This window comes from Emys orbicularis, chromosome 13 (genome assembly GCF_028017835.1).
Source record: "Emys orbicularis isolate rEmyOrb1 chromosome 13, rEmyOrb1.hap1, whole genome shotgun sequence".
Lineage (NCBI taxonomy): Eukaryota > Metazoa > Chordata > Testudines > Emydidae > Emys > Emys orbicularis.
In genome coordinates, this window is record NC_088695.1 from 22,352,463 (window position 1) to 22,424,054 (window position 71,592).

General features: G+C 50.6%; 1 protein-coding gene and 2 pseudogenes across 1 annotated transcript in view; all 3 read right to left on the bottom strand.

Annotated features, from left to right (window-relative positions):
• Positions 1-6,372, bottom strand: part of LOC135887583 (zinc finger protein 316-like) — a 19,258-nt gene extending 12,886 nt beyond the window's left edge. The window contains exon 1 of the mRNA XM_065415307.1: positions 6,246-6,372. Coding sequence (XP_065271379.1) covers positions 6,246-6,372 — 127 coding nt within the window. The remainder of the gene's footprint in view (positions 1-6,245) is intronic.
• An 8,906-nt stretch (positions 6,373-15,278) lies between these two features.
• LOC135887584 (zinc finger protein 684-like) lies at positions 15,279-43,924 on the bottom strand (annotated as a pseudogene).
• Positions 43,925-61,032: 17,108 nt separating this feature from the next.
• Positions 61,033-64,610, bottom strand: LOC135887585 (zinc finger protein 250-like; annotated as a pseudogene).
• Between the last annotated feature and the right edge of the window lie 6,982 nt (positions 64,611-71,592).

Here is a 71,592-nt window from a genome sequence, read left to right on the forward strand (position 1 = left end):
TTGGAGTTAACCCCCTGTCTATTTCTAAACCTGCAATGCCCAGACCCCTCCTCATGGCTGGAGCTAGTCCCAAGAAGGGAGGTGAACAGGATGTGACACTGCACCGCATATTCTTCATAGTGATATTATTATGAGATAATTATAGCGTAATTATTATTCCTTTTTTGCAAGACAGGTCATGTAAGATCTTATTGGAAAAGTTATGATTTGCTGAATATGAATATTCAATTTGTATGCAAGTATAATTTTTGTATCTAAAGTTATGATTATTGACTCGGGATCTGTAATTCAAATGGGCTTACTCTGGAAAACACCCACAGCCAGCCTTTCAGGTACAACAATGAAGAAGCCAGACGGGGCTGATGGTCCATCAGCAAAGACAATGGACTGTGGAATAGCTTAACCTTTCTGTGGGCATTTTGGCCAGCCAGTTAGCAGTGGCTGCTATAACTCTACAAGGACATGTGACCAGACCACATGTCTCTGGACTCCATTTTGGGATGTCAGTATTTTTCCACAAACCAGTCTGGGAACCAAGTTTTGAAACAAAGGGTTCCCACCACATGCTAAAGCTATCCAAGGCAGGGAGTGAATTCATCTGTTGTTCTTCACTCCCCATACAAGAAGACTCCTGGAAACACCTGAGGAACAAAGACTGAACTGGGGTAAGTGCTGGATCCAGGCTGAAGGGATTTCTAGCCTGTGTATGAAGACCTGAGAAACCCAAGCTGTAAAGCTAACACAGCTTGTGCCTTAAGAATCTACAAGTCTGCCTGTACCATCAGTTAGGGTGAGAATCTGCTAACATATCCAATGTATTTAGTATATTAAGCTTAGTTTGTGTTTTGTTTATTTGCTAGGTAATCTGCTTTGATCTGTTTGCTATCACTTATAATCACTTAAAGTCTATCTTTTGTAGCTAATAAACTTGTTTTATGTTTTAATCTAAACCCAGTGTGCCTTTAAGTGAAGTGTCTGGGGAAAAAAAAATCTTAGCTTGATTTAACACAAGTTTCTTGCATTTCCTCCCCACACTGAGGGGGCAGGCGAACTCTGTGACCTTACCCTGTGCAGTGTAATATGGTATAATTTTGGGTTCATACTCCAGAGGGGGTGCATGCCTGGGAAGCTGGGAGTTATCCTGGTTGTAGCATTCCTGTTGTTGGTTCATGCAGGGGCTGGACAGAGAGCCTGCATGTAACTGCACGGGGTGTGTCCCTGCCTGTGTGGATGCTGGTGGAAGTGTGGGACTGGGAGTGGGTCTGCAGCTTGTCACAGAAGCACAGTTTGAGAGGGAGCCCAGGCCTTGTGGGTCAGAGGGCTCAGTGGTACCCCAGTTCCAGGTGGCACCCCAGGGGGAACCAGTCACACAGGGATTCTATGTGTGCCTGAGAAATAATACAGACAGGACAATACATGGCTTCTGCCCCCTTGAAAGCTGGAGGGGTGGGGATGAGATAGAATGTCCATTAGGTTTTGACACCCCTATCTCATTGGAGGGTTTAAGGAGATGAAAGTCTCTCTCACACAACAGCTGTGGATTATAGGGTTCGTTCACCTCCAGTCAGGGCCGGCTCTGGCTTTTTTGCCACCCCAAGCAAAAAAAAAAAAACTGCGGGGGGGGAGTGCGGAGCTGCGAAGCAAAAAAAAAAAAAAAAAACCACACCTGTGGGGTGGCCGGAGCGGCAAAGCACACACACACACACACACACACAAAACACCTGCGGGGTGGCCGGAGCGGCAAAACAGGAAAAAAAAAAAAACCCGCGGGGCGGCCGGAGTGGCAAAGCACACACACACACACTACGGCCTTGGCTACACTTGCAGATGTACAGCGCAGTGAGTTAAACCTGACTTCGTGCAGCTGAGTAGGGAAAGCGCTGCAGTCTGTCCACACTGACAGCTGCCCAGCGCACTGTCGTGGCCACATTTGCGGCAATTACAGCGCTATTGGGAGCGGTGCATTATGGGCAGCTATCCCACAGAGCACCTTTTCCCATTCTGGCGCCGTGGGTTATGGGAAGGGGGCATGGGTGCGGGGGATTCTGGGTCCTGTCCCAACGCTCCGTGATGCGTCACTTCGCATCCCAGAAATCCCTTTGTTTCTGTCCACCTTTGGCGCCATCTTTCAACGGTTTCTGTGCAGCGCGATCTGTCTGCGGGAAACGGAGTCCAAACTGCTGAGGCATATGCTGACGAGTCTCGCCAGCACGTCACGTTTGGCTGTCGAACTATTCCTTAAGATCCAAAGTGACAGCGAGAGTGAAGGTGAGGAGTCCGACGATGCTATCGAGCCGCGTAACGCGTACGACACGAAATTGCTTGTGGCATTCACGGACATGCTCAGCACCGTGGAATGCTGCTTTTGGGCTCGGGAAACAAGCACTGAGTGGTGGGATCACATCGTCATGGAAGTCTGGGATGACGAGCAGTGGCTGCAGAACTTTCGGATGAGAAAAGCCACTTTCATGGGACTGTGTGAGGAGCTTGCCCCCACCCTGCGGCGCAAGGACACGAGATTGAGAGCTGCCCTGCCAGTGGAGAAGCGGGTGGCTATTGCAATCTGGAAGCTGGCAACTCCAGACAGCTACTGGTCGGTCGCAAACCAGTTTGGAGTGGGAAAGTTGACCGTTGGAATCATGTTGATGCAAGTTTGCAAGGCCATTAATCACATCCTACTCAGAAGAACCGTGACTCTGGGTAACGTGCAGGAAATAGTGGATGGCTTTGCACAAATGGGGTTCCCTAACTGTGGAGGGGCGATAGATGGGACGCACATTCCTATTCTGGCACCACCCCACCTAGGATCCGAGTACGTTAATCGGAAGGGGTATTTCTCTATGGTTCTCCAGGCGCTTGTGGATCACCGTGGGCGTTTCATTGACATTAACACAGGCTGGCCCGGAAAGGTGCATGACACACGCATCTTTCGGAACACTTGGCTGTTCAGGAAGATGCAGGCCGTGACTTTTTTCCCAGAGCGGAAGATCACGGTAGGGGAAGTTGAAATGCCCATTGTGATCCTTGGAGATCCCGCTTACCCGTTAATGCCGTGGCTCATGAAACCCTACACAGGGAGCCTTGACAGCAGCAAGGAACGGTTCAACTACAGGCTGAGCCGGTGCCGAATGACTGTGGAGTGTGCCTTTGGCCGTTTAAAGGGCCGCTGGCGATCTCTGTATGGGAAGCTGGACTTGGCCGAAAACAGCATCCCCGCGGTTATATCCGCGTGCTGTGCCCTCCATAATATTTGTGAAGGGAAGGGTGAAAGCTTCACTCAGGCATGGACCTCTGAGGTTCAACACCTGGAGGCTGAATTTGCACAGCCAGAGAGCAGGGCTATTACAGGGGCCCAGCGCAGGGCTGCAAGGATTAGGGATGCCTTGAGGGAGCAATTTGAGGCTGAAAACCAGCAGTGATATCTGGTGCCCTGCACGGGAGTGAAGTGCAGTAGTTCCAATCTTTAGGAATCAGTGTTTGCTAAGCAGACAAGCAGACTTGCAGTGCCTGTTTATTTCCTGGGCTAAGGAGTCTTTTACTTTATGCAATAATAAAGAATGTTTTCAAAGCCAAAAAATCCATTTATTGAAAAGAAAAAAAAATTATTTATTGAAAAGAAACAAGGGGGTGGAGTGGGGAACAGTACACTCACAGATTCGCGTATGTCCTGTCTGGTGTGCTGTGCAGTGAGTGCTGCACTTCAGGACAGCTATACTGCATGGTGATGGGGGTTGAGTGCAGAGGGTAAGGGTTGTGGTTTTCAGGGCTGGGTGGTGAAGATACTGGTGTTGGAGGCAGCGGGTGGTGTGAAGAACACGGAAGTTGGGGAAAGTGGGTTGGAGGTGACAGTGGGGCACAACGGAAAGAGTTTTGGGACAAGGGCTGGGGGTGGGGTGGCGTTTGCGGTACTGCTCCTCTTTCTGCATGGCTACCAGCTCCTGGATAGTGTCTGCTTGGCGCTCCAGGATGCTTATGAGCCGATCCGTGCTTTGCCGCCGGTGCACTGCATTTTCCTGGCGGATCCTGCTTTCTCTCTCCCTCCAGTTCTGTGCTTTCTCATTCTCTTTAATAGATTGCCGCATCACTGCTTGCAGCATGTCTTCTTTGCTTTTTCGCGGTCTCTTCCTGAGTCTTTGCAGTCTCTGAGCAGGCGATAAGAGGGACGGCTGAGGTCTCAAGGTTGATGCAGCTGTACAGGCAAAATGCAACATTTAACAGAGGCAGCATTGTTTATACCAGACAGAGTAATGATTCCCCCCGCACTTAAGGAGTAGAAAACACACAGGGTCTACACAATAGCATAATTTTCCCATCAAAAACAGAGCACACATATCCCACGGGAGCCTCAAAATGGTGAGGAAGGGGGACTGATTGTTTCAGGGCTGCACTGTCCTCTGGGTTTCTGTGCCTTGGGGAGAGCCAACAGCTTCAGGGGGCACCTACACTGAACACTGTCCCAACATTTTCCACAGGAGTTCGTCCTGGACAATATCTCGCTGTTGAGGGTGACCTGGGAAGCAAGGGAGGGTCTTCTACTGCAATGCAGCTTCCGCCCTGGCCCATATGCAGCTTGCCTGTGTGCAGCAATGGTCCCCCCGCCCCTCGCAGCACAGTGGCGCGGACACGTTAGCCTGGCTGGGACAAGGACCACGGTGGCTCTCCCGATAAACCTGCGCAAGCGCATTGCACACGTTCTGGATGAGACATTCGAGGAGATTACCGAGGCCGATTACCGCGATGTGATAAACCACATCAATGCACTATTCCGCATCTAGGCATGCATGCCTAACCCTCCTCTCCCAAAGAGCCCGCACCGAAAAAATTCCTTCCCGAAAAAAAAACCCGCTTACCGGGAACCTGCTCTTCTGTTTGTCCACCACCAAGTACCGGCCGCTGTGACTGGCTACCTTCCTCCTGGCTCGAGAAGAGCTCCTGGCTGCATGGCTCCAGGGATTCCGGGGTGTCTCCATCCAGCCCACCACCATCACTCTCATTTTCCTCCTCCTCCTCTTCTTCCTCCCTCCCCACACTGGCTCTGAAGTGTCCATGGTGGTGCTCGGAGTGGAGGTGGGGTTAACCTCAAGTATCGCATCCAGCTCTTTGTAGAATCGGCAGGTCGCGGGGGGAGCACCCGAGCGGCCGTTTGCGTCGCGGGCTTTGTGGTAGGCACTCCGCAGCTCCTTCACTTTAATCCTGCACTGCTGGGCATCCCGGTCATGGCCCCTTTCCATCATGTCCTTTGATACCTTCCCGAAGGTATCGTAATTCCTACAGCTGGAGCGCAGCTGGGACTGTACAGCTTCCTCCCCCCAAACACTGATGAGGTCCAGCAACTCACCATTGCTCCATGCTGGGGCTCACTTGGCACGTGGAGGCATGGTCACCTGGAAAGATTCGCTGATAGCACTCCACGCCACGCCAGGCTGAGCAAACAGGAAGGGGATTTTTAAAATTCCCGGGGAATGTAAAGGGTGGGTCACATGGTTGGTTACCTGAGGCCAGGGCAGTAGAGTTTGAACTGATGACCAGAGTGGCTAGAACAGGCATTGTGGAATACTGCCGAATAATTCTGGAGGCCATTCACAGCGCATTGGGCGGCCACACTGGCGCCGGAGCGCTGCAGCGGCAGCACAATACTCGCTATTCCTCTCGGAGAGGTGGAATACATGCAGCGCTGCAACCACGGAGATACAGCGCTGCAAATGCCTTGCCAGTGTGGACGAGGAGTGAGTTACAGCGCTGGGGGCGGCTTTACAGCGCTGCAACTCGCAAGTGTAGCCAAGGCCAAAAACACCTGCGGGGTGGCCGGAGCGGCAAAGCAGGAAAAAAAAAAAAAAAAAAACCCTGCAGGGCGGCCAGAGCCAGGGTGCAGGCAGACTCCCTGTGCTGCAGACGTGCAGCGGAGTGCGCGCCCGGTCTAGCGGGGGGCAGGGGGCGGGAGGGAGCGGGGGAGAGAGAGAGAAGTGGGGCAGCCAGGGCTTCAGCGGGGCGCTCGCCACGCAGCCCCTCCCACCGCGCCGCCTGCCTCCTACAGGGCGGCCAGAGCAGCAAACCAAAAAGAAAAAGAAAAAAAAAAGGGCGGCCGGAATGCCGCCCCTTGGAATCTGCCGCTCCAAGCACGAGCTTGCTCGGCTGGTGCCTGGAGCCGGCCCTGCCTCCAGTCTATCTCTCCAAAGATGCACCTGACAGATTTGGAAATGCAGACCCTATGGCTTCTAATAACAGAGAGGCCAGGAAAGCCTTACCCAGTGAGGTCACATTCTCATAATTCTCCTCCATGACTTCCCTGTACAGGGCTCTCTGACCAGGGTCCAGCAGGGCCCCCTGCCCCTCGGTGAAATACACAGCCACGTCCTCGAAAGTCACCGGCATCTGAAACAACACATTTTCCCTACTCAGCACCTGCTGACACAGCCACAATCCCACTATTCATGGGAAGGAAGAAAGGAAGGAAGCAAGCAAGCTAGCTCACCGGGGGGAGGCTGGGAGGGAGGAACAGAGGACCAGAATCTCACCCCCACCCTCAGGGCTGGCTCCAGGCACCAGCTTGTCAAGCAGGTGCTTGGGGCGGGCACTCCGGAGAGGGGTGGCACGTCCAGCTATTCGGCGGCAATTCAGCAGACGGTCCCTCACTCCGGCTCAGAGCGAAGGACTTCCCGCCGAATTGCCGCCGCATATCGCGATCGCGGCTTTTTTTTTTTGGCTGCTTGGGGCGGCCAAAACCCTGGAGCCCTGAGCAGCCAGGAAGCTTCAGGGAGTGGGAAGAAAGTGAGAGCTCCATGTCCCTCCCAGCAGACAGAGGAGGGCAGTGTCTTCTCATTTACCACAAACCTACTAGGCACAGGCTGATGTGGGAAGCAGAGCTCTGGGCAGGGGACAGGGACAGGAATCCCAGCACCTTCCCTTTGTATTCCCTGCAGTCTCTACCTAGTGGGTTCAGGCTCCAGCACTGTGGTCTGTTTTCCCAGCCCTGTCCAGAGGGATGGGGAGACGGTTCCTGTTTCAGAAATGGGGGAATGTTCGCCTCCCAATGAGCCTGTTCATAAATCAGGCCTTAGCTTGAGCAAGTCTCAGTGGGTTTTTCAGACCCTATCCTCCTCCCTACCTGACCCTGTGCATTTTTTTTTGGCCTTCCTAATTATATGTTTATACTTCATTTGCCAGAGTTTATGCTCCTTTCTATTTTCCTCAATAGGATTTTAACTTCCACTTTTTAAAGGATGGCTTTTTGCCTCTCACCGCTTCTTTTACTTTGTTGTTTAGCCATGGTGGCACTTTTTATTGTGTCTTTTTAATTTGGGGTACACATTTAAGTTGAGCCTCTATTATGGTATCTTTAAAAAGTGTCAATGCAGCTTTCAGGGATTTGACTTGTGGCACATACCGTTTAATTTCTGTTTAACTAACTTCCTCATTTTTTGTATAGTTCCCCTTTCTGAAATTAAATGCTACCACGTGGGGTGCTGTGGTGTTTTCCCCCTCACAGAGATGTTAAATTTAATTATATTATGGTCACTATTACTAGGAGGTCCAACTATATTCACCTCTTGGACCAGATCCTCTGCTCCACTGAGGACTGTATCAAGAATTGCCTCTCCTCTTGTGGGTTCCAGGACTAGCTGCTCCAAGAAGTAGTTATTTAAGGTGTCAAGAAACTTTATCTCTGCATCCCATCCTGAGGTGACATGTACCCAATCAATATGGGGATAGTTGAAATCCCCCATTATTATTGAGTTTTTTATTTTTGTAGCCTCTCATCTCCCTGAGCATTTCACAGTCACTATCACCATCCTGGTCAGGCAGTCCCTACTACTGTATTCTTGTTATTCAAGCATGGAATTACTAGATTCTATGATACAGTTTGGTTCATTTAAGATTTTTATTTCACTTGATTCTACGCTTTCTTTCACATATAATGCCACTCCCCCACTAGCATGACCTGTTCTGATCTTCCGATATATTTTGTACCCTGTATTACTGTGTCCCATTGATTATCCTCATTCCATCAAGTTTCTGCGATACCTACTATATCAATATCCTCATTTAATACCAGGCACTCAAGTTCACCCATCCTATTATTTAGACTTCTAGCATTTGCACATAAGCACTTAAAACAATTGTCACTTTTTAGCTGTCTGCCATGACGTGGTGTAATTGAATGGGCCTTTTTTTTCCATTTGACTGTTTCTCATCAGATCCTTCCCATATTTTATCATCCTCCATCCTCTCCTCCTTCCTAGGACATAGGGAATCTCCATTAATAGATCCTCCCCTAAGGGATGTCTCTGTCTGAACTACGTGCTCCTCCACACCTGTCAGCTTTCCCCCAGCTCTTGGTTTAAAAACTGCTCTATGACCTTTTTAATTGTAAGTGCCAGCAATCTGGTTCTATTTTGGTTTAGGTGGCGCATATCCTTCCTGTATAGGTTCCCCTTTTCCCAAAAGGTTCCTCACTTCCTAATAAATCTAAACCCCTCTTCCCTACACCATCATCTCATCCACACATTGAGTCTCTGTAGTTTTGCCTGTCTACCTGGCCCTGTGCATGGAACTGGAAGAATTTCAGAGAACACTACCATGGAGGTCCTGTACTTCAATCTCTTACCTAGCAGCCTGAATTTGGCATCCAGGACCTCTCTCCTATCCTTCCCTATGTCATTGGTACCTACATGTACCACGACCACCGGCTCTGCCCCAGAACTACACATAAGTCTGTCTAGATGTCTTGAGAGAGACACGGTGGGCGAGGTAATATCTTTTACTGGACCAACTTCTGCTGGGGAAAGAGATACGCATTTGAGCTACATAGAGCTCTTCTTCAGGTCTGGGAAATGTACTCAGAGTGTCACAACAAATACAAAATGTTTAGCATTAGTAGGTAACACATATTTCAAGGGACCATTCAAGGTGAAATTGGTCCAATAAAAGATATTATCTCACCCACCTTGTATTTTTAATATACTGGGACTGACACGGCTTCAGCAACACTGTATTAAATATGAAATGGCAGAACTACTAACTGTGGTATGAATCTTTTGCTAAAATCAGCATCTTAGCAGAAGATTGGACCATAGCTAACATAATCTCCAGAGGCAATCCTGGCAATTACAGGCCAGTAAAACTAACTTCAGTACCAAACAAATTGGTTGAAAGTATAGTAAAGATCAGAAATATCAGAAACATATATAAACATTATATGCTGGAGAACAGTCAACATAGCTTCTTCAGGCCAGAGAGAGGCAGACACTAGCCTCTTCTCTGTCTGGTGGCAGCAGCTAATGACTGAGTATCCCTGGTCTCCTCCTGCAGTCCCAGGGACAGCCAGGCAGATGTGATCTCATTCGCCCATTCGGATCTATCCCCTGCTGTTCTGGCAGTGACTCTGAGCCCTGAATCCTGCTCAGAAATCCAAGAGAGGCCCTGGTCCGTCCTGCCACCCCAGACAGTACCAGTCAGGAACCAGAGCCCAGAAATCATGAGTTTGGCTTAAGAAAATAATGCAATCGTGTGTCTGTTGGGGGCAAGTTCCGTGGAGATTTTGCCTTGTAGCTTTGGAGCCCTTAGGGCTTAGTCCCCTGCCCCCCGCCAGCGTGACCATTTCCTCTAAAAACAAAATCCCACGCTGGCTGCTGGGCGCTGCCATTGTATCGCTCAGGATCGCTCTCCTTTATCACTAGCCGCTCTCCCCATTCCCCAGCCAGCTTCCGTTTGCACCGCCGTTCTCCCTCCAGCCCCCCAGTCTCACACCCCTCCCCACATATTCCTTCTATCCCAGCCCTGTTCCCTCCCGCCCCAGGATTCTCCTCCCGCCCCCCGAGTCTCCGGCATTGCCTCATCCTCCCTGCAGCGCAACCACTGCCCCCTACTCCCATCCCGCCGCCTGCATCCCTGTTCAGCCCCTTCTACCCCCTCACACACCCCATTTCATCCCTCAATCCCCTCCTGCCTGCCCACCCCCCACCCCGCCCCTCTTCAGCCCCTTCCGGCTCCCATCCCCCCTTTATCCTCCCACGTGTCGCTGTCCCAGCCCTCCCCACGGCGCGCGCTGGCTTCACCCGCCCTGCAAACAATGGGAGCTGGCGGCAGCTTTCCTGGGCAGGGGGCAGGAATCGCAGCCAGCTCCGCTGGGAGCAGCCTGGGGCCAAACCCTCCCCCTGCAGCCAGGGGGGCACCGCTCCCTGGGAGTGGGGGATGGGCAGGTTTCTCTTACCTTTCCTCCAAGCGGTGCCCTCCCTGGGAGCAGGGGCTGGGGCCCGGGAAGAGGGGTCCTGGCCAGGCTGGGGTCTCTGCACTGGGAGAGGCTCCTGGGGAGCACCGGGAATGTTACTGCTCGAGATTCACCTCTCCCGGCTGTAGCCAGGGCTCCGGGGTCCCAGCAGCAGCCGCCGGGGCTCAGGGATCTTGCAATGAGCGTGAGCTCCTCACAACGCCCCAGTCACTGCAGCGAGTGCGATTCACTTCCTGCTGCCCAGCCTGAGTGACCCCAGCGATCGCTCCCAGAGCCGCATCCCAGTTTCTCCTGGGTCCTAGCGAGCAAGGGATTGCACTGCAGTCCCCCTGCCCTAGACCGTGCCTCCCGGGGTCCCACGTCCCCTGGGCACAGGCAGCTTCTCTCAGCATTAAGGGGGCATCATACATAGAAGCCACTGTGTCAATGAGCAGAAAGGAGACGTCAAGATCCCAGGATGAGGGGAGAAGGGGCATTTCCATGGAGACTGGGCATTGTTCCATGGAGTCCCCAGTATTAACAGGGACACATGGGGGTCCTGGTACTAGACAGGCTGCCCAGGACCGGGAGCAGCAGGAGACAGGTTTCTCGGTGACACTGACTCTATGTGTGAGTCACTCTGATCACAGACTGGCACAGGGAGCAGTTTGTCAGAGACGGTCTCTTGTCTCCACACCAGGCTCACTTGCTATTAGCCCTGGGCCAGAATTACAAGCTCCACTCCCCTAACTCGGGCCTTGTAGCTGTCAGTGCTTTGCCATCAGGTTCCTCTGATTATTCATAGGGCTGGATTAACCCATCACTGGGTAATAGGCAACACCCCGCCATATCTGCCCCCTGCCAGTCCCCCTCTCCTGGCTGGCTCCCCCATGTGGGCACTGACAGCAGCTCCCCATATTGCGCCTGAATCTTGGCAATGAAGCACCAGCTGGTCTGGTTCTGGGGCTGGTGCTCTGAGCACTCTGGATAGGCCCGAATGTCCCACCATGGTTGCGAGAGGGGGAGGGAGGGAAGCATCTGGGGCCAAAATTGAGCCAGTGGCATTGTGCCATGTGAGTTGAAACACCAAATTTAGCCTCCCCCCACCCGTAATGGGGCACAGGCCTGAGACAAACCAGAGTGGGCAGTGGGGCAGCCACATGAGAGACAGGCCAGGGAAAACATAGTGTGAGGCACGTGCTGGTGCTTAGGTATGAAATAGGGATCTGTGCACCTAGCCTGAGGCAGCTGGGAGCATGCCCAGTACCAGATTTGTAGGCTCTTGGATGATTTAAATGACAGAAATTTAGGTGCATAGGATCTTTAGACACCATCAGAGTTAGGCAACAGCTGAGTGGCGGGGAGGGGTGGGGGGGGGGGGGCAGTGGAGGATTGGTGGCATCTAAATGTCAGATTCAGGTACCTAAAGTGAAAGTAGCAGCTGGGAACCTAAATCTTTTTGTGCATCTAGCCCCTGGTGCCTAACCTGCTTTGGAAACCCCACTAGGCCCCTATCTGCATCCTCAGGTACCTAATACCTTAAAAAATACAACCCTAAGTCATTTTGGGAAAGATGCTTTTGAAAAACTTACCCAAAAGCTAATGTGCTTTAAAAATCAGTTTAATATAATCTGGGCCCACAAGCACTAAAATACCCTAATTGGAATAGTATGGGGCTTTGAATGGTATCACTACAAGGCAGGGTCTGACAGTCAGTGCTAAATGTCTGAACAGACCCAATGTTAATGATTATTGCTAAAGCCAGAAACAGATTGACTTTGCTCAGAAAATGTGTTCTGCACTCTAGGGGTAAGTGCTGTAATTCTGGGGGGAGAACAATCTGTTTTTTAGACATAACAGAAGGTGAATGAAGTGCAGAGCCTCGTTCTCTCAGCAATTGAGAGATGCTGCCCCCTCCCCCCATCATTCCTATTGGGACGTCACTCGTAGCCCTTTAGATTTCAGGATTGCTCCTGATATTTACAAAATCATTACATTGGCTGATCTGCATATTGAAACTGTAAACTCTTTCCCTGAGGAGCTGTCTCCCATGATATGTATATACAGTACCTAGCACAATACGGCCATAGTCTTCTGTGGAGCGTCTAGCTGCTGCTGTATTACAAATAATCATGATAGTAACTGAGATACAATTATGTTGCAACGAGACAAGAATGAATTTGGATGAAAGTGTGATATGAGGAACAGGCCGAGTATCAACAGAGAGAGACTCCCAAACCTACCAATCTAAACTCCCAGTGTGGCAAGACCTTATTTACAGGTTTAATTTTACTACTACCTATAGCCCCATTGATTTAAATGGGTCTCAGCTAGAATTAAGCAGGTGGTAAGGTTGAGAGAGTGGGGATCTTGGGCTGAAACCCAGCTCAGAGACCAGAATCACTTTAGCCATATTATACATATATAAATTTGTGAGTATAGTGGCTGTAGTTGAGGGTATGATAGGGCAGAGGTGAGATTGTATGGGAAACCTCACTGTGTATTTCCGTACCAGACCATGTTAGCATTGCTTTTACTGTTAACCTCCACTCTGAATCTGCTGGGTAGTTAATGCAAAACAAACTACACTTGGGAGTGTGAGAAACTAAATTCTACTTTATTATTCCAAAGGATGGACAGACTCCTTTCCCCAGCCCAGCTCAGCATGGTACTTTACATCCCCAACCCAGCACATTGCTGCGCCCAAATCCCACATACAGCAGCAACAGAGCAACAGTTACAAACTGGTAGAAAAGTGCAGAGAATCCAGGAGAGATGCTGGGACCCAGTCACAGAGCAAACACTCCGAGAGCAGGGAATCCAAGGAACTGAGATTAGAGGGGTACAGTGTGGGGTGAGTGGGGCAGACTGTTTGTCATCCCCATGCAGGACACTGGTAGATGGGGAGGGGATGACCAGCTGGGCTATCAGGCTCCCCATCTCTCTCTGGCCTCTATGATGGGGGTCAGTCTCGATTCAAGGCTGGCTCAGACTAGTTGGCTTCCCCATCTTGTCTCTGCCCAGCCTCGTCCTCTCAGCAATCGAGAGAGGCTGTCCCCTCCCCTCATATTTCATCTAGAGACATAATTTGTAGCCCTTTAGATTTCAGGGATGGCTTCACCCAGCACTCACAGGGCAATTCCTGTCTCTCTCTGGCATTGGCACAGCAAGTTCACAGTTCTCAGCATCAGCTCTCTGGCTCTCAAGAGAAAAGTCTGCAGTTTCCCAGCTGTTTCCCCACCCTCTCCTGCTCCTGACTGCATCTCACATCTCTGCAGGGATCAGGCAGTAACTCCATGTCCCGTTCAGTCTCAGCCTCTCAGAGTGTGAATCTAGCACTCACCCTCGGTTCATGCTGAAAGATATTGATAATTTTCATTGTTCAAACACACAAAAATCTCATGACAAAGGGTTAAGAAAGGTTAAAATAAATAAAAAAGACTCTTCTGGCAAATGATCATTTGTCTCGTAAAGTCCTCAATAAAACTGGGCTACATCCTATCAAACTAAACTAATATCAAACTATGTGACCAAACAGCCTTCAGGAAGAGAGAAAAGCCAACACTACAAGATGGGGCTACAAAACACTTTCAGGTTCATAAAGTGAAAACCCACAGAATCATAACTCCCAAAAGAAGGGAAACAAATGTATCCATTTTCCTCTGAACTGGCTAAACCTGCTGTACTCAGCACCTCCTCATTATTTGGTTGTGTCATTTACAAAAGTTTTAGTATTGTCCTAATGCAAAAAAGAAACAAAAACAAACCAAAGCTAAAATCTGTCCATCTACAAATGTTCTGGACTTGGCTGGAAAAAGCCAGAAGACACTTTACCAATAGATGGAAACAGGGATTTAAGCTCAAACAGAGCTTTCGTGTTCATTTGAATTCCCCCTCCAAGTATGGGACACTTTCATCTCTAGCCCTCAGGCGTCTGTGTCAGGATCAAAAAAATCAAAGTGTGATTCCAAAGCATGGAGAGTAAAGAACATTGTGGCAAGTGCCACGCTGGGAGGTGGAGGGTAGAATGGGGAGACGATAAACTCTCCAAGGCTCGGACACAGGTTGCTGTGTTGGGGTGGAGCATGACAGTGAAGGGGGGAGGAGGGAATCCCTCCAACTCATCCAATCACCCTCAAAAAACACAGAATCCAAACACCACATTTTCCTATCCCTGCTCCAGCAATTTTAGAATCTATTTAATTCTGGTCTCTAAGGGAGTCAATGTACAAAAAATAAATGTTTTTGGCATAACCTGGAGCAATGTGAGACTATGTGGGAATGAGACAATCTCTCCCCAAAGGGGGAACTCAGTGACTCTAACAATCACTCTGCTAATGGGGGGAATCAGAATATATAAGATGGTTGGGGTCAGTCTAGACTAGGAAAAGTGGGGGAGGGTCAGGGGAGATTTGCTAACTAATCCCAACCACTTTTCCCACCACAGACAGACCCTCAGAAGCTGATGCTGTGCAGGCAGAGGTGGGATCCCGAAACCTTTACACCTCCCACAAAAGACGGTGTGGAAATAAGTCTCTCTTAGTGGTGCTTTCTGAATGCAGAGGGGGCAGGGAAAAGGGGCAGAGGGGATGAGTGATAAGAGGCAGCACCTCTCTTCCCTGTACTCTCCTTTCTTATCCCATGATCCCTAACACTTGATTTCCTCGGCACCCACTTTTTCCCACATCCACCAGACCCAACCATTCAATCCCCAGTTTCTTCCCCCAAACCCATCCCTCCTGGTCCCTTCACATTTGCTTCCCCAGAACCCAGCACCTCACAGGATTTAGGGAGGGGAAGAGCTGCTAGCCCCCAGGGACACTCACCCTACTGGGACCAGCTCCAAGTAAGTGAGGGAGCCCGTCCAGGGGTTCCTGAAAAATGGGGGGTGGGGCAGGTGTCCAGAGTGAATGACGAGCCTGGCCCAAGTATCCCTCTCCTAGTCTCCATGGAAGGGGCATCGCGTCTTGGAAGGGAAGGGAGAGGGGGAAAATTCATCCAGGCTGAAGAAGCTTCTGGAGGAGTTTCACTCTCCCTTCCCCCGCAGGTTAGCAGGAGGCAGGAAGGCCCATCAGTTCAGCAGCCAGGCCTGCAGCAGGGAGGACGTCGATTTACTTAGACCAGGCAAAATCAGAGGCTCATTGATCATCTCCAGGTCAGCATCTGCTGGAACCTGCCCCCAGAGATGGGCAGCTGGATACGTGGGAGCCAAATGCCACTACTGTGTGTAGGAATTAGGAAATGGAGTTTTCACTATGGCCAGCCCTAGTCAGGGCACTGAGAGAATTTCTCTCCTTTGTGGAGGAGTCTCTGATGTCCAGTGTGGTGTTAGCTCCAATGGAAGCATTTTCCATGCTAAGGATATCTGAGAGGGTCTTCCCTGGGTGGATCTGCTAATGCTTGATGCCGTGCGAGCAACAAATGAAGCTTCCCCCACATTCAAGCTCTTTCTTGTGTGAATTGTAAGATGGGGAGTCATGTGTGAGCTCAGACTGTATCTCTTTCTGCAGTTATTGAAGCTTTTGCCACAATCCAAATATTTATGTATTCTCCATTGTGTGGTTTGTCTGATGTGAAGCAGGGTTTGATCTTTGAATGAAACTTTTTCCACTGTCATGCTAAGTTCAGTGTAAGCTGCGCGACCGTGCAGCTGTGCAGCAGCCTATTTAACACCGTGATGGCACTGAGGGAACCCTCCTGGCCAGGATCTGCCGCGGCCAGGGAAGGGGCAGCCCGAATGCAGCCCAGGCCCGAACTGCCACGGTCGGGGAGAGACACTTTCCCCCTCAGCCCAGGTGCTGCTGTGGGGAGAGAGAGCTGGGGGAGTCCTCTCTCCCCACTGTAGCCCCAGAGCACCCTCCTGTACCCCAAATTCCTCATACCTGACCCCACCCCAGAGCCCACACCCCCAGCTGGAGCCCTCACCCCCTGCACTCTAACCCTCTTCCCCAGCCTAGAGCCCTTCATCCCAGGCCACACCCCAGAGTCCACAGCCCCAGCCGGAGCCCTCACATCCCCACATCTCAACCCTCTGTCCTAGCCCTGAGCCCCCTCCCACACTCCGAACCCCTCGACCCCACCCCGCCACATGACTTTTGTTTTGTGCACTAATATGAAGGTGATGTGTCACACAACACCTCCATATTGGTGCACATAACAAAATTAATTCCGCACATGTGTGGGAAAAATTAGAGGGAACACAGCTGTCAAGGCATTTATAGATTCTGTCCCATGTGGATTCTCCAATGTATTGCAAGGTATGAGCTGGAACTGAAGCTTTTCCCATCATCCAAGCATTTATTCGGTTTCTCTCTCGTGTGGGTTCTCTGATGTGTAATGAGTTGTGATCTGTCACTAAAGCTTTTCCCGCACTCAAGGCATTTATAGTGTCTCTCTCCCATGTGCAGTCTCCAATGAGTATTAAGACTTGAGCTCTGACTGAAGCTTTTCCCACAGTCCAAGCATTTATAGGGTCTCTACCCCATGTTTATAGGGTCTCTCCCCCATGGGTAATACTAATAAGATTCCGACTGTAGCTTTTCCCACACTCACTGCATTTATAGGGTTTATTTTCCTTGTGATTTGTCTGTTGGGCTGCGGTTTCTTTGGGATCCTTGCCTCCTTCACTACATTCAATTGATTCATCCACTTTCTTCCTTGTGCGGTTTCCCAGCTTCCTCTCTGCTCTGTGCCAATTATTCCAGCCTTTTCTCTGTTCCAAGCACTGGGGACAAAAATGTTCAGCTCTTCTCCAAAAGGTCACCTGGAGTTCCACTTGCTCAGGATCTTCCTGCTGTGGATTTGCCTCCTCGTTCTCACTCATTGTCTCATCACCTTCTGGGGGAGAGAGAGAATCCAGGCAGGAGTCATTGCCTGGACTGGTCAAAAGGACAGAAAGGGGAATAGCAAAGAGAGAAAACACAGCGCAATAACCGTTGGAAGAATGAAAAATTGGATTCTATGTCCACATCCCATCCAAACACTCACAGGGAAGTGAAGATGAGGAGAAAACTCCTGGCAGCTAACAGGGTGGGTGAGAAGCCATGAGCGATATCTCCCATGATGTCATGACACCTGCTGACCACAGCCTGACCTGGATGAGATGAGGCAGAACTGAGGGGGCTCACACCACATCTTGGAGATTATAAACTTTTCCTTCATTTGCCGATACTTTTTGTGTCAGTGTCACTGACTCCTCACCTGCATGGCTGCCTCTTGGGGTCTTCCTTTCCTCGGAGGCTTGGAGATGCGGGATCCACAGCTCTTCCCCTGCTTCCAGCTGGGCGATCAGATCAGGCTTGGGAATGGGAGTCCTGCTCAGGGATGAAATCAGGCATGATCAGAGTGCACTGAGGATTGGTGAAGTATTTGTCACAAAGGACACCATCTTGAGTTTAACCTGACCCCATGACTTCCTTGGGGGTTGTGGGATCTGAAATGATGAGAACATGGTCACTTAGCCCCCTTGGGAGAGGCCGATGTCTGGGGGAGGGGGAGTTGTCCCACCCTCACTAGGAGTTCTCAGGATCTGTGGGCTCTGGGGGACTTTCTGAGGCACACACAGGTCTGGTGTTAAACCCCTGCCTATGTCTGAACACCCCAGAGCCCTCCCCAGACATGGAGTTAGTCATATGAAGGGAGGTGCACAGTGTGTGAGTGAGAATTAATGCAGATAGGATAATACACTGCTTCTGCCTCCAGGAAAGCTGGAGGGATGCGGATAAATTAGCATGTCCATAAGATTCATTTCAGAGTAGCAGCCATGTTAGTCTGTATCCGCAAAAAGAACAGGAGTACTTGGGCACCTTAGAGACTAACAAATTTATTTGAGCATAAGCTTTCGTGGGCTAGAACCCACTTCATCAGATGCATAGAATGGAACGTATAGTAAGAAGATATATATGTATATATATTTTCTTACTATATGTTCCATTCTATCCATCTGATGAAGTGGGCTGTAGCCCATGAAAGCTTATGCTCAAATAAATTTGTTAGTCTCTAAGGTGCCCAAGTACTCCTGTTCCTTTTTCATTAGATTCATGACTCCCCTATCCCATTGGAGGAGGTATGGAAGTGAGCGGCTTTCTCACACTGGGTCTGTGCACTATGTCACCCATTCCCCTCTAATCTGACTGAACAGGGAAAAAACTGACCAGATTCAAAAATGCAGGCCCCATGGCTTCAGATAGCTGAGGGGAAAGAAATCCTTACCCAGCGAGGTCATAGTCTCATAATTCTCCTGCATGATGTCTCTGTAGAGGGCTCTCTGACCGGGGTCCAGCAGCGCCTCCTGTCCCTCAGTGAAATACACAGGCACCTCCTCGAAGGTCACTGGCATCTGAAACAACAGGTGCTCCCCACTCAGTGCCTGCTGCCCCAGCCACTATCCCACTATTCATGGGGAAGAACCATAAAATTAAGACAGCTCTAGGAGGGACAGAGGAACAGAATCTCATCCCCACCCTGCTCAGAGTGGCCAGGAGACTCCAGGGAACAGAGAGAAGGTGAGAGCTCCTTGTCCCTCCCAGCAGACAGAGGAGGGCAGGGTCTTCTCCTTTACCACATACCTACGAGGCACAGGCTGACATGGGAAGCAGAGCTCAGCGCAGGGGACAGGAATCCCAGCACCTTCCCTTTGTATTTCACTGCACTCGCTGGCCAGTGGGTTCAGGCTTCAGCACTCTGGTCTGTTTTCCCAGCCCTGTCCAGGAGAGTGTTTCCAGTTTCAGAAATGGGGGAATTTTCACACACACCCCCACCACCAATGGGCCTGCTCATAAATCATCCCCTAGCCTGAGCATGTCCCAGCATGTTTAACACAGCCTGTCCCCGTCCTCGGCTCACCCTGTGTATTTCTGGCCCTCCCTCTCTACAACAACCTTCCCCAGCAGCTCCCCAAAACATCCCCTACCTGAGATGGCTCCAGCACAGCCATTCCCCTTCCCTGTCCCCTAGGAAGTAGGGATGATCTGGAGCAAAACAGGGTCATTATTCTGCAGCCTGTCAGGGTGAGGAGGACAACTGGGGAAGTTTCTGAATTAGCGTTAGTCCATTTCACACCCCGATTCCCCCCAAGCTCTTTCCCTGCAGACAGACACTCTAGATTCCGCCAGGCTGGGAAAACGCTCAGTTACCTTATTACAACACAGACCTGACCCCTCCCACAGGGACTAAACCCACAAAACACTTTAAACCCCATACGAACACAGTCTCTGAGCCAAATGCTAGAAAAGAGCAGAATCGAAGGAGCCACTTCGGTGGATCCCCCCTGACACTGTCCCCAGGGCAGCACATTCGCCCAGCAGCATGGGGAATAAGCAGAGGCAGGAACTGGCTTTTACTTTCTCTGCTCCTCACCTTTTTCCCAAGTAAATCAATCTGCCCCGGGGTGCTGCAGGAAATGGAGCTGGGCAGGGCTGGGAGCCAGGAACTTCCCTCCCCACTTATTGCTCCTGCGGCCCCATTCAGTCTCTCCTGTCTCCTTTCTGCATGGAAGAGCTGGTTACTGTCCTGCCATTCCTGTGGGTGTTTCCTCTCCAATAACTACTGCCACTACTAAGAGGAGTGTGGGCCTGGGTGTGTCGGAGGCAGCAGCTCTGGGACTCACAGACAGCTGGGAGCAGAGATGGGGTGAGGAGGGGCCGTTTGAGCAGTTACTTTCCTGTCTGTCCCCAGCACTTTCTCCAAGTTCTCTATCATCACCTGGAGTCTTCAGCTCAGGAGCTTGTCGTGGCTGAGCCCGGGGCAGACCTAGAGCACTGATTCCAGTCACAGAAGAAAGTCCACCCTCGACTGGACATAGAGGGGGCATTAGTGATGGTCTATCCCAGCATAGACCCCGCTGGGCAGCAGCAGTTGCTAAGCCCATGTTCCCAGATCACAACAGAGGCAGCTGCATCTACCCCAGGAAGCCCAGCTAGCTCTAGGGTTGCAGTATCCTGAGCACAAAGAGAGACTGACACCGGCCTCCTCTGCCTTAGCAATTACCAGAGCCCTCTGGCTCCCCACCTGTCGCTGTCCCACTCCCAATCTCTCACACTCACTGCAAACAATGGGAGTTGGCAGCCAGCTTTCCTCTGCCAATGCAGGGAATCGCAGCCAGCCCATCTGGGAGCAACCTGGGGCATCCCTCTGCCCCTGCAGACAGGCTGCACCGGGAGCAGCACTTCCTGGGGAGGGGGGCAGGTGTCACCTTCTCTCCACATGGGGCACTGCCTGGGAGCAAGGCTCTGGGTCCCAGTAAGGGGGAGTGGGACAGGCTGGGGTCTCTGCACTGGGAGAGTCTCTCAGGGAGTAGCGGGAATGTTCCTCCCCCGCCTGCAGCCAGGGCTCTGGGGTCCTCAGCGGCAGCAGCCGAGGCCCTGGAGTCTCCCAAAAAAGGTGGGTTGCACCGCAACAGAGACACTGCAGGCGCGACTGCAATTCACTCCTGCTGTCAGGCTGAGTGACCCCGGGGATTGCTCCGCCCAGCACCTCCTGGGTCCTAGCAAGATGGATAGCACTGGGTCTGGCCTGTGTCTGTCTGTTATTGTTATTATTTATTTTATTGTCACTCCTAGGTAGGGTTACCATAAATCCGTATTTTCTGGACATGTCTGGCTTTTTGGTTCTTAAATCGCCGTCTGGGAGGAATTTGTAAATATCTAAAAACGTCCAGGATTTTGCAATTATTATTTTTCCCCAAAGAAGAGTTGATCATTCAAGAAAGAGAGTGAATGTCGATCATTCGAGAAAGAAAGTGAATGTTGCTCACTCGAGAGAGTGCCCGCTTTCCCCCCCTAGCTCCCAGCGCTTGCGCCGCGAAACAGCTCAGGGGAGGAGACGGGTCCAGGGCGGGGATTTGGGAAAGGGGTCTAATGGGGCAGGGAGGGGGCGGAGTTGGGGCGGGGACTTTGGGGAAGGGGTTGGAATGGGGGCAGGGAAGGGGCGGGGAAGGGGCGGAGTTGGGGCGGGGTGGGGGGCACGAGCACTCACCGGCGCCGGGGAAAGTTGGCACCTAGCCCTATTGTTCCAGACAGGTATGATCATTTTTCCATAGTGGCGATAGTGCAACATCGACAATTTCAGTGTCTTTTCTGAGTTTGTACCGTGCACGGTAGTGTTTCCTCAAGAGCTCTTTAGTTGATATTTTATTTCACTACCCCCAAACACAATGCCAAAATGAAAGTGTAAATTCACTGCAGAACTAAAGACGAAATTCCCGTGTTTTCGAAGTGGTAGAAAAGAATGGGAAGCTGAGTGCTTGGTATGTAGACCTAGTACTTACGTCTCTGTGAAAAATAAAGGCGCTAATGATTTACACACTCATATGGACTCAGACAAGTACAAAAAAGCAGTTTGGGGAGAGAGCTCATCAACAAAATTGACAGATTATTTTGTAAAACCAGGCAGCAAATCAGAGGACGCTGTTACTGCAGCAGAGGGTGCTTTTGCATTTCACACCGTTAAGCATCATAATAGCGGTAAGTCAATGGATTGCACATTTGTCTTGTTGAAGAAGACATTCCCTGATTCTGAAGTTGCATGGAAATTTTCAAGTGCTAGAACCAAGACAGAAGCAATTATCTCTGTGCTTGCACCGCATTCTGTTGATGTTGTTCTGAAAACGTTTGAAGAAAATGACATAGCTTACTGTAGAGTTGCTGCAGATGGAAGCAATCACAGTTCAGTGAAAATATTTCCAGTAATTATTCAGTATTTCAACTGGAAGAATGGCGGTTTGCAGTCAAAATTGATTGAGGTCCAGAACACACCTAATGAGACTGCCGACACAATTGCTCATTACATAAAAGAAACGCTTGAGAAAAATGGTTTGTTCGAGAAGTGTATTGCATTTACAGGTGACAACTGCAATACAATGTTTGGAGGACTCCGGCATGATGAAGATGGAAAGAATGTGTTTGCAAACTTAAAAAAGTTGTTGCAGAAGAGAACATTAATTGGTGTGGGTTGCCCAGCACACATTTTGAACAGCTGTGTTCACCATGCAGCAGAAAGAATGAACGTTGACATTGAGAACATTATTTTTAAAATTTACCAGTACTTTCATATCTACACTGTCCGAACTGAGTGGCTGAAGGAGTACTGTGAGTTTGTTGATGTTGAATACAGAAAGCTGTTTTCTCATAGCAAGACACTATGGCTGTCATTATTTCCAGGCATTACAAGGCTGATACAGATGTTTTCGGCATTGAAGTCATTCTTTCTGTCACAGGACAAACCACCCACAGTGCTTGAGACATTTTTTGAGTATGAATTAAGTGAGATTTACCTCTGGCACTCATGAGTGTATTCCAAACTTACATCCAAGAAATCAAAAGGGAAAGCAATTCTGTTGTGGAAGTGCTGAAAAGTCTGAACTCGGTTCACACTATCCTTCTTGAACACAAGACTCACCACTTTATGTCCCTGAAAGTTAAGGGACTACTGGCACAAAAGTGCATGGAAGGAATTGATGAAGAGTGTGACAAATTCTGTGCTGAAGTAGATAATATGTACAGCAGATGCTTAGAATATTTGGAGAAGTGGCTTAGACCCCTGGAAGACTTCTCTTGTTTCAGGTGGATTACCCTGAGTGAGACACCGAATTGGAGTGATGTGGAACCTTGTATCAAGTACCTGATCGATAAGGGGGTGAAAATTGATGACGTGAAGTGTTTTGATCAGGTCAGCAACTTGAAGAAGTTTACAGAAAGTTGCAACAGTGATGAAGAGTTCAGTAATTATTTGCTAGCACACCAGAAGTGGACCAAATATTTTGAGAAATCCAAAAACATTGAGTGTCATTCAGAACTGTTAAAGATTGCCCAATTCTTCTTTGCTATTCCTTCTCACAATGCAAATGTAGAGCGAATTTTTTCACTGATGCAAAGCCAGTGGACAAAGGAAAGGAACAACTTGAATGTTGAGTCGCTGAAAGGAATTCTACTTGTACAGTACAACTTCAGACAAACTTCTTGCAAAGACTTTCATGCCTTCTTAAAGAGCAATCAACCACTGCTGAGAAAAATGCGATCTACAGAAAAGTATGTGTGGCCACATGAGGAGAAAGAAAACTGAAGAACTGGTGAAAGGAAAGGATTCACTACATATAAAGAAGTACAGTAAACTTTAAATAATTAAACTTCACTTTTGAGGCCATATCACTTTTTCTTATATATACTCAATATAGATGACATGTAGCACACAGCATATATAACAGTATAACACATTAATACAACGCGAGTTGGTAGATACTGGTGCAAATACACACACACCCCTCCCCATGGAGTGTCCTCTTTTTTGAATGTTCAAATATGATAACCCTACCCCCAGGCCCACCAACGGGTGTTTGTGTGTCTGTGTGTAAAGGGGTCAATTGCCCAGGGACCCGGTGATTTAAAAGGGCCCCGGCAGATGGGAGAGAGATGTATTTTTTAAATAAAAATGTAGATAAAAAAAGTTAACTAGATCAAGCAACACCACAACTTACACATAGTGGGTTCTAATGTGTTATCCATAGGATAAAAAGAAGCATCATCAACTTCAGCCATCCCTTTCTAGGTGGCCATTGACTGTTCTGCCCTGGGGCCCAGAATTGCTGTTGGCAGGCCTGGATTCCCCCAGCATGTTCTGTCTGTGTAATAGTGTCTGATTTTGCACAGTCTAGTTTGGCAGCTTTGAAAAGTTGTGAAGTTGTTTGAGTGAATAATGTTACTGGCTATCCTATGAGACATGCGGTGTTGGGTAACTCAGTCAAGCTGCCAGTCATTTCCCTTTTTATATTTTTATTGTGTTTTCAGTTTCTTTCTTTATGAAAATTAATCAAATAAATAAATAAAAAGGATTACACTGCAGCCACCTGCCCCAGACCCTCCCTCTCCAGGGAACCACATTCCCCTAGGAACAGGCAGCTCCTCTCAGCATTAAGGAGGCATTATGCATAGAATGCACTCTGTCAATGGGGGGACAGAGAGGAGACATCCCGCTTGGACATCTATAGAGACTTGGGAATGGAGGTGATGGGTTCCTGGTCCTACAGATGCTGCCCGGAACCCAGAGAGGCAGGGGACATTTTTCCCAGTGAGCGACACTGTCTGATTCACTCTGAAGAGATTGATCCAGGGAGCAGTTTGTAAGATGTGGTCCCTTTTTCCCACAGCATGTTCACTGTCTGCTAGCCCTGGGCTGAGCTGCAAGGTCTGCTTCCTTAGTTCGGGCCATGGAGTTATCAGTGCTATGTCACCAGGTTCCTCTGGTTATTTGTAGGGTCAAATTAACTCATCACTGGGCTGTAGGGAAAAAACCCTCCAGTTCTCCCCCCGTTTCCCCACAGGGCTACCTGCTGCGTCTCACCCTGCCAGTGTAACTTTGCCTGCACAATTTGCCTCTGGTACCAGTTATTAAAATCTGTGTATCCTCTCCTTTGCTGCCCTGTCACAATTTGCTGCTTTTGCCTTTCCCCATCCTACAGTCCAAGGGCAGTACGTTGTGATGGATGGAGGCATTCCCACCACAATTTGCTGCCTCTCACCTTTCCTCATCCTCTACCTTTCCCTATCTCCTAGTCCAGAGGTAGAAAGTTGTGATGGATATGGGGTATTGTAGCCTATAGGGCTAGCCTGCTTGCTTGCCTAAATATCTTTTCTTATGGGTTTCTTATTTTCTTATGGGTTTGACTATTTATTTTATTATAATAGATTTATAGATTTAATTAGAGTATTTTTGGCTGTAACACAAGGGAACTACAGGCCACATCCTGTGTGTTGAGCTAAGGCAAAGTTAATGTACATATGTTTGGGACCTTTCACCTAGATAGGTGGTGATGAGCTAAAGCATAAGGTCCATATATGGTTGTGACCTTTAACATAGATACATAAAGAATGCATTGAAGCAGGGTGGTATATGGGGGGCTACCTAAGTGCATACCCTCTTTAAACTTAACAGGTACACCACAACTTGGAACTTGCAAATAACTGAAATAACTGGGTAGGACAGAAATAACAAATGTGAGAATGAGCTAATGTCATTAATATGTATGTATATGTCATCAATACATATAAACATACCAGTCTATGGAGTAAGTGTACCCTAACATTTCTGTGGGTGAGAAAACTAAGTTTGTACATAGAAGGAGGGCTATCTTCTACCATGCCAAAGAAGCTTCTTTGTTCTTAGTTTATTACCCTTTGGTTTATTAGTTTATTAGTCTGTTAGTTCTGAATTGTAAGTTTTAAGTCAGTTAGTTCAGTAAAACTCTAAGTTAGCTTCTTCAGTCTTCTATAGCTCTCAGCTCTCTAGCTTCTCCTAAGCTCTGCACTTCCCACTCAAGAATTGAGGAACCTGGACCTGAACTCTCTTAGCATGCCAGAGGCAAGGCTGGTTCTTTGTCTCTTATCACCAGGTTATCAAGGAAGGCTCTGAGTATATTAATCAAAAGCTTTATAGTGCATAATATCACACGTATCTCTAGAACAATATTATTGCCTTTGTAACTCTGATTATTTTACCATTTAATTACTGTTTGATTACTATTCCATTTATCTCAATAAAAGTCTTTAAGGCTACATTTGTCTCAATGTGAGTTTCCTTGTCGTACATCCCAAGGGTCCTGGCAACTCTGTGTAGCCTGATTCTGGGACAAGAACCTTATTATCTTCTGATCAGATCAACTGGCGAGCCTATAACTCATATTATCTAACTAATAATATTAACCTCCTAAAATCAGGCAACAGTATGCCTGTCACAATTTGCTACCACTACCTTTACCCATCAATACAGTATTGCCAATTTTGGGAGATCAAAAATCATGAGTCCGACCCCCCAAAATCATGAGAATGGCCCAAAAAACTTAACATTTTAATAAAATATTATATTGTGTTTTTAGGTCAGTCTCTTGATGCTTGAACTCCCCCTGCCTGACCTCAGGGTGTGTGCATGTGACAATGTCTCCCACATACTGGGTAAGGTGATTTTGGCCCCTGCTTCAGGAGCTCTTGGCCCCACATCTGCCCATCTACTGCCAAGCAATTAATCCTGTCCCCCATCAGTTCTGTTCCCACCCAATTCCACTCAATTCATCCCCCCCAGTTCAATCCCCCATCCCCCATCATCACCACCCCATCGAACCCCACCACACTCAATGCATCCTCCCAGCACTCATCACATCTGCTCAGAACCCACCATCAATACCGTTCCCTCACCCGACTCACTTCAGACCCCCTGCAACCCCCAGCTTCATCTCTGCTCCTTAGGGTTCTTCAGCATCCCCAGGGTGGGAGGCTGCAGTAGGGTCCCCTCTTCCACTTCCCAGGCTGGCAGGGGAGCAACCGCCTGGGGCTCACAGCTGGAGCCCTGCCTTGCCCACGGCAGCTGACAGGATTTCTAAGCCTCACTTTTAGAACTCTCAAATGTCAGGATTTTTTTTTCAGTTGATTCAATTGCTTATTTGATGGTTGGCCCCTCTGCCCCCTTCTTTCTGTCTCAACTGAAGTTCTCTCTTCCCCCCACTTGTTAGCTTGGTACCTTTGTTTACCTGATATGTGTGTGAATTCTCAGTGTCTTTCCAAGTATTGTGGCAGTAACTGCCCGGTGAAGAAAGCACATTTCTTTGTTTACTGTGGGTCACTCCTGTTTGACTGGAAACCCATTTTAAGAATGTGCCACAGGTGAAAAAAAATCCTGCCATTTGAGAGTTCTATCATAAGATCCTCTGTGAGGCTTAATTTAACTTAGAAATCGTGAGTCTGGTGATCAGTTCAGGAGAGTTGGCATGTATGCTCTGCCCGGTCTGGATTGCATCCCAGGATGTGACAGAGCCTTAACTGAAGAGGGATTTTATCTTTCACAGGAAATCTAAGTATTATTATTTCTGAGTCTGCAGGTCACAACTCAGCCCAGACAAGGCTCCAGAGAAGCCCCAGAAAATTGATTTCAAACTTTTAAAGGTTCCAACATCACAAACAGAGAAGGAAAAGGAAGAATTTGTGGCACAGAGAAAATGTAACTAGTGCCACATACAATTTGTTTGAGGAAGTCAGGGTGTTTTGCCCAGACTAATTAAGACAGAGCAGAGAGGGTGACGCAGAGAGAGGGGAGAGTGTTTGTTTTCCTCCCACTGCCCTCTACCAATCAGGATGGGTTTCAGTGGCAGAGGACCTCCCTGAGAGCGGATTTGACCAATCGGGGGGGAAGGGAGTTCCAAGGCGGGGTGACCCGCCCAGAAGAGGGTCGTGTGACCCCTCTAAGAGCTCCCCCATTACCCTCTTCCAATCAGAGCGCAGCATCACCCCCAGAAGTCCCAGCGCCGCATGGAAGAGGCCATTTCATTCCAAGAACGCATGTTTTAGAAATCATGGAAGGCTGAGAGGAAACATGGACTCCTTCTCCACCCCCGTGAGAACTTCAGGCTTTGTTTTAGCTCTGAGGGCCTTCGACCACCCATGGAGGAAGCGCTACATCAGCGACAGTTCTGAGGAGGAGGGAGCGCCATGGGGAGCCCTTTGGCCCAGCCGTTGATGGATATGCCGGAACCCAACCCCAAAACCCAACCACTTGTGAGGAAGACCACCCCTATGGAGGAAGGTGACCATGGCTGATGGGAGTCACCAGTGGACAAGGTGAATGGAAGAGAAGTCACTGAGGTAAATGAACAATTAAGAAGTGAGGGTCAAGGATGGGGTGTAATGGGGTTAGGAACTGACCCGTGGTTGCGTAAATCTGAAAACAAGCAGTGGGGGCTTACAGTTGTTTCTTTTCTGAAAATCTTTCGACAGCTCAACGATGCCTTTCTAGAGGATCCGGAGACCCTGGACAGCATTGCATCAGACAATGAAGATGAACTGGGCCCATCTTGTTTTTGCTCAACGCCGGTACAAATTGTTGACAAGGACACCGAGGATGACGGTTATATGGATTTAAGGAAGAGGCTTGGCATGGAACTGAGACAGTGCCACGTTGTGAGTGTTAAAAAGTCGTGTATTCTATTGTACATATTGCTGTTTATGCTGTCCTTAATCACTGCCTTAGGGAAAAGCTTTTTGAAGATTGTGAGGGCTGTGTCATAGACATGCCAGCCCAACAGCACTATGACTGACTGAGTTGGACTTCAGAGGATATAAACTGCAAGCTTCGGGACCTGTGCACTGACCTGTGTTTGGAAAGCTTATTAAACACTGTTATTGACATAGATTATGCTTTGCAATGTCTGTGCCTAACCCAAGAAAATTTAGCACAAGGGGTGACCTTGGTAAATGCTGTGCAATTCGGTCGAGACCCTGGCAGTATTTTAAAGGAAATGACCAAACCGGAAGGTGCCTGCTTACAGCGTTATATTGACCGTCTGGTCCGCACAGAAAGTTACAGAACCCTGCTTAAGAAAAAGACTATTTGTAAGAAATCTAAAAGGATTAAGTTAGAGAATGGTGAGGGGACAAACATGCGATATAAAACTTGGTAGCTGTAAATAAAAATATCGATTGAAAAGGACTTTGTGACTATCTGTTTCTGTTAGAAGATCTGTGTGGCCCTTAAGTGAGATAAAAGTTTTGATGGAGCATCTTGGTTTGTTTTCAAGGGCTGTATGTCTTTTAAATTAAAAAAAAAAAGTTCATAAGAAACTAGCTCTTGTGTCTTTCTGTAAAAGAGACCCATTTACAGCATAACAGCTGAAATGCGTGTAATAGAATCTTGTGGGGAACCCCCCCCAAAAAATGTGTTTAAAATAAAAGTCCCCCCCCCCAAAAAGGCTTCTATATAAAACAGGGATGTTTGAGACATGTGTTTGACTACCCTGTTGAGCTGATGGTTTAACCACACCCCCACTGAATAGCCAGGGTGACTCTATTGAGTCTGTAGGTCTAGATGTGATTACCCACCCTTGTTTCCATCAGGGTTAAACGTATTAGTGATCAGTAATTAAGTTTGATGTGTGAACACCCACAGTAAGGGAGGTGGGTAGGTGAGGATGGTGAGCTCTGATTAATATTAAATGAAATATAACCCCAGGAGTTCATAGATGCTATTGGACAGTTTTAATATAACCTAGGAGTTGGTTAACGCTATGGGTCACTCTTTCTAGCAACTCAAAATCATTAAAATAATATATTTACGAAAATAAACAAGGATCTAACCCAAAACTGAAATGTTTCAAGGGTTCACAAACCTCCACCATACTTTTATAGAACAAGCCTTTGCTGTACAAACATTTAAAGCTATGGGTATTTGTAGGGTGTTTACTGTGGTTGTGATACATCCATTTTATTTCAAAACAACCCAAAACTTTAAAGCTTAAGCCGTTGATGGATATGCTAGAATCCAACCCAGAAACCCAACTGCTTGTGAGGAAGATCACCTCTTTGGAGGAAGGCGACCCCAGCTCATGGGAGTCACCGGTGGACAAGGTGAATGGAAAAGACCCAAATACACATGGTTCTGGGTTTGTGAATATGTGTTTTCCCTCACATTCACAACCCCTAAAGCGCATGCTCCGGGTTTGTGAATGTGTGTGTTTTCCCTCACAGTTTTCTCAGGGATTGGTGTGCTGCTGACCGCTGAGGAACTGGAGTTGTGTTTGCGTGGCTGCTTTTTACCAGAGTCTTTTGTTTTGTCCTTGGGCTTGACATATACGAGCTTTGGACTGCCCTGATGCTTCGTCTGCGCTCTTGTGCTGTTTTGCATTGGCGCTGCTGTTGTTAAAGATCTCAGAGCAGATTTCTGGTTCTTTGGTGGTCCCTTCCATGGAGACTAGGAGGACACCTGGGCCAGGCCCCAACTTCAACTCTAGACACCTGTCCCCACTGCCCGTCTTCCACCAGCCCCTGGGCTGGGCTCCCCCACTTACTTGGAGCTGTTCTCTGAAGAATGAATGTCCCTGAACCTGGTAACTCTCCCCTCCCGAAAGCGCTGGGTTCTGGGGGAATCAAACATTAAGGGACCAGGAGGTATGATATTGGACAGGGAACTGGGGGAATGAATGGCTGGGGCTGGTAAAAATGGGAATAAGAGGGAGGTGGGTACTAGGGCTATCAGCTGTTTGAGGATAGACTAATAGACTTTAAGGTCAGAAGGGACCATTATGATCATCTAGTCTGACCTCCTGCACAACGCAGGCCACAGAATCTCACGCACCCACTCCTGTAACAAACCCCTAACCTATGCCTGAGTTATTGAAGTCCTCAAATCGTGGTTTAAAGACCTCAAGGTGCAGAGAATCCTCCAGCAAGTGACCCGTGCCCCACGCTGCAGAGGAAGGCGAAAAACCTCCAGGGCCTCTGCCAATCTGCCTTGGAGGAAAATTCCTTCCCGACCCCAAATATGGCGATCAGTTAAACCCTGAGCATGTGGGCAAGACTCACCAGCCAGCACCCAGGAAAAAATTCTCTGTAGTAACTCAGATCCCACCCCATCTAACATCCCATTACAGACCATTGGGCATATTTACCTGCTAATAATCAAAGAGCCTAATTTTGGCAATTAATTGATATCCCATCATACGATCCCCTCCATAAACTTATCAAGCTTAGGCTTGAAGCCAGATATGTCTTTTGCCTCCACTACTCCCCTTGGAAGGCTGTTCCAGAACTTCACGCCTCTAATGGTTAGAAACCTTCGTCTAATTTCAAGTCTAAACTTCCTAATGTCCAGTTTATATCCATTTGTTCTTGTGTCCACATTGGTACTAAGCTTAAATAATTCCTCTCCCTCCCTGATATTTATCCCTCTGATATATTTATAAAGAGCAATCATATCTCCCCTCAGCCTTCTTTTGCTTAGGCTAAACAAGCCAAGCTCTTTGAGTCTCCTTTCATAAGACAGGTTTTCCATTCCTCGAATCATCCTAGTAGCCCTTCTTTGTACCTGTTCCAGTTTGAATTCATCCTTCTTAAACATGGGAGACCAGAACTGCACACAATATTCCAGATGAGGTCTCACCAGTGCCTTGTATAACAGTACTAACACCTCTTTATCTTTACTGGAAATACCTCGCCTGATGCATCCCAAGACCGCATTAGCTTTTTTAATGGCCATATCACATTGGCGGCTCATAGTCATCCTGTGATCAACCAATACTCCGAGGTCCTTCTCCTCCTCTGTTACTTCCAACTGATGTGTCCCCAATTTATAACCAAAATTCTTGTTATTAATCCCTAAATGCATGACCTTGCACTTTTCACTATTAAATTTCATCCTATTACTATTACTCCAGTTTACAAGGTCATCCAGATCTTCCTGTATGATATCCCGGTCCTTCTCTGTATTAGCAATACCTCCCAGCTTTGTGTCATACGCAAACTTTATTAGCACATTCCCACTTTTTGTGCCGAGATCAGTAATAAAAAGATTAAATAAGATTGGTCCCAAAACCGATCCCTGAGGAACTCCACTAGTAACCTCCTTCCAGCCTGACAGTTCACCTTTCAGTATGACCCGTTGTAGTCTCCCCTTTATCCACCTTTCAATTTTCATATTGATTCCCATCTTTTCCAATTTAGCTAATAATTCCCCATGTGGAACCGTATCAAATGCCTTACTGAAATCGAGGTAAATTAGATCCACTGCATTTCCTTTGTCTAAAAAATCTGTTACTTTCTCAAAGAAGGAGATCAGGTTGGTTTGGCATGATCTACCTTTTGTAAAACCATGTTGTATTTTGTCCCAATTACCATTGACCTCAATGTCCTTGACTACTTTCTCCTTCAACATTTTTTCCAAGACCTTGCATACTACAGATGTCAAACTAACAGGCCTATAGTTACTCGGATCACTTTTTTCCCTTTCTTAAAAATAGGAACTATGTTAGCAATTCTCCAGTCATACAGTACAATCCCTGAGTTTACAGTTTCATTAAAAATTCTTGCTAATGGACTTGCAATTTCATGTGCCAGTTCCTTTAATATACTTGGATGAAGATTATCTGGGCCCCCCGATTTAGTCCCATTAAGCTGTTCGAGTTTGGCTTCTACCTCGGATGTGGTAATATCCACCTCCATATCCTCATTTGTCATCCTACCATTATCCCTAAGCTCCTCATTAGCCTCATTAAAGACTGAGACAAAGTATTTGTTTAGATATTGGGCCATGCCTAGATTATCCTTAACCTCCACTCCATCCTCAGTGTTTAGCGGTCCCACTTCTTCTTTCTTTGTTTTCTTCTTATTTATATGGCTATAGAACCTTTTACTATTGGTTTTAATTCCCTTTGCAAGGTCCAACTCTACATGGCTTTTGGCCTTTCTCACTTTATCCCTATATGTTCTAACCTCAATAAGGTAGCTTTCCTTGCTAATCCCGCCCATCTTCCACTCCTTGTAGGCTTTCTGCTTTTTCTTAATCACCTCTCTGAGATGCTTGCTCATCCAGCTTGGTCTACAACTCCTGCCTATGAATTTTTTCCCCTTTCTTGGGATGCAGGCTTCTGATAGTTTCTGCAACTTTAACTTGAAGTAATTCCAGGCCTCCTCTGCCTTTAGATCCACAAGTTCTTCAGTCCAATCCACTTCCCTAACTAATTTCCTTAATTCTTTAAAGTTAGCCCTTTTAAAATCAAAAACCCTAGTCCCAGATCTATTTTTGTTTATCCTTCCATCTAGTTTGAACTGAATTAGCTCATGATCACTCGAACTAAGGTTGTCCCCTACAACCATTTCTTCTATGAGGTCCTCACTGCTCACCAAAACCAAATCTAAAATGGCATCCCCTCTTGTTGGTTCTTCAACTACTTGATGAAGGAATCCATCAGCTATCGCATCCAGGAAAATCTGAGCCCTATTATTATTACTAGCACTTGTCCTCCAGTCTATAACTGGGAAGTTAAAGTCTCCCATGATCACATAATTCCCATTAGTATTTACTTCATTAAAAACATTAAAAAGGTCTCCATCCATATCTAAATCAGATCCCGGCAGTCTATAGCACACCACAAGCACTATCTCAGGGGAGGATCTAGTAGCTTTCTTCCCCAATGTGATTTTTGCCCAGACAGACTCTGTCTTATCCATTCCATCCCTTCTTATTTCTTTACAGTCTACCTCATCATTGATCTACAATGCTACTCCACCTTTGCCTTTATTTCTGTCTTTCCTAAACAGCACATAGCCTTCAATACCCGTACTCCAGTCATGACTACTATTCCACCATGTTTCTGTTATCCCTATAATATCTGGTTTCACTTCCTGCACCAGTAGCTCTAGTTCCTCCATTTTGTTACCTAGGCTCCTCGCATTAGTGTAGAAACATCCTAATTTTTGACGTTTGGCTTCACTGACATTCTTTACCCGATTAGGAACAGACATTCTACCGCCAGTATCACCTATTAGACTGGTATCTACACAACCCTTCCTCCTTACGTCCATTCTCATACCCACGGCTGTATCCTTTCTTACTTTGTTTTCTTCCTTCTCAATGTTAAGTTCCGGCGTGGAGATTACTTGGACATCTCCCAACCATCTCCCCCAAAGTCCTAGTTTAAAGCTCTCTTAATCAGTTGTGCCAGCCTCCATCCTAGAAGTCTATTCCCCTCCTTACTCAGATGAAGTCCATCCCAAGAGAACAGTCCTCTGTCCATGAATGCTTCCCAGTGGCCATACATCCCAAAGCCCTCCTTATAGCACCACTGCCTGAGCCATCTGTTGATCACCATAATCTTGTCACACCTTTGTTGCCCTTCTCTAGGAACAGGCAGAATCCCACTGAAGATCACCTGAGCCTCGATTTCCTTAAGCGTCTTCCCCAGCTTGCCATAGTCTCCCTTGATACGTTCCAGCGAGAATCTAGCAGTATCATTTGTTCCCACATGAAGGACAATCAGCGGATTCTTTCCCGCTCCCGTTAGGATCCTTTTCAGCCTCAGGTCCACATCCCGTATCTTAGCACCCGGCAGACAGCACACCCTTCTGTTCTCCGGATCAGCTCTAGTTACAGGCCTGTCTATTCTTCTCAGTAAGGAGTCCCCAATCATGTAGACCTGCCTTTTTCTGGTAAAGATGCGATTCTCCGGTCTATCCCCTGCTCCCTCTGGCTGCAAGTCCTCTTGATTTCTATTGTCCCTTGCAATCCTCCGCAATCCATCCCGTATCCTCCTGGGGCTCATATTTGGTGTTGTTATCTCCATCGACTCTTCCCCTCTTCCTACAGGACTAGCTGCTCTTCTCTTCTTCCTTGCCCTCTCACCTTCAGCGATCACCTGCTGTGCCCCTTTTTCATTTTCCAACTCCGCAAACCTGTTCCTGAGCTCTATTTCTCCTTCACTAGCCTGTCTCTTCCTCTGCCTGGTTCTCTTAGTCACATGCTTCCATTGTCCACTTTCCTCACCCAGCAGTCTCCCCTCAGAATTCTTTGGTCCTGTTTCCATCTGCAAGTCTGAGCTTTTTCCTTCAGCCTCCTCATGTCTTTGCTCCATCATCTGCTCGAATCCCCTTCTAAACTCGACCAGAGTTTCCACCTGCATCTCCAATCCTCGGATCTTTTCTTCCATCAGTTCTATCAGGCGGCACTTCATGCAGACGAAACTCTTTTCAGATACCCCCTCCAGGATCATGTACATGCCGCAGCTTCCACATCCAGTCATCCTCATTGTGTCTTCCACTGCTGCCTCTGTATCGGTCATAGCCTTGCCACCTAAAACCTGTTAGTCCGGGAAACACAAACCAAAACCACCACCACGCACAGGAAAGAAAAAAACCACACAACAGGCACCAAAACACACCACCACCCCCTCCCTTCACTAGCCTGTCTACTCCTCTGCCTGCCTCTCTTAGTCTCCTCCAACAGAACTCCCACTGAAACTCCCCTGTTTACAGCTGTTTGCTGGCTCCTGTGCCGCTGCAGCTGTCAATGCCGCTGCCTGACTGGCTGGCTACCTTTATAGGACCCCTAAGCAGAGAAGCCCCGCCCCCTAATCAGGGCTCAGCTTCTCTCCCAGCACACTGCCCCACCAGCCTCCACACATATAAAACTACAAAATACAATACACAAAATACAAAAACCTTCTCCAACAGAACTCCCACTGAAACTCCCCTGTTTACAGCTCTGTTTGCTGGCTCCTGTGCCGCTGCAGCTGTCTATCATAGAATAAGAAAAGCGAGAGAGCACAGGGGAGTTCATGACCCTTATCATTCACCCTCTCTGCCCTTCCTCATCCCTCTGCATTCCAAAAACACCAATGGTGAGAGGAACTGATTTCCAGAGGGCCTAGAGGTCTGGGGATCCACCTCTGCTTCGGCAGCAGACTAGGTTTGTGCAGACTAGAAAACGTGGTCAGGCTTAGCTAGCACATTTCCCTCTGACCTTGACTGAACCCCCACCCCTTTCCCTGGTCTAGACTGATCCTTTGCATCTCATTGAGACAGATCCCATTAGCAGAGTGAATAGTAGAGTTGCCAAGTTTCCCCTTTGGGATAGATTGTCTCATTCCTGATTATTCTCCTGTGGCTCTGGGTTGTGCTGAAGAGCATTTATTGTCTCTGCCCTTTCTCTGTTATAAATCATCAGCAGAAAACTGGAGATTTAGGTGAAAATTGGAAAATTACAAAGGGAAATATAGGACACATGGGGCCCCAGCCATCCGATCAGGAGAACCATCAGCTTCAGCCAGGCCTACAATTCTCTAGACATCAACAACCTGTTTGATGGCAGCCACTGAAGTCTGGGTCAATACAGGGATTTTGGTGTTGCAATGCCTGACTTTTAGGCATCTAGAAAATCACTGGAAAAAACATGGGATCCCTAATGCCTGAGTTAGTCACCTTGGCTCCCTATGCAACGCATGGAGAGAGAGACACACCTAGGAATGGGATCCACAAAAGCCAGCAGACTAGGCAGGGAGCCACCTAAGAGAGATGCTGAGGAGAGGGAGATATCCTAATCCCCGCCCCTCTCGTGGCGATAAGCCTCTCCCTGTAGCCTGGTTTAGGCGCCTCTCTCTGACTGTGAATGCACAGCTGGGAACCCCTTTGCTGGAGTCCAGTGGCTTAGGTGCCCACACTCTTTTCTGGAGAGAATGAGTTAGGCAGGTCCCTAGCTCCACCTGCATGGGGGGGGGGGGTGATTTCTCCCTTAACGTTTTAGCCCAGGGGTGAGGGCAGCCATGCTATGTGTGGGACCCAGGGTCAATCCCCCCTGCTGCCCAATGGGGAGAAAGGATTTGAACAGGGGATTCCCACAGGTCTGAGGACAGCGCTCTAATAAATTTGTTAGTCTCTAAGGTGCCACAAGTACTCCTGTTCTTTTAACGGGACATGGGATCTTCTGGTGTGGAACCCCCTCAGTCTCTTCTGTTGAACCTGTCACACTTTGGGTAAGGTGATATCTGACCCGAAGAAGAGCTCTGTGTAGCTCAAACGCTTGTGTCTCTCACCAACAGAAGTTGGTCCAATAAAAGCTATAACCTCACTCCCCTTGTCTCTCTAATCTCCTGGGACAGACACGGCTACAGAGACACTGCACGATCATTGGGTGAGTCATTAAAGAGTCCTTGGGAACGGGGTCTGGACCCTCCCAGCAGGTGCCCCAACCACTGGACTGCAGAATCAATCTCTCTCTCTGGCCCAGTGAATGTCTGCACCTGGGCTGGGCACCGAGGGGGCTTTAATGAAGATCTCTCCCCAGCACAGACCCTGTTGGGGGAGAAGCAGCTGCTCAGTTCAGCCTCTCAGATCCCAATGGAGGAGGCAGCAGCTTCTGACCCAGGACGGAAAACAGAGACAGATCGAGCACAGTCTCCTCTCTGAAGCAGCAACCAGGCCCCTCTGGACACAACAGCTACTGAATCAACTCCGCACACACCCCTCCCAACCAGACCCCTACCCTGGAGGGTCAAGTGTAGTCAGGGCTGGATTAAAGAACAGGTACACTAGGTATGTGTCTAGGTCAGTGTATGCTTGAGAGAGGGGCTCAGTTGCCTGCCCCACGGCAGCAGTGGGAAGGCACAGTGCTGGCTGCTCCACTGCCCACTCAGGTTAGGCCCAGACCTACGACATATTTTGGGGGGATGGGCACCAGGCCAAAACTGACTGAGTGGGGCTGCAACCCATGTCACAACGCTACTCACTCAATTTTGGCCGCAGCACCCCACATCTTCACAATGGGGGTGGGGTGGGATGCTGGAGCCACTCCTGAGTGGGCAGAGCACCAGTACCTGAACCAGACCAGCATGAGTTTCAGTGCCAATATCCAGGTTCCAGGCAGGAAGCTGCAGTGAGGGTCTACAAGTGGGATTCAGCCGGGAGAGGGGCAGAGGGGAACCCTGGGTACGGGTGACATGAGGGGTTTTGCCTAGAACCCAGTGATGGATTAATCTAGCCCTGCCAATCACCAAACGAATCTGGTGGCAAAACACTGACCAGTGACAACTCCGTGACCTGAGTTAGGGAAGGAGACCTTTCAGCTCTGGCCCAGGGCTACTAGTCAGGGAGCCTGGGGTGGAGACAAGAGACCATGTCTGACACACTGCTCCCTGTGCCCATCTGTTACCAGAGCAAATCACAGTGAGTCAGTGTCACAGAGAAACATGTCACCTGCAGCTCCTGGTCCCGGGCAGCCTCTCTAGGACCATCACCCCCATGTCTCTGTTGATACTGGGGACTCTGGAACAATGCCCAGTCTGCATAGAAGCACCCCTTCTGCCCCCTCCCCGGGATCTGGATGTCTCCTTTCTGCCCATTCACATGGTGGCTTCTATGCACAAAGCCTCTTAATGCTGAGAGAAGCTGCCCATGCCCAGGGGACATGAGGCCCCAGGAGGCAGGGTCTGGGGCAGGTGACTGAAGTGGAATCCCTAGGTCGCTAGGACCCAGGAGCAGCTGGGATGTGGGTCTGGGAGCAATCACTGGGGTCACTCAGTCCCAGCAGCAGGAAGTGAATCGCATTCTCTGCAGTGACTCTGGGGCGCTGTGGGCAGCCACGCTCCTTGCAAGATCTCCGAGCCCCGGCGGCTGCTGCTGGGGACCCCAGAGCCCTTGAGAGGTAAATCTCCTGCATTAAAATTCCTGGTGCTCCCAGGAGCCTCTCCCAGTGCAGAGACCCCAGCCTAGCCAGGACCCTCCTTCCCAGGCTCCAGTCCCTGCTCCCAGGGAGGGCACACCTTGGAGGGAAGGTAAGAGAGACCCTTCCCCCCCATGGAGCGGTGCCTCCCAGTTCCATTCTGGCTGCAGGGGAAGCATTTGCCTCAGGCTGCTCCCAGCTGAGCTGGCTGCTATTCCTTGCCCTGTGCCCAGGAAAGCTGCCACCAGATCCCATTGTTTGCAGGGCGGATGAAGTGAGCCCATGCCGTGGTGAGGGCTGGGACAGCAACACCTGGGGGGCAGAGGAGGGTGGGAGCCCGGAGATGGGCAGCTGGACACCTGGGAGCCAAATGCCACTGCTGTGCGTAGGAATTAGGAAATGGAGTTTTTACTGAGCCAGCCCTAGTCAGGTCAGTGAGAAAATTTCTCTCCTGTGTGGAGGAGTCTCTGATGTCCAATGTGGTGTTAGCTCCAACGAAAGCATTTTCCAAGCTAAGGACATCTGAGAGGCTCTTCCCTGGGTGGATCTGCTGATGCTTGATGCTATGTCAGCACCAAATGAAGGTACCCACACATTCAAGCTCTTTCTTCTGTGAATTATCCGATGGGGAACAATGTGTGAGCTCAGATTGAATCTTTTCCTGCAGTTATTGAAGCTACTCCCACAATCCAAGGATTTATGGGTTATCTCCGTGTGGATTGTCTGATGTGAAGCAAGATTTGATCTTTGAATGAAACTTTTTCCACGGTTGAGGCATTTATAGATTCTGTCCTGTGTGAATAATCCAATTTTTGGGAAGGTATGACCTGGGATTGAAGCTTTTCCCATCATCCAAGCATCTACGGGGTTTCTCTGTTGTATGGATTGTCTGATGTCTAATAAGGTGTGATATATAACTGAACAATTTCTCACAGTGGAGGCATTTTCACAATTTTTCCCCTTTGTGAGTTCTCCCATGCTTAATAAGGCCTGTGCGCTGACTGTAGCTTTTCCCACAGTCCAAGCATTTATAGGGTTTCTCCCCTGTGTGGATTCTCTCATGGTTAATAAGGACTGAGCACCAACTGAAGCTTTTCCCACAATTCAAGCATTTATACGGCCTCTCTCCCGTGTGGATTCTCCCATGGGTAATAAGATGTGAGCTCTGACTGAAGCTTTTCCCACAGTCCAAGCATTTATATGGTCTCTCTCCTGCATGCAGTCTCCAATGACTAATAAGATGTGAGCTCTGACTGAAGCTTTTAACATAGTCCAAGCATTTATAGGGTTTCTCTTCCTTGTGGGTTCTCTGATGTGAAATAAGGGATGATGTTACAGTGAAACTTTTCCCACACTCAAGACATTTATTTGGCCTCTCTCCTGTGTGGATTCTCCTATGTCTAATAAGGACTGAGTGATGACTGAAGCTTTTCCCACAGTCCAAACATTTACAAGGTTTCTCTCCTGTGTGGGTTCTCTGATGTTTAATAAGGGCTGATCTGTCACTGAAACTTTTACCACACTCAAGGCATTCATATGGTCTCTCTCCTGTGTGCACTCTCTGATGGGTAAGAAGATTTGAGCTCCGATTAAAACTTTTCCCACATTCCAAGCATTTATAGGGTTTCTTTTCCTTCTGATTTGTCTCCTGGGCTGTGGTTTCATTGGGATGCTTGCCTCCTCCCCCACATTCAATGGATTCATTCACTTTGTTCCTTGGGTGGTTTCCCACCTTCCTCTCTGACCTGTGCCAATTACTCCAGGCTTTTCTCTGTTCCAAGCACTGGGAAAAATTCCCTTCAGCTCTTCTCAAAAAGGTCCCCTGCAGTTCCACTTCCTCGGGACCTTCCTGCTGTGGATCCCCCTCCCTGTTCTCACTCATTGTCTCATCACCTGCTGGGGGAGAGAGAGAATCCAGGCAGGAGTCATTGCCTGGGCTGGTACAAAGGACAGAAAGGGGAATAGCAATAACTGCTGTGGAGACTGAGAATTTGGTTTCTGCCTCCACATCCCATCCAAACACTCACAGGGAAGTGAAGTCAGAGAGAAAACTCCTGGCAGCTAACAGGGTGGGTGGGAAGCGATGAGCGATATGTGCCGTGAAGACATGATACCTGCTGACCACAACCTGACCTGGGTGGGATAAGGCAGAACTCAGGGTGCTCACACCACATTTTGGGGATTTTCACCTTTTTCCTTCTTTTTCAAAACAGTTTCTGTGTCAGTGTCACGGACTCCTCAACTGTGCGGGTGCCTATTGGGATCTTCCTTTCCTCGGAGGCCTGGAGCTCCAGGACCCACGGCTCTTCCCTTGCTTTCAGCCGGGCAATCAGGTCAGGTTTGGGAATAGGGAGTCCTGCTCAGGGTTGAAATCAGGCATGATCAGAGTGCACAGAGGATTGGTGGAGTATTTGTCACAAAGGGCACATCTTGAATTTAAACTGACCCAGATGGGAACATGGTCACGGAGCCCCTTTGGGAGAGGCCGATCTCTGGGGGAGGGGGAAATTGTCCCACCCTTACTAGGGGGTTTCAGGATCTGTGGGCTCTGGGGGACTTGCTGAGGCACACACAGCTCTGGTGTTAAACCCCTGCCTATGTCTAAACCTCCAGAACCCAGACCCCTCCCTACAGCTGCTGCTACTCCCAGGAAGGAAGGTGAACAGAGATCCTGTGTGTGAGAGAGAATTAATGGAGATAGGATAATACACTGCTCCTGCCCCCGTGACAGCTGAAGGGATGGGAATGAATTAGCATGTCCATTAGATTCATGACTCCCCTATCCTGTTGGAAGGGGTTTGGAGGTGAACGGCTCTCTCACACTTGGACTATGTGACCCACTCCCCTCTAATCTAACTGACCAGTGAAGAACCTGACCAGATTCAAGCAACAGAGGGTCCTGTGGCACCTTTAAGACTAATAGAAGTATTGGGAGCATAAGCTTTCGTGGCTAAGAACCTCACTTCTTCAGATGCAAGGCAAGGCATCTGAAGAAGTGAGGTTCTTACCCACGAAAGCTTATGCTCCCAATACTTCTGTTAGTCTTAAAGGTGCCACAGGACCCTCTGTTGCTTTTTACAGATTCAGACTAACACGGCTACCCCTCTGATACTTGACCAGGTTCAGAAATTCAGATCCCATGGTTTCAAATAGCTGAGGGGACAGGAATCCTTACCCAGTGAAGTCACATTCTCATAATTCTCCTGCATGACGTCCCTGTACAGAGCTCTCTGACCGGGATCCAGCAGAGCCCATTCCACCTCGGTGAAATACACAGCCACCTCCTCGAAGGTCACCGGCATCTGAAACAACAGGTGCTCCCCACTCAGTACCTGTTGTCCCAGCCTCAATCCCACTATTCATGGGGGAAGAAGCATAAAAATAGGACAGCTCTGGGAGGGCCAGAGGAGCAGAATCCCATCCCCACCTTGCTCAGAGTGGCCAGGAGGATCCAGGAAACAGAGAGAACGGGAGAGCTCCTTCTCCCCCCAAATCAATGGAGGAGGGCAGCGTCTTCTCATTTACCACACACCTGCTAGGCACAGGCTGATGTGGGAAGCAGAGCTCCGTGCAGGGAACAGGGACAGGAATCCCAGCACCTTCCCTTTGTATTTCACTGCAGTCTCTACCTAGTGAGTTCAGGCTCCAGCACTCTGGTCTGTTTTCCCAGCCCTGTCCAGGGAGGTTGTTTCCTGTGTCACAAATCCCTCCCTGGAACAGTCTCTGAGCCAAATGCTAGAAAAGAGCAGAATCAAAGGAGCCTCTTTGGGGGATCCTCCCAACACTGTCCCCAGGGTAGCACATTCCCCCAGCAGCGCGGGGACTAGACAGAGGCAGGAACTGGCTTTTCCTCTCCCTGGTCCTCACCTTGTCCCAGAAAGTCAGTCTGCCCCAGAATTCTGCAGGAAATGGAGCTGGGAACCTCCCTCCCCACTTATTGCTCCTGCTGCCCCTTTCAGTCTCTCCCCTCTCCCTTCTGCATGGAAGAGCTGGTTACTGTCCTGCCATTCCTGTGGGCATTTCTTCTCCAATAGCTATTGCCACTGCTAACAGGAGTGTGAGCCTGGGTGTGTCGGGGGCAGCAGCTCTGGGACTCGCAGACACATAGGAAGCAAAGACGGGGCGAGGAGTCACTTTCCTGTCCAGCCCTGGCACTTTCCCCCAGAGGTCTCTCATCACCTGGAGTCTACAGGTCAGGATCTGATTCCTGCAGAGCCCGAGGCTGCCCCAGCGGGACAGTTCCATCCACAGGAGGAAGCCTCCCCTCGGTTGGGCACAGAGGGGGATTTAATGATGGTCTGTCCCAGCACAGACCCTGCTGGGCAGCAGCAGCTGCTCAGCACAGGCTCCCAGATCACAATGGAGGCAGCAGCATCTGCCCCAGGAAGCCCAGCTAACTGTAGGGCTCTATTATCCTGAGCTCAGAGAGAGACTGACACTGGCCTCCTCTGCCTTAGCAATTACTAGAGCCCTCTGGTGGGGACAGCTAATGACCAAGCCTACCTGTGCTGCCCCTGCAGCCCCCAGGGACAGTCAGGCCAGTGCTGATCTCATTTGCCAGCTGGACTTACAATGCAACCAGAGAACCAGTTTAAATTGGTATTTCATACTTGAACCAGAAATGAACCTGAACCATATTTTTTTTTTTACTGACTGAACGTGAATTGGACTGAACAAAAAAAACAAAACGTGTGTTTGGGGGACACTAGTTAAAATAAAGATTCAGGATTTTTTAAAGCTCAGTTTTAAAAAAAACCACCAACAACAATAAAAAAGACTTCAGTGATCTTATTTTTACATCAAAATAGACAAAAGGCTGGTGATTGCCCCAGAAGGGCCTGCCCCAGGATAGTGAGAAGAGAGTGATAATAGAAGGGAGCCAGCCCACAAGATGGAGGGAGGGAGAGGGGAAGCTTGGGAGCTGCCTGCACACTATGGGAGGTAGAAGGGGGGCCCAGAGGTAGAGGAACCATCTCTGAGACACCCCCCTCGGGACAGAAGAGGTGTGAGGCTCCCTGGGCCCTGAAGTTCGTAACAACTCTTCAAGCCGCAGGGCAAAGGTAATGGCTCCCCAACCTTCTCCCCGCAGACAGGCCCACCCTCCTGCCCACCCTCCCCAAACCATGGGGCAGCTCCTTCCTCCAGTTGCCCCACTTGAGGCAGGGTTCATACTCCAAACTCCCTTCCCCACTGAAGCCACCTGCATAGCCCACTCCCAGCCCCCCAAGGCACTGTCCAATACCCACCTCTAGCTCCCCACCCCATCCCCAGAGCTGTTCTTTCTCTTCACCCATCCTGGCTACAGCAGGTTAAGATTCAGAGCCAAGTTCTGCCTGGGAGGCAGGCCAGTCTGCCTGCAGCCCGATGTGTTCCTGGTGGTGCCGTTTTCCCAGCCCTGCTGCTGCAGTGAGCAGCGAGCACTGATCTCAGCACTGAGCCTGCCTGGGTGACTCTTGGAGCTCAGGGATTTCTGCCAGGAAGTGACCACAAGACATGAGCTTCACCTGACAGAAGCAATACGGTGAGGCTGAAGAGCAGCAGGTCCGGGGGGCTCTCCAGGTCCTCGGCCGCCAGCATGTCGGGGGTGAGGGCGGTGAGCATGAACTGATCCATCTCGGCCACCAACAGCGCCATGAAGCCCAGGGAGGGGGCCGTGTTCTCCGCGCCGCCCCGCCTCCTGGAAGTACTCCCGCTCCGCGCCGCCCAGCAGCTCCACCCGCATGCGGACAGAGTCGTGGCTGGGCCGGGCTCGGCCGCCATGTGCTGGTAGCGGATCCCACGTTTGGGGGGGAGCCCAGTGCTGGGGCGGCAGGGGGCGGAACTGAGAGAGCCCAGTGCTGGGGTGGCAGGGGGTGTGGGTGGGGGGGGCACTGGTGGGTGGGTGGGGGAGCTTAGGGTTGGGGGGGGGGCAACCAACATTTTTTTTGCTTGGGGCGGCAAAAAACCTAGAGCCGGCCCTGCAAATAATGAGACTGTCTGAAATAAACCAAAGACTAAATTTGGGGGGGAGAGGATATTTGCCTTGTAAATTCTGAGCCATTAGGGGGAAGTCCCCTGCCCACCCCCAATACTTGTTTGACCATTTCTAGGGGAAAAGATTCCCCACTGGCTGCCATGGGCTGGGGGAGCTGCCATTATCTCTCTCACCTTCCCTCTCCTTTATCACTACCCTCTCTCCCCCTCCCCCAGCCAGTCTCCTCTGTCACTCCCGTTCTCCCCCCAGCCCCCCACTCTCATCCCCTCACTTTCTCCCCCTCATTTCTTCTCACTGTCCCACACTCACATTTTCCTTCTCTCCCAGCACTTTTCCCACCCGCCCCAGTAATCCCCTGCATCTTGATTCCCAGGAATTGCCTCATCCTCCCTCCTGCGCACACACGGCCTCCTGCCCCCAAACCCATCCGGCCCCCTGCATCCCCATTTCCCCTCCTGCCCCTCACATCCCTGTTCCCCTCTCAATCCCCTCTGGCTCTCAGAGCTCCCTGCCCGTCTTTAGCCCCCTTCTGGCTCCCACCCCACTCTGTCCCCCCAGGTGTCGCTGTCCCAGCCCTCCCCACGGCGCCCGCTGGCTTCACCCGCCCTGCAAACAATGGGAGCTGGCGGCAGCTTTCCTGGGCAGGGGGCAGGAATCGCAGCCAGCTCCGCTGGGAGCAGCCTGGGGCCAAACCCTCCACCCAGCAGCCCGGGCGGCACCGCTCCCTGGGAGGATGGGCAGGTCTCTTACCTTCCCTCCAAGCGATGCCCTCCCTGGGAGCAGGGGCTGGGGCCCGGGAAGGGGGGTCCTGGCCAGGCTGGGGTCTCTGCCCTGGGAGAGGCTCCTGGGAGCAGCGGGAATGTTACTGCTGGAGTCTCCCAGCTGCATCTAGGGCTCCGGGGTCACCACAGCGCCCCAGTCACTGCAGCGAGTGCAATTCACTTCCTGATGCGGAACTGAGTGACCCCAGCGATCGCTCCCAGAGCTGCATCCCAGCTGCTCCTGGGTCCTAGAGATGACGGGATTGCACTACAGTCCCCCTGCCCTAGTTCCTGCCTCCTGGGGCCCCACGTCCCATGGGCACAGGCAGCTTCTCTCAGCTTTAAGGGGGCGTGATCAGGGCCGGCTCCAGGGTTTTTGCCGCCCCAAGCAGCGCAAAAAAAAAAAAAAAAAAAAAAAAAGCCACGATCTGTGGCTGCAATTCGGCGGGAGGTCCTTGGCTCCGAGCGGGAGTGAGGGACTGTCCGCCGAATTGCCGCTGAATAGTTGGACCTGCCGCCCCTCTCCGGAGTGGCCGCCCCAAGCACCTGCTTGGCAAGCTGGTGCCTGGAGCCGGCCCTGGGCGTGATGCATAGAAGCCACCATGTCAATGAGCAGAAAGGAGACATCCAGGTCCCTGGCGGCAGGGAGAAGGGGGGTTTCTATGGAGACTGGGGATTGTTCCAGAAAGTCCTCAGTATCAACAGGGACATAGGGTGATGGGTCCTGGTCCTAGAGAGGCAGCCCAGAGCCTGGAGCAGCTGGGGACACCCCGCCCTAGACAAAGGAATGTAATTTCCCCCCTGGGAGTTACTGCCATAGGACTTTGAAAGACCATGACAATGTATTTACATCTCGCTTACACAGACCCATCAAGCAAAGCAGGGGGGAGAGACCCCATCAATTGCACCAGAGGGCGCAGGACTAAACGATTTGCATTTTAGCTGACCCACCCCCCGCAGGGGAGGAAACAGCAAGTCACTGCCTTCAAGACAGACCCCCTGTCGCCTGCCTCACAGCTGGAAATAGACTTTTGTCTGGAGGTCACCCTGAGAAGAATCCAGTTCAAAGGTTCACTGGACTCTGAAAGAGACCGATCCAGGGCTGTGTTTGAACTGAACTGTTTGGTGACACCAAGGAAAGTAACAAAGTGTTGCACATTGACTCCTTAAAGGGAGAACAAACCTTAACGTTCCTCTGACTGTTCTAGGACAGGGCTGGATGTTTCAGAGCCCATCTTCCTGGGAACCCCTTCTGGGCTGGGCAGGGTGTAAAGCCACCTCACCTGTTGTTGAGGGAGGCTGGGGGAAGTCCAGGGTACTGTAGAAAGGCACCAGGATCCAAAGCAATGGGCCAGGGCTGCATGCTAGGTGCTGACTGTGGGCGTCCCAGGCAGAGAATCCCAGAGGCCAAGAGCTGTGAGGCATTCGAGGTTCCAGGGTTAGAGCTGACCCAGCACTTCACCAGTCTGGATTGCACCCCAGGATGTAGCAGAGCCTTAAACTGAAGAGGTATTTTATCTTTCATGGGAAATCTAAGTGTTATTATTTCCAAGTCTGCAGGTCACATCTCAGCCCAGGCAAGGCTCCAGACAAGCCCCAGAAAATGAATTTCAGTTTTAAAGGTTCCAACACCACAAACAGAGAGGGAAAATGAACAATCTGTGGCACAGAGAGAGCCGTCCCTAGGGTATGGCAAATTGGGGTGACCACCCTGGGCCCCATGCTTTGGGGGGCCCTGTGCTTCGTGAGGAGGCAGGCCGGGAGGTGAGGCGGGCGGGGGGCGAGGAGGAGCCACCCTACCAACCTCCCCCTCCCCCCCAGCACCTCCTGCCCGCCGGGGGGCCCTGACGATCAGCAGCTCCCCCTCCCTCCCAGCGCCTACCACCAATCAGTTGTTTCGCAGCGTCTAGAGGTGCTGGAGGGGAGGGAGCGGAACTGGGCGGGGAAGAGGTGGAGTGGGGGTGGGGCCTTAGGGGAAGGGGTGGAGTGGGGGCAGGGCTTGGGCAGAGCTGAGGGGTGACACAAACTTAGCACCTATGCTCCAGGCCCTGCACCCCCCTAGGGACAGCCCTTCAGACAGAAAAGGTAACTAACACCACACATGGTTTGTCTGAGGGAGTCATGGTGTTTTGCCCAGAGTAATTAAGACAGAGCAGAGAGGGTGACTCAGAGGAGAGTGTTTGTTTTGGGGGTGGTTATCCATTTACTAATCTAACCCCATTACTGCCACTGGGATAAGCCAGGGGGTGCTGCTGAATTGCACAGAGATGGGTCAGGGACATGTGTGCTCCATCAGAGACCCCAGAAACTAGAAAGACTGAGGGTTCGTCTGCACTGCAAATAAACACCCACGACAACAAATCTGAAAGACTAGGGCAATTGACTTGGCTTTGGGGCTAAAATAGTAATGTCGACATTTGGCTTTGGGCTGGAGCCTGAGCTTTAAATCCTGGCAAGGGGGAAGGATCTCAGACCCCAGACTCCAGCCTGAGCCTCTACATTGCTATTTTTAGCCCTGCAGCCTGAGCCCCTGCACAACCCTGAGTCAGCTGCCCCCAGGCTCTGAGACTCTGCTGCAGTGGTGTTTGTTTTGGTTTGGGGCTGTTTTGGCTTTTTGTTGTTGTTGTTGTTGTTTTGTGGTGTCCACATACCCTGAAAGAGGCAGGACCTGTGTTAATGATTGCTGCAGTGTGTGATCCTGTGTCACTAAAGATTGTATGATTAGGCACAGACACAAGGGGGCTGAATTAACAGGGCCCAGACATCCTTGATTCTGGCAATGCCTAACTGAGACTGCTTGACTTTGCACCCTTAAGAACATGCTTTTATTGTAATTTTTTGAGAGTAAAGTTGTTATAAATCCCCTCCAATTTTCCTGCTCTACCATATAATTATTTAATATGCAGATATTCTACCCTCCAATCTTGCCCCCTTTCTCTCCAATCATCAAATATTGCTGCATAGATTTCCCCCTTTCTTCACTTACTAAATTTTACTGTATCCCCCTGAGATGCTGATCACTTTCTCTCTGTAGATGGGTTACTAATATAATCTCTGTATAAAGATTGTGTGTTTTTGCTTTAAATACCCACTTGATATGAGACCTTTCAGATTTTGCTTTTTTCCTGTCTGCTTAGCCAATCTGTGTAAATCTTCTCAGATTTTTCCTCATTTCCCCTTGTTTATCAAATGCTGCTGTAAAGTCTCCTCAAAGTTCACAGATTTGTTCTGTCTCTAATTACTGAACAATGTAAGATTCCCTCATTTTGGGAGGAGAATTACTGCCCTGAGTAAGTACCACAGATGTGGTATAGTAGAGAGAGAGAAAGCCTGGAGCACTGGGCCTGGTGCAAGAGCTGAGGCATGAACCAGAGGCTGTGAACCAAAGTCAGGCCGTGTATTAAAGCAGATGCTCACAAGTTCACTGCCCAGTACATGAACTTGGCAAAGTTGTTGCTAATGTATTAGGCACTAGAGATTTACTTAAATATATTCCAGCTAGTACAGGTACATCCTAATGTAGTACAAGGTAGGATGGTTTGACAAAACAATGGACAGGGATGTTTTGTCCACGACAGCAGGAAGAAGGGGAGGTAACAAACAGCTGTCATGACATCCATAACATGGGGCGTAAATTGTGTATTCTAGTTGTTTGTTTCGGGCTACAAATGTCAGGGTACTTTGCCTTGAATCCTTATTCGGCCGAGGGGGCAGTGGAAAGTAGGGTGACCAGATGTCCCGATTTTATCGGGACAGTCCCGATTTTAGGGGACTTGTCCCGCGTCCCGACCTTACATCGGTTGGGACGCACTTTGTCCCGATATCGGGGGACCGTCTGGTGGAGGACGCAAGCCGGAGCTGCCGGCACCGCTCACCTCTTCTTCCTGGGCCTGGGGCAGTGCAGCTGAACTCCCGGCGCTCGCCCGCCGGCCGGCAGGAGCCTGCAGAGTGCTGCAGCCCCACTCCCCAGGCACGCACAGAGACGGGCGAGTAGGTCTCCACTGTGTGCTGCAGGGCCGGGGCTTGTAGGCGCCGGCAGCGAGCCCCCCCACCCCTGCCCCCGCCCCCCTCGACCCGACCCGCCTCGCGCGACCTTAGGAGCCAGAGGGATGGGACCTGCCTGCTGGATGCTTCCTGGGAGCCACTCCAGGTAAGGCTAGCACTGCCTGGGACTCACCTGGACCCTGGCAGGTCCCTCTGGCGGGGGGGGGGGGGGGGGCTCTGCGTGTTGCCCCCCTCTCTCCCCGAGGGGGGAGGTGGAGATGGAGCGGAGGCAAGCTGGGGGGCCGTGGAGCTGCCGGTGGTTTCTCAGTTTTTCCTGTGCTCCAGCATTTTTTTTTTTGTTTTGCTCCGCCGCCTGCTTGGGTTTTTTTTGCTCTGCCACCGGCTTGTTTTTTTTTTGCTCCGCCCCCGTGCCTCCCGATATTTGACCTCTGTCATCTGGTCACCCTAGTGGAAAGTCCGGCCACTAACTGAGCTGTTCCTGGCTACTACGCACTCATGTGTCACTGTACCTGTAACCATGGAGCCAGGGCGCTGGGACTGTGCCTAGGGGGCAACAAACCTGGCCCAATGCCTTTGTCACTGAACTGGGCCTGTGATCTTTCTTGATGAGTAACATTGAAGGCTGCTGAACGAGCAGGCTGCCGTATCTGCTGTTAATAATAACCAGGGGCACAAGCACCAGGCAGCCTGAGTAGCGTTACTAAGGAAACGACGTTCCAGCCTTCAGCACTTAGCAATACTGGGTAGTGCTGTTGATGTCTGTTGAACCAGCTACCTGCGCAGAGCTGGACAGCACACTGAAACAACACACACAGGGTCAGCACTGCAGAGGTTAGCCACCGCATAATTTCCCTTAGCCCCCCCAAAGCCTCCCTCCCAGTGCAAAGGTCAAAGCAGCCACCACTCTCCGGCCACCCACCTTTGAAGGCAGAGTGCAGAGAGCGGTGGCTGCTGGAAGTGGGTATAGGGGCTGGTACGTACAACCTACTTCAACCCCCTGCACAGGGGCTGAGGAATACCCGAGGATATGGCAAGGGATCCAGGACTCTCACCCATGTGGCATAGCCTAGCAAGGAGGGGAGCTCTGGGTCTGGCCTCCAATCACAGCTCCAGTTGCTTTTTGCACGGGCCAATCAGTGACCAGCAGACGCACATTTAAACACCCTTCCTGGGAGGAAGCCACTCTGACTTGGATGGCTCAAGTGCAATAGGGGGAGGTGGGGAGTTCCCTTGCACACCAATCAGAGACTGGGGAGGTGTGATAGGCAAGTGGGAGCACCAATCAGGCAGTGGAGGGAGGGTCAGTGTATCCCTTTGGAGCAGTTGGCTACAATGAGTCTCTATGAAGGTTGTCAGAGGGGTTCCCCGCCTCCTGTCAGGACATCTTTGAGCTGGGTTTGGCTCCGCTCTCGGGGCCATAGCTAACAGTACCTGCCCTGACAGGTGCTCAAGGGGGAGGGTAAGTTATGGAGGGTCCAAGGGGCTGTGGAAGCTCTGTGAGTCGGGGTGGGGAGGGGTTTGATATGGGCAGGGTACATGTGTAGGGGCTGTAGGCTGGGTGCCTATGGGGGCCCAGGGTTCTGACCTATATGATGGGCTGGGATGTGTGTCTAGGATGTGTTGAGTTCTTTTAGAGGCGACAGGGAGTGGATGGGTTGGCAGAGGGACGTGGGGTGCTGGAGTGCCGAGGGGTATGAATGGAACTGGGGTTCTCGTGGGGAATGGGGGCTACATAGAGGGTGGGTGTGGGGGAGGTAATAGGTCTATTTAGAGCTCTGGGTTCTGGTGGATGTGAATTGGGAGTGTATAGATGTGGCTGGATGTGCCGTGGGGGTGTATGGAGGGCTGGGTCCTGGTGGGTGGTAATGGAGGGGCATGTGTGGATGTTTTTGGATAGGCACAATGTGATTGGGGGGCTTGGGGGCATATTTTGGGGGTCAGACCTGCTCCCTCAGCCCAGGCTGGCTTGTCCCCTCTGCCGCTGCCCTGTCCTCCCCTGGGTGAAGCGTGTGCTCGGCAGCAGGGGTCTCTCCCCCATGTGGGGTGTGCACTGGGCCGGGCCCCAAAGGGGCTGGGATGCCTGGGCTTCTCTCGCTGCACATGGCGCAGGTGGCAGTGGCTCTATGGCTGCTGCTGGGGACTGAAGTGGGCGGCTGCACTGGGACATGGGGGTGATGGGTCCTAGTCCTAGATAAGTGACAGGGGACAAGTTTCTCAGAGACACTGACTCTGTGTGTGATTCACTCTGGTAACAGACAGGTACAGGGAGCAGATTGTCAGAAATGGTCTCTTGTCTCCACACCAGGCTTACTGGCTACTTAATCCTGGGCCAGAGCTCTGCTCCCCTATCTCGGGCCATGTAGCTGTCAGTGCTTTGCCATCAGGTTCCTCTGGTTATTCGTAGGGCCGGATTAACCCATCACTGGGCTGTAGGCAAAACCCCCTCATGTGCCCCCTGCCCCTCTCCTGACTGGCTCCCCCATGTGGGCACTGACAGCAGCTCCCCATGCTACGCCTGGATGTTGGCAGTGAAATACCAGCTGGTCTGGTTCCAGGGCTGGTGCTCTGCGCACTCTGGATGGGCTTGAATGTCCCACTGTGGTTATGACCAGGGGAAGGAAGGGGAGGCTCTGTGGCCAAAATTGAGCCAGTGGCATTGTGCCATGTGGGTTGCAACACCAAATTTGACCCCCCTCTCCCCCCCCCCGGAAATGGGGCACAGGCCTGGGACAAACCTGAATGGCCTGTGGGGCAGCCACATGTGAGATAGGCCAGGGAAAACCTAGTATGAGGAGCATGCTAGGGCTTAGGTATGAAATAGGGATCTGTGCGCCTAGCCTGAGGTAGCTGGGAACATGCCCAGTACCAGATTTGTAGGCACTTGGGGAATTTAAATGACAGAAATTTAGGTACACAGGATCTTTAGACACCTTCAGAGTTAGGCAACAGCTGAATGGGGAGCGGTTGAGGATTGGTGGCATCTAAATGTCAGATTCAGGTACCTAAAGTGAAAGTAGTAGCTGAGCACCCAAATCTGTTTGTGGCTCTAGCCCCTGGTGCCTAGCCTGCTTTGAGAATCCCACTGGGCCCCTATCTGCATCCTGAGGTGCCTAATTCCTTTAAAAAACCCAACCGTACGTCATTTTGGAAAAGATACTTTTGAAAAACTTACCCAAAATCTAATGGGTAATCTAATTTAATGATTTAAAAATCAGTTGAATATAATCTGGGCCCACAAGCACTAAAATACCTTAATCAGAATAGTATGGGGCTTTCAATGGTATCTCTACATGGCGGGCTCTGACAGTCGGTGCCATTGTTAATGATTATTGCTAAAGCCAGTAACAGATTGACTTTTCTCAGAAAATGTGTTCTGCACTCTAGGAGTAAGTGCTGTAATTCTGGGCAAGAACAACCTGTTTTTCACACATAACAGAAGGTGAATACTGTACCTGCTTGAAGTGCAGAGCCCTGTTCTCTCAGCATTCGGGAGGTGCTGCCCTCTCCCCTCATCATTCTTCTTGGGGCGTCACTCGTAGCCCTTTAGATTTCTGGGTAACTCCTGCCATTTACAAAACCATTACGTTGGCTGTTCTGCATACTGAGACTGTAAACTCTTTCCCTGAGGAGCTGCCTCCCATGATGTGTATATACAGCACCTAGCACAGTACGGCCTTGGTCTAATGTGTATTACAAATAATCATGGTATTAACTGAGATACAATTATTTTGTAGCCAGACAAGAATGAATTTGGGGAAAGTTGTGGTATGAGGAACAGGCCAAGTATCAACAGAGAGAGACTCCCAAACCTACCAATCTAAACTCCCAGTCCTGCAAAACCTTATTCACATATTTAATTTTACTATTGTCCCCATTGATTTAAATGGGTCTGAGTTAGAATTAGGCAGGTGGAAAGGTTGAGAGACGCAGGGTCTTGGGCTGAAACCCAACACTGAGATTAAAATCACTTTAGCCATATTATATATATAAAATGTGTGAATGTGTGAGTATACCAGCTGCAGTTGAGGCTATGACAAGGCAGAGGTGAGGTTCTATGTGTGACCTCACTGTGCATTTCCATACCAGACCATGTTAGCATTGCTTTCACTGTTAATCTCCACTCTGAATCTGCTGGGTATTTAATGCAAGACAAACTACACTTGGGAGTGTGAGAAACTAAATTCTACTTTATTATTCCAAAGGACAAACAAAGACAGACTCCTTTCCCCACCCCTCAGCCCAGCTCAGCATGGTACTTTACATCCCCAGTCCAGCACATTGCTGCGCCCAAATCCCCGAAGCACAAGCAACCGAGCAACATTTACAAACTGGTAGAAAAGTGCAGAGAATCCAGGAGAGATGCTGGGACCCAGTCACAGAGCAAACACTCTGAGAGGAGGGAATCCAAGGAGCTGAGGTTGGATGGATGCAGTGTGGGGTGAGTGGGGCCAACATTCTCTGTTGTCCCCATGTGTAGAACCAATGTGAATGAAATTGTTTTGTTATTCACTGTACCATTGTAACTTTCATTACACTTGCCATTTTGCCTACATTGTAACTTTCATTACACTTGCCATTTTGCCTACATTGTAACCTTGTAACTTCGGTGCAATATTGTAATTCAAAACCCATTTTAAAATGCTGACTCCATTTTGTAGAAGGCTTGTGCTGCAGCCTCCATTTTTGCAAGCCATACTGTAATTTTATTAGTCTAGTTGAGATGTGTGAATGAGGTATGTATGGGTGATAGAATCAACCTCCAGCACCAGCCCGTCCTGATGAGATAAAGTTCAAATACCAAGGGCTGAAGAACTAGACAACAGCCCTAACTCAAGCAAGAAGCATCCACCCTAAAAAGAAAAAAACAACAGAAGAAAGATCAAAGCCAGGTCCCAGGCTGACAGTCACGCCTGCAATTGACGGGTGATCAAGCACCAAACCCAGAGGCGGTGTGACACAGCAAGACCTAGAGACTTTGAATCCAAACTAAAAGCCCATAAAAAAGGAAGGGTGAGATGAGAGACTTTGGGTAACGTTCTGCTATCAACATCAAGGAGCATCGGTGCGCGCCCGACAGAGACCCGGCTCCTCCTCGTGCTTAGCTTTCCTGGCCAGTTAGCTGCCACGAGCTCCGATCCCAAGCTGCGAACTCAAACTACAATCAGGACCGGTAACTATCCAGCAGCTGCAGAACATTTTGGTGTGTGTGTGTGAGTGTATGTGTATAAGCATTAAGGTATTTGCTAATAGTTACAGATTAATAATAAATGTGGCATCTTTATCTTGTCCCCTTTAATAAGATCCTGCTAGTTTTTATTGGTATAACACATGCAGGACACTGGTAGATGGAGAGGGGGATGACCAGCAGGGCTGTCAGGCTCCTCATCTCCCTCTGGCCTCTATAATGGGGGTCAGTCTGGCTTCAAGGCAGGCTCAGACATGTTGGCTTCCCCAGCTTCCTTCTTGTCTCTGCCCAGGCTCGTCCTCTCAGTAATCGGGTGACGCTGTCCCCTCATCATTCCTCTTGGGGCATCATTTATAGCCCTTTAGATTTCAGGGATGGCTTCACCTAGCACTCGCAGGGCAATTCCTGTCTCTCTCTGGCATTGGTGCTGAAGGGTTAAAATCCATGTGCATTTTATATAACAACCTGGTGTCACGGAGTATGGGGGGGACTCAGGGCCCTGCACCCCCGGCGGCCTGCGATTCCCCATGACTCTCAGCCAGCCAGTAAAGCAGAAGGTTTATTTAGACGACAGGAATACAGTCCAAGACAGGTCTTGCAGGCACAGACAACAGGACCCCCCTCAGTTAGGTCCATCTTGGGGTCCCCGGGCACCCTAGCCCCTTTGGGAGATCAGAGCCCTGTCTGCCTCCCAGCCATGGTCACTAGCCAGCCTCCGAGACTCTGCCTTCAGCGACCCCTCCCACAGCCTTTGTTCAGTTTCCCGGGCAAAGGTGTCACCTCGCCCCAGCCCCCTCCTGGGTTCTCATGTTACATGCTCAGGTATTCTCCTTCGGTCAGTCTCCCATCCCCCAATGCAGACTATCCTAGCCACACACCCCTGTCAGCATTCACAGACCACAGTAAGAACAGTCCCAGTTCGTCACATCTCTCCCCCCTTCGAGACCGAACTGAGCGGGGTCACTTTAGCCAGTGACCCGGGGAAGTTCGAACCTACCCCCGTTCCCATGGATGCCCCAGCATCCCTCCCATTCCTTGGTGAGAATTACACCAGGCCCCTCCAGTTTCACGCCCCCCCTTAGGTCGGGGGTGCTCGAGGGCATTCGCAGTTCGCATGTGGGAAGGGTTATGCGGCCTGTGCCCTTTTCCCACCCCAATACCCCTGGGGTTCCAACTGGGCTGCGGTCTTCTCCCAGCACTCCAGTCTGGAGGTCTGTGCTTTGGGCTCTCTTGGTTCAGAGCCCCCCTTTTAACCTTGGCCACCCTCCGGAAAGGCTCCTCTAGGCTGGGCAAGGGTCCTAAAGCCGTTTTCCCCTTGTCCTGGGCCTTCCTCCCCCTCTGACAGGGGTCACAGGATCGGCAGTACTGTCAGACAGTAACAAAGACCCCCAGGCCAGTAAAAGCTCCGTAGCAGCCTCTGCTGGGTACGCCAGGTTTCCTGGTGCCCTGGGAAGGGGGTGTCATGGGCCCGGTACAGCAGCTGGCGGCGATACTTCTGGGGTACCACCAGCTGCCTCCTGATCCCCCCTGACCCCATCTTCCCTGGGGGAGCCCATTCTCGGTACAGGAACCCCTTCTCCCACAGGAACCTTTTCCGGCCACCTCTCCCCATGGTCTGTACCGCACCGAGGTCGGCCAGGTCCCTTATCTTCCGCAAGGAGGGATCTTTCTGCACCTCGGCCTGGAACTCAGCAGCTGGGACAGGGATGGCCACCTGTTCTCTCTCGCCGGCTAGGTCTGAAGCTGCAGCCTCCCTGAGCCGTGTCCCTGGGCGTTCCCTCCCCACCAGGTTAGGGTCCTGCGCCTCGGGCAAGGCACCCTCCCCAAGGCCAGGGCGCAGTGCCCCTCGCCGGCTCTGACTGCGGGTCACAACCAGTGCACTTTGTGGGTTGCTTGACCAGTCCTCCAGGTCTCCCCCCATCAACACCTCAGTGGGCAAATACGGGTGTACCCCCACATCCTTGGGGCCCTCCTTGGCCCCCCACTTCAGGCGTACCCTCGCCACGGGCACTTTGGCTGGTGTCCCGCCCACCCCCGTCAGGGTCAGGTAGGTGTTGGGCACCACCTGATCTGGGGCCACCACCTCGGGCCGGGCCAGCGTCACCTCTGCGCCCGTATCCCAGTATCCATCGACCTTCCTCCCATCCACCTCCAGGGGAACGAGGTACTCTTTCCGGAGGGACCGCCCCGCGCCCACCGTATAAACCAAAAACCCTGAGTCTGGAGCATCTCGCCCCACAGAGGAGCAGGCCTGGAGCTCTCCTCCCTCCTTAGCAGGTGGTACTCTGCCAGCCCCCCTTCCCTGGGAGTGCTGCCTCTCGCCCGGCTGGGTCTCTACCCGGTCAACCCTCTGTGGGTTTGGTCTGCTCAGTCTGTCCCTGAGCCTGGGGCACTGGGCCCGTATGTGACCTCTTTGGTCACAGTGATAGCAGACCATGTCCCAGGGGTCCCCTCGAGTGGGTTGGATGGACCTGACGCTGGATCTTCCCCTTTGGGGGGGTTTCTCCATATTTTCCCGCTGGGAGGGCCCATGGTGACTCTCGCTCTGCGTTGTGGTGGGACTGTTCCTTTGGGACTCCTCCCTGCCAGCCCCTGACCGGCTCTTCACAAACTCATCGGCCAGCCGGCCTGCATGTCGCGGGTTCTCTGGTTTTTTGTCCCTCAACCACAGCCTCAGGTCGGATGGGCACCGCTCATACAGTTGCTCCAATACCACCAGTTTAACCAGGTCCTCCTTTGTCTGGGCCCCATCAGCCCACTTGCTGGTGTATCCTTCCATGCGGACGGCTAGTTGCAGGTATGAGATCTCAGGGGTTTTATCCTGACTCCGGAACCTTTCCCGGTACATCTCAGAAGTCAGCCCAAACTCACGTAGCAGGGCCTTTTTGAATAGTTCGTAGTCCCCTTTCTCCGCCTCTTCCAGTTGACGGTACAATGCCACGGCTTTGGGGTCCAGTAAGGGGGTGAGAACCCGGAGTCTGTCTGCAGGATCAACCTGGTGCAGCTCGCAGGCCGTCTCAAAGGCATCCAGGAAGTCATCCATGTCCTCCCCCTCCTTACGTGGGGCCAGGATGCACTTATCAAAGCTCCGTGCAGTCCTGGGTCCCCCCTCACTCACCGCAGCCGGGGTCTCGCGGCCCTTCAGCCTCGCCAGCTCCAGTTCATGCTGACGCTGTCTCTCATTCTCCTCCCGTTCATGATGCCTCTGTCTCTCTTCATGCTGTCTCTGGTGTTCACGATCCTCCAGCTCTCTCAGTTTTAGCTCTATCTCCCATTCCAGCCCATTCCGCTCCTCGGATGGCGCGCGTGGCCGGGAGGATCCCCTGCTGGCCGGGGGGGTCACTGCGCCCTCGGTATTTGCTGGGCTCCTCCCCACCCTTCCCCTAGGCATAGGAAGGAGGGGTCTCGGGAAGCCCTCAGCAGCCGGCTGACCACTCCCAGCTGGGACAGACACTGGGGCCTGCGCTGCATCTGCCAGGCTGCTTCCCTCAGAGACAGGGATCAGTTCATTCGAGCGATCTCCCTTCTCCAGCTGGGCAATGAGCTGTTCTTTGGTGAGCCTCCCAATGCGCACCCCCCTCTGCTTGCACAGCTCCACCAGGTCGCTCTTAAGCCGCTTGGCATACATCTTCCTGCTGGCCACTCACAGGCCTGTGTGCTCACCGCTCCCCACAGTCTCCAGGGAGACCCCTAGTGTGCCAGCCCTTCTCGAGGTCACCACCTCTCTGCCAGGGTCGAGCTGCAGACTTCTCCGCCCCTGGGACCACTCGCTGCGATCCCCCGGGGGACCCTGTTACTGCAAAAGTCCTTTTCGCTGGTCACACACTCCCAGGGGTGATAACCGTCTCTCTCTGACTCTTCAGCACGCCTGGTCCCCGTCAATCCCCCCTCGTTTTACTGCTCCCCAGTCACTTACTGCAGGAAGCGCCGTCCACGGGGTGCAGTAGATCCCGCCGCTGCCACCAGTTGTCACGGAGTATGGGGGGGACTCAGGGCCCTGCACCCCCGGCGGCCTGCGATTCCCCATGACTCTCAGCCAGCCAGTAAAGCAGAAGGTTTATTTAGACGACAGGAATACAGTCCAAGACAGGTCTTGCAGGCACAGACAACAGGACCCCCCTCAGTTAGGTCCATCTTGGGGTCCCCGGGCACCCTAGCCCCTTTGGGAGATCAGAGCCCTGTCTGCCTCCCAGCCATGGTCACTAGCCAGCCTCCGAGACTCTGCCTTCAGCGACCCCTCCCACAGCCTTTGTTCAGTTTCCCGGGCAAAGGTGTCACCTCGCCCCAGCCCCCTCCTGGGTTCTCATGTTACATGCTCAGGTATTCTCCTTCGGTCAGTCTCCCATCCCCCAATGCAGACTATCCTAGCCACACACCCCTGTCAGCATTCACAGACCACAGTAAGAACAGTCCCAGTTCGTCACACCTGGTATATAAATTGTGCCAGCTCTTTTCCAGACCCAAAGTCCAAAGTTTGGTTAAGAGACCAGAGGCCTAGCTAATAGTGATCAGCTAAGAGAAAGCTGGGGTAAACAAGATAACACTGCCTTTGCTAAGATATGCTTGGTCAGTAGAAATGCCAGATGTGGAAGCAATAACTGAATAATTATGTTTCATCCAATGTTTCAAATTGAACAAAGGATCCCTGTTCCTATTGTGTTTCTCCTGAAGGAAAAACAGTCTTCCCACAGATCCAACCTTGAGTTTATGAAAATTGGCACGTCACTATAATGATATGGCATCCTTCCACCTCCCTTCCAAGGGACCAATGCCCTGCCTCAAGACATAAAGGAGACAATCTCTATTTCCATATGCTTTCACTGTTTCTTTGCTTTAACGCCTAGGAATGTATCTGTTGGACAATCAAAGGAGTTGCTCCATTCCTATGGACCCCAAATCAGAATTCAACATATATATTTTATACTAATAACATTTTATCAAAGTATTAATTAAATGTTAACTTGCTAACTTGGGACCATGGGCGGAGACATTATGTAACCTTTTAACCATTGGCTACTGTGCTATCTTGTCTTGCTGCAAAACCTATCCCGGGGTGTGGAACTGCCTACCCCGTCACTTTCCCCCGCCCATGGAAAATCTATATATTTCATTGTAATCAATTGATTGACAGTGTCTCTGAGCCTAATAAGCCAGGTGACACTCCGCCAGCGCTGTGTGTAATAAACCCCTATGCTTTGACCTCTACACGGTGTGGATTTATGTCCTTCAGGTGCAGCAAGTTCACAGTTCTTAGCATCAGCTCTCTGGCTCTCAAGAGAAAAGTCTGCAGTTTCCCAGCTCTATTTCCCCACCCTCTCCCCCTCCTGACTGCATCTCACATCTCTGCAGGGATCAGAAAGTAACTCCGTGTGCCGTTCTGTCTCGGCCTCTCCGAGTGTGAATCTAGCACTCCCCCTCAGTGTTTGTGCTGAGAGATAGTGATAATTATTATTATTCAAACACACAAAAATCTCCTGAGAAAGGGTAAAGAAAGGTTAAAATAAAATAAAAAAGGACTCTTCCGGCAAATGATCATTTGTCTCGTAAAGTCCTCAATAAAACTGTGCTACATCCTGTTAAACTAAACTGATATCAAACTATGTGACCAAACAGCCTTCAGAAGAGAGAAAAACCAACACTGAAAGGTGGGCTACAAAACACTTGCAGGTTCATAAAGTGAAATCCCACAAAATCATAACTCCCAAAAGAAGGAAAACAAATGTATCCATTTTCCTCTGAACTGGCTAAACCTGCTGTACTCAGCACCTCCTCATTATTTGGTTGTGTTGTTTACAAAAGTTTCAGCACTGTCCTAATGCAAAAAAGAAACAAAAACAAACTAAAGCTAAAATCTGCCCATCTCCAAATGTTCTGGGCTTGGCTAGAAAAAGCCCAGAAGTCACTTTATCAATAGATGGAAATAGTGATTTAAGCTCAGAAAGCTCAAACAGAGCTTTGGGATTCATTTGAATATCAGCTCCAGGTCTGGGACACTTTCATCTCTAGCCCTCAGGAGTCTGAGTCAGGATCAAAAAAATCAAAGTGTGATTCCAAAGCATGGAGAGTAAAGAACATTGTGGCAAGTGCCACGCTGGGAGGTGGAGGGTAGAATGGGGAGACGATAAACTCTCCAAGGCTCGGACACAGGTTGCTGTGTTGGGGTGGAGCATGACAATGAAGGGGGGAGGGGGGAATCCCTCCAACTCACCCCATCATCCTCAAATAACACAAAACCCAACACCACATTTTCCTAACCCTGCTCCAGGACTTTTAAAATCTATTTAAATCTGGTCTCAAAGGGAGTCAGTGTACAAAAAAATAAATGTTTTTGGCATAACCTGGAGCAATGTGAGACTATGTGGGAATGAGACAATCTCTCCCCAAAGGGGGAACTCAGTGACTCTAACAATCACTCTGCTAATGGGGGGAATCAGAATATATAAGATGTTTGGGGTCAGTCTAGACTAGGAAAAGTGGGGGAGGGTCAGGGGAGATTTGCTAGCTAATCCCAACCACTTTTCCCACCACAGACAGACCCTTGGAAGCTGATGCTGTGCAGGCAGAGGTGGGATCCCGGGGCCTTTACACCTCCCACAAAAGACTGTGTGGAAATCAGTCCCTCTTAGTGGTGCTTTCTGAATGCAGAGGGGGCAGGGAAAAGGGGCAGACGGGGTGAGTGATAAGAGGCAGTACCTCTCTTCCCTGTACTCTCCTCTCTTATCCCATGATCCCTAAAACTTGATTTCCCCAGCACCCTCTGCATCCCACATCCACCAGACCCAACCGTTCAATCCCCCAGTTTCCACCCCATAACCCATCCCTCCTGGTCCCTTCACATTTGATCCCCTGTAATACAGCACCTCAGAGGATTTAGGGAATGAACAATTTGCCAGCCCCAGAAACACTCGCCCTGCATGGACCAGCTCCGGGTAAGTGGGGGAGCCTAGCCCAGGGGCAGCTGGAAGATGGGGACAGGTGTCCAGAGTAAATGTGGGTCCTGGCCCAAGTATCCCTTTCCATGGAAGGGGCATCATGTCTGGGAAGGAACTGGAGAGGGTGGAACTCCAGGCAGAGGGAGCTTCTGAAGGAAATTCTCTCCCCCATCCCGCAGCAGGTTAGCAGGAGGCAGGAAGGCCCATCAGTTCAGCAGCCAGGGCTGCAGCAGGGAGGAGGGACTGATCGGGACTTCTCCACCTTTGCCTGGGGTCAGCTTAGACCAAGCAAAGCCTGATCTACTCAGTCACTGATCAACTCAGGGTCAGCTGCTACTGGAACCTGTCCCCAGAGTTGGGCAGATGGATACCTGGGAGCCAAATGCCACTGCTGTGTGTGGGAATTAGGAAATGGAGTTTTTACTATGGCTAGCCCTAGTCAGGGCACAGAAAATTTCTCTCCTCTGTGGAGGAGTCTCTGATGTCCAATGTGGTATTAGCACCAATTGAAGCATTTTCCATGCTAAGGACATGTGAGAGGCTCTTCCCTGTGTGGATTTGCTGATGCTTAATGCCACGCAAGCAACAAATGAAGATTCCCCCACATTTAAGCTCTTTCTTTTGTGAATTGCCTGATGAGGAGTCATGGGTGAGCTCAGACTGTATCTTTTCCTGTAGTTATTGAAGCTTTTCCCACAATCCAAGCATTTATGGGTTCTCTCCATTGTGTGGTTTGTCTGATGTGAAGCAAGGTTTGATCTTTGAATGAAACCTTTTCCACTGTCAAGACATTTATAGATTCTGTCCCATGTGGATTCTCCAATGTTTAGGAAGATATGAACTGGAACTGAAACGTTTCCCATCATCCAAGCATTTATGCAGTTTCTCTCCCGTGTGGATTCTCTGATGTGTAATGAGTTTTGATTTGTCACTGAAGCTTTTCTGACATTCAAGGCATTTATATGGTCTCTCTCCCGTGTGCACTCTCCGATGTTTAATAAGATGGGAGCTATGATTGAAGCTTTTCCCACACTCAAAGCATTTATACGGTCTCTCTCCCGTGTGCACTCTCTGATGAGTAATAAGATGTGAGCTCTGACTGAAGCTTTTCCCACAGTCCAAGCATTTATAGGGTCTCTCCCCAGTGTGGATTCTCCCATGGTTAATAAGGACTGACTGCTGACTGAAGCTTTTCCCACAGTCCAAGCATTTATATGGTCTCTCTCCCGTGTGCAGTCTCTGATGTGTAATAAGATGTGAGTTCCGACTGAAGCTTTTCCCACACTCAAGGCATTTATACGGTCTCTCTCCTGTGTGTACCCTCCGATGGGTAATAAGATGTGAGCTCACACTGAAATTTTTCCCACAGTCCAAGCATTTATAGGGTCTCTCCCCCGTATGGATTCTCCCATGGGTAATAAGGGCTGAGCGCTGACTGTAGCTTTTCCCACACTCAAGGCATTTATAAAGTCTGTCTCCAGTGTGGATTATCTTGTGGTTAATAAGGACTGAGGGATAATTGAAACTTTTCCCACAGTCCAAGCATTTATAGGGCTTCTTTTCCTTGTGACTTGTCTGCTGGGCTGTGGTTTCTTTGGGATCCTTGCCTCCTCCTCCACATTCAATTGATTCATCCACTTTCTTCCTTCGGCAGTTTCCCAGCTTCCTCTCTGACCTGCGCCAATTACTCCAGCCTTTTCTCTGTTCCAAGCACTGGGAAAAATTCCCATCTACTCTTCTCAGAAAGGTCACCTGCAGTTCCACTTGCTCAGGATCTTCCTGCTGTGGATTCCCCTCCTCGTTCTCACTCATTGTCTCATCACCTACTGAAAGAGAGAGAGAATCCAGGCAGGAGTCATTGCCTGGGCTGGCAGAAAGGGGAATTGCAAAAAGGGAAAACACAACTCAATAACCATTGGAAGAATGAGAAATTGGATTCTGCCTCCACAACCCATCCAAACACTCACAGGGAAGTGAAGATGAGGAGAAAACTCCTGACAGCAAACAGGGTGGGTGTGAAGCCATGAGCAATATCTGCCATGATGACATGACACCTGCTGACCACAGCCTGACTTGGGTGAGATGAGGCAGAACTGAGGGGGCTCACACCACATTTTATGGATTTTAAACTTTTTCCTTCATTTGCTATATAGTTTCTGTGTCAGTGTCACTGGCTCCTCACCTGTGCGGCTGCCTCTTGGGATCTTCCTTTCCTCGGAGGCTTGGAGATCCGGGACCCACGGCTCTTCCCCTCCTTCCAGCCGAGCAATCAGGTCAGGTTTGGGAATGGGGAGTCCTACTCAGGGGGTGAATCAGGCATGATCAGAGTGTACTGAAGACTGGGGCAGTATTTCTCACAACGGGCACATCTTGAGTTTAAACTCAACCCATGACTTTCTTGGGGGTTATGGGATGGGACCATGGTCACTGAGTCCCCTTGGGAGAGGCCAATATCTTGGCGTGGGGGGGGGGGGGGGGGAGTTGTCACACACTCACTAGGAGTTTTCAGGATCTCTGTGCTCTGGGGGACTTTCTGAGGCACACATAGCTCTGGTGTTAAACCCCTGCCTATGTCTGAACCCACAGAGACCAGAGCCCTCCCCACACATAGTTAGTTGCATGAAGGGAGGTGCACAGAGATCTTGTGTGTGAGTGAGTATTAATGCAGATAGCATAATACACTGCTTCTGCCCCCCGTGACAGCTGGAGGGATGGGAATGAATTAGCATGTCCATTAGGTTCATGACTTCCCTATCCTGTTGGAGGGGGTATGGAGGTGAATGGCTCTCTCACACGTGGACTATATCACCCATTCCCCTCTAATCTCACTGACCAGGGAAGAACCTGACCAGATTCAGAAATACACGGCCCCTGGGCTTCAAATAGCCTACGGGAAAGAAATCCTTACCCAGCGAGGTCACAGTCTCATAATTCTCCTGCATGACGTCCCTGTAGAGAGCTCTTTGACCGGGATCCAGCAAAGCCCCCTGCCCCTCGGTGAAATACACAGCCACATCCTCGAAGGTCACCGGCATCTGAAAAAACAGGTGCTCCCCACTCAGTGTCTGCTGCCCCAGCCACAATCCCACTATTCGTGGGGGAAGAAGCATAAAAATAGGACAGCTCTGGGTGAGCCAGAGGAGCAGAATCCCACCCCCACCCTGCTAAGAGTGGCCAGGAGGCTCCAGGGAACAGAGAGAATGTAAGAGCTCCTTGTCCCTCCCAACAGATGGAGGAGGGCAGGGTCTTCTCATTTACCACACACCTACTAGGCACAGGCTGCTATGGGAAGCAGAGCTCCACGCAGGGAACAGGGACAGGAATCCCAGCACCTTCCCTTTGTATTTCACCACAGTCTCTGGCCAGTGGGTTCAGGCTCCAGCATGAGGGAATGTTCACCCCCCGCCCCGGCACCAATGGGCCTTTTCATAAATCGGCCCCTAGGCTGAGCATGTCCTAGCATGTTTAACACAGCCTGTTTCAGTCCCTGGCTCACTCTGTGTATTTCCTGCCCTTCCCTCCTCTACAACAACCTTCCCCAGCAGCTCCCACAAACATCCCCTACCTGAGTTGGATCCACCACAGCCATTTCCCTTCCCTAGCCCCTAGGTAGATGGGATGATCTGGAGGAAAATGTGGTCCTTATTCTGCAGCCTGTCAGGGTGAAAAGGGCAATTGTGGAGGTTTTTGAATTAGTGTTAGTCCGTTTCACACCCGATTAATAGAATATCAGGGTTAGAAGGGATCTCAGGAGGTCATCTAGTCCAATCCCCTGCTCAAAGCAGGACCAATCTCCAAATTTTTGCCCCAGATCCCTAAATGGCCCCCTCAAGGATTGAACTCACAACCCTGGGTTTAGTAGGCCAATGCTCAAACTGAGCTATCCCTCCCCCCAGGGTCTTGCCCTGCAGACAGACACTCTAGACTCTGCCATGCTGGGAAAACCCTCAGTTACCTTATTACAACACAGATCTGACCCCTCCCACTGGGACTAAACACATGAGACATTTTTAAACCCTCCAAGTAACAGAGTCTCTGAGCTAAACTCTAGAAAAGAGCAGAATCAAAGGAGCCACTTTGGGGGATCCCCCCAACACTGTCCCCAGGGCAGCACATTCCCCCAGCAGCACGGGGACTAGGCAGAGGCAGGAAATGGCTTTTCCTCTCTCTGCTCCTCAAATTGTCCCAGGAAAGTCAATCTGCCCCGGGGTGCTGCAGGGAATGGAGCTGGGCAGGGCTGGGAGCCGGGAACCTTCCTCCCCACTTATTGCTCCTGCTGCCCCACTCAGTCTCTCCACTCTCCCTTCTGCATGGAAGAGCTGGTTACTGTCCTGCCATTCCTGTGGGTGTTTCCTCTCCAATAGCTACTGCCACTGCTAACAGGGGTGTGAGCCTGGGTGTGCCTGGGGCAGCTGCTCTGGGACTCACAGACACATGGGGAGCAGAGATGGGGTGAGGAGGAGCCGTTTGTGCAGAGTCAGTTTCCTGTCCATCCCCAGCACTTTCTCCAAGTTCTCTATCATCACCTGGAGTCTCCGGTTCAGGAGCTGTTGGCGGCACAGCCCGGGGCTGACCTAGAGCACTGATGACAGTCACAGGAGAAAGTCCCCCCTCAGCTGGGCATAGAGGGGGCGTTAGTGATGGTCTGTCCCAGCACAGATCCCACTGGGCAGCAGCAGTTGCTCAGCCCAGGCTCCCAGTTCACAACAGAGGCAGCAGCATCTACCCCAGGAAGCCCAGCTAGCTCTAGGGTTGCTGTATCCTGAGCACAGAGAGAGACTGACACTGGCCTCCTCTGCCTTAGCAATTACCAGAGCCCTCTGCTGGGGGCAGCTAATGACCGAGCCTCCCTGTGCTGCCCCTGCAGCCCCCAGGGACAGCCAGGCCGATGCTGATCTCATTTGCCCATCTGGACTCACACTGGAATCGGAAACCCAGTTCAAACCGGTATTTTTTACTTGAACTGGAACCAAACCTGAACCATAATTTTGTTTTACTGACTGAACCTGAACTGAAAAGAAAAAACAACAACAAAATAAATAGAAGTTGGACTCCTTGCCTGCTGTTGCTCTCAGTGACTCTGGTTTGACACAGAATCCTGCACAGAAATCAGAGCAGGACCCTGTTCAGTCCTGTCAACCCCAAACATTTAACATTCAGGAATCAGACCCCCAAAATAATGAGATTGTCTTAAGTAATATATTGTGAGCAGGGTGTGGGGGGGACTGGATATTTGCCTTGTAAATTCTGAGCCCTTGGGGTAAGTCCCAGGCTCATCCACGCCCAATGCTTTTTTGACCATTTCTAGGGGAAAAGATTCCTATCTCTCACCATCTCCTTCCCTTCTCCTACCCTCTGGCTCTCCCTTCCCCAGTCAGTCTCCACTTGCTCTCATATTCTCCCTCCAGCCACCCCACAGCCCTTCTCCCCACATCCCCCCTTTTCCTTCTTTCTCCCCCCACTCTCAGTTTCCCTCTATTCCAGCTCTGTTCCCCTGAGCCCCAGAATTCTCCCCCTGCCCCCTGGTTCCTGGGTATTCCCTCAGCCTCCCTTCAGCAGCCCCACATCCCCTCCCGCATCCCTGTTCACCCCCCTCCTGTCCCCTCACACACACCCCTGTTCACCCCTCAATGCCCTTTGGCTCTCAGAGCCCCCTTCCGGCTCCCACATCCCGCCAGCTCCCGAGATGTTGCTGTCCTAGCCCCAATCCCTCACACGCCCTACAGCCACCTTTTCTCTGCCCAATGCAGGGAATCGCAGCCAGCCCAGCTGGGAGCAGCCTGGGGCATCCCCCTGCCCCTGCAGACAGGCTGCAACCGGGAGCAGCGCTCCGTGGGGAGGGGCACGGGGGCAGGTCTCACCTTCTCTCCACGTGGGGCACTGCCTGGGAGCAGGGCTCTGGTTCCCAGTAAGGGGGGTCGGGACAGGCTGGGGTCTCTGCACCGGGAGAGTCTCTCGGGGAGCAGCAGGAATGTTCCTCCCTCGATAGGAAACCTCCCCCGCCGCAGCCAGGGCTCTGGGGTCCCCAGCGGCAGCAGCCGAGGCCCTGCGGTCTTGCAAGGAATGTGGGTTCCACCACAACAGAGTCACTGAAGGGACTGCAATTCACTTCCTGCTGCCAGACTGAGTGACCCCTGGAATCGCTCCGCCCGGCGCCTCCTGGGTCCTAGCGAGATGGACTGCACTGGATGTCTTTTCCCCACAGCATGTTCACTGTCTGCGAGCCCTGGCCTGAGCTGTAAGGGCTGCTCCCTTAGTTCGGGACGGGTCATGGGGTTCTCAGTGCTATGTCACCAGTTTCCTCTGGTTATTTGTAGGGTCAACTTAACCCATCACTGGGCTGTAGGGAAAAAACCTCCAGTTCTCCCCCCTTCCCTTGCAGGGCTACCTGCTGCTCTTCACCCTGCCAGTGTAACTTTGCCTGCACTGTTTGCTAGTAGCTCCTGGTAGGTAATTTCTCCCTTTTGCTGCCCTATCACAATTTGCTGCCTCTGCCTTTCCCCATCCTACAGTCCAAGGGCAGTAAGTTGTGATGGATGGAGGCAGTGATGAGCTGCCAGAATGTTAATAACCGGTTCCCTACTGGCTCTTCGGCGGCACTTCGGCAGCGGGTCTTTCACTCGCTCCGGGTTTTCAGCGGCACGTCGGCGGCGGGTCCTTCAGTGCCGCCGAAGACCCGGAGCGAGTGAACGACCCGCCGCCGAAGTGCCACTGCTGACCTGGTAGGGAACCGGTTATTAAGTGCTGCCTGGTGAGTACAAGCCCAAGATCCCCCAACTTAACTGCCCCCCAGGGCTCCACCCCCTACCCTGTCCCCTGACTGCCCCGACCCCATCCACCACCACCCCGACAGACCCCTGGAACTCCCACGCCTACCCAACCCCCCCCGTTTCCCGTCCCCTGACCGCCCCCCCAGAACCTCTGCCCCCTCCAACCACTCCCTGCCCCTTATCCAACCCCTCCTCCCAGCCCCGGCCTGGCCCCCTTACCATGCTGCTCAGGGCAGCGTGTATGGATGCCGTGCAGCCCGCTGGAGCTCGCAGCCCCACCCCCTTACCATGCCGCTCAAAGCGGCAAGAACTGCAGAGCTGCCCAGGAGCGGTCCAGAGTGCTGGCGCCGGGCTCTGCAAGAGGGGGGAAGGCAGGGGAGGGGCCAGGGCAACCTCCCCAGCCGGGAGCTCAGGCGGGCCGGACAGGATGGTTGCCCACCCCTTTAACAACCGGTTCTAAACCGGCTTCTAAATTTAACAACCGGTTCGCGCGAACCGGTGTGAACCGGCTCCAGCTCACCACTGGATGGAGGCATTCCCACCACAATTTGGTACCTCTCACCTTTCCCCACTTTCTGGTCCAGGGGTAACAAACTGATGGATGGGGTTCATCTATCATAGTTTACCCACCTCTGTGTTTCTCTATCCTTTGGTCCAGGGCTGGTAAATTCTGATGGATGGGGACATTCCCAACACAATGTTCTATGTCTCATCTTTCTCCATCCTCTACCTTTCCCTATCTCCTAGTCCAGGGGGAAAAAGTTGTCATGGATATGGGGTATGCCTGTCACAATTTGCTAACCCTATCTTTGTTCATCCCCTTCAGGGGCTCTGGAAAAGAGGGGCCAAGGGGCCATGGCCCTCCCACTTTTGAAAGGGGATGGGCCTTGCCTGTCCAGTTTTCACCACGGACCCGGCCTAAGTCCCCTGTAAGCTGCACAGGCATGAGGCCGCGCAGCAACCTATTTAGCGCTGTGCAGGTGCTCAAGGAACCCACCCAGGGACCTGCCACGGCCGGGAGAGGGGCGCCCCTCCCCTGGCCCCAACTCTGCTGCGGCCCAGTCCGGGCTGGTCCCAAGTGTGGCCGGAGCGGCCCAGACCCAGCTGCGGACAGGTCACCCAGACCTGCTGGGGCCAGGGGAGGGGCGCCTATCCTGCAGCCCCAACCCCAGAGCTGCTATGGCAGGGAGCGGCACCTTTCCCCCCTGCAGCCCAGGTGCTGCTGCTGTGTGGAGAGAGAGCTGGGAGGAGTCCTCTCTCCCCACCGTAGCCCGCGAGCACCCTCCTGCACCCCAAACCCCTCATCCCAGCCCGACCCCAGAGCCCTCACCCCCTGCACCCCAATCCTCTGCCTCAGCACTGAGCCCCTCATCTCTGGCCCCATCCCAGAGCCTGCATCCCCAGCTGGAGCCCTCACACCCCTGCCCCAGCCCTCTTCCCCAGCCCTGAGCCCCTCCCACACTCTGAACACCTCGGTGCCACCCCCAGCACATGAATTTTGTTATGTGCACCGATATGAAGGTGATGTGTCCATGTAAGAAGGGCCTCATGGTCTCCCCACTTTAGGAAAAATCCCTCACCCCTGCCTGTGATCCAGACCTTTCTTTATCCTCTGATTCAGATGTAGCTCATTGTGATGAATTGGGGTATGCCTATCACAGTTTGGTTCTTTTACCTTTCTCCATGCCTGGTGCAGGGTAACAAATTGTGATTTCACCGTTTTCCTACCTCTGCCTTTCCTCATCTTCAGGGGAGAGATAGTAAATTCTGATGGATGGGGAATTCTCATCACAATTTGGTACCTTTCACCTTTCCCCATCCTTTATCTTTCTCAATTCCTGGCCCAGAGGTCACAAGTCTCTATTTTAAACTTGGACACAAAGGAAGATATTTTTATTATTTGGAAAGGCATTCTACAGTGTTAAACCGCAGGGCTATTGTATGTAACCCCCTGAATGAAGGTGTTGTTATTTCTTTATTAGTGTCTTTCCATTGAAGATTAGGCTGTCAGGAGTAGCTCAGGAATGTGAGTACTGACCTCAGGACTGACTGTCACAAACCAGGGCACAAACTCCAAACTGGTTGTGTGTTCTACAATTCGATTTCACCAACCAAGTATCAAGTGTGAACTCCTCAAGCAGTGTAACAGCTTTACTATGGACTTACAGACAGTCTCCTAAGTCTGTCTTGCCACCCAGGCAAGCCTACCTTTGTGATAGATGGACCCTTATGTCAAAAATCACAATATTCTGGTTTCTCCCAATCCCAAAAGGACCAGTTATTTACCCCAGGTCAATTGCACGTCAGATCTCAAACCAAAGACAACATTTGTAGCCAATCCTATAATAAATTAACTCAGGAATTATTGGCTAAGAGAAGGAAATGCAAGTTATTTCAAAGGTTAAAGCAGGCAAACGTACATACACAAATGAGTTACAATCATAAGTTTCAAAAGTTAATAGAAGCTTCTATGATAAGCAAGTGTTAGGTAAAAAGCAAGTCCTTACTCACCTCTCCAGCACCCGAGTTCGTGCGGAGTTGGTATGGGGCTCACAATCTGTCAGAGACCAGACACCAATTAGTTGATCAACGGGCTCACACTATCCTTAGCTTAAAAGGCTTCGGAGTAAGTGTGGCAAGTTTATTAGGGGTGAGCATCAATATTTATACACAGAAGTAAACAAAGTGATTAACAGATCATAATGGTCATGCATAATCAATCAAGATTCTACAGGATAAAACAGGTTAAAATGTAAACTTAAAAAGACAAAAGGGGAGATGGCTACTTAAGGGGAGGGGGGGTGTCATGAGTAGTTCACAGGTCAGAGCTTTGATTAAAAGTTTCAGACAGAGACATCAAGTCTGGGTTAAGTTTAAGTTCATCAAAAGTTCAGACTCAACATTCCTCCATTTGTAGCTTTGGGATAACTATTTACCAAAAGCTACACCCCATTTTAAGGAGCCAAGGGCCGCTTGGCAATTTCAGCCTGGGCCAACTCGAAGAGAGTAAGGCCTTTGGCTGAAGTAGGAAAAGAATAAACTGACCCACATGAGTCTATGAGGGAGGGGACACACTGAATACAGCAACACAGTATTATAAGGATTACTATGGCCCCAACAATACCCACCAAGAGTTTTTTAACCCACCCAAATCCAGGCAGCCAATTCCATAAGGCTCCCCACCAATCATAAGGTGGCTGGCCAGAGGAGTAGTTCTTAGCCATTTCCCTTAGATGTTTGGTACGTTGAAAAGTGTCAGGGTAGGTGTCATTTACAAAAACACAGCATTCTTCATTTATGAGGGCGCAAGTTCCTCCCTGGGCTGCTAACATTATGTCTAAAGCCATTCGGTTTTGCAAAGCTAACTGGCGCAGCTGGGACATTTCCCCGGCCTGATTCTCAAATAGGGTCGCAGTTTTATTGGTTAAAGATTCTAGTAGTCCCTGTAGACGGATGACACCACCCCTCAAGCTAATGAGACCAGCCCACCGCTGCCACGACAAACCATCACGGATATTAATATCTCTGAAGGTTTCACGGATGTTACGAATGTGGGGAAAATGAGGGGGAGTGAGGGAGATGCGAGAAGGCGGTGTTAGCCACGCTAAATAACATGACCCTGCCCAATCAGGGGAGAGAAAGTAATAAGCTTTGGGCCCGCACACCCAGTATGTTCCATACAGTGCGTTTCGGGTATTCCATTTCTCAAAGTAGGAGGTAACCTACCACCCGTTGGACCACTGTTCCCCTGGTACCGCAGAGGGGTCGTTGTGCGAACTGCAGAGGCACAATTTGGTAGTG